At 36.8% G+C, this 72,089-nt stretch overlaps 2 protein-coding genes across 5 annotated transcripts in view; one reads left to right on the top strand and one right to left on the bottom strand.

Moving 5' to 3' along the window:
• Nucleotides 1-32,754: 32,754 nt before the first annotated feature.
• Nucleotides 32,755-57,548, top strand: AGA (aspartylglucosaminidase). 4 transcript variants are annotated; one of them, XM_058838651.1, is made up of 11 exons: nt 32,755-32,964; nt 34,956-35,109; nt 36,237-36,349; nt 38,964-39,076; nt 39,848-39,962; nt 41,920-41,995; nt 42,719-42,826; nt 44,893-45,026; nt 52,548-52,621; nt 54,227-54,317; nt 56,607-57,548. In XM_058838651.1, exons 1-10 carry the CDS (start codon nt 32,820-32,822, stop codon nt 54,314-54,316), a joined length of 1,122 nt encoding a protein of 373 aa, XP_058694634.1. In that variant the 5' UTR covers nt 32,755-32,819; the 3' UTR covers nt 54,317; nt 56,607-57,548. The 4 variants fall into 4 exon arrangements, with proteins under 4 accessions (XP_058694634.1, XP_058694638.1, XP_058694637.1 ...); XM_058838655.1 differs by lacking the exon at nt 54,227-54,317 and having other exon boundaries at nt 32,757-32,964; nt 56,607-57,547; XM_058838654.1 differs by lacking the exons at nt 54,227-54,317; nt 56,607-57,548 and adding an exon at nt 53,163-53,195 and having other exon boundaries at nt 32,757-32,964.
• A 4,506-nt stretch (nt 57,549-62,054) lies between these two features.
• The window catches only part of NEIL3 (nei like DNA glycosylase 3), a 19,645-nt gene continuing 9,610 nt past the window's right edge, over nt 62,055-72,089 (bottom strand). Inside the window, exons 6-10 of the mRNA XM_058838650.1 lie at nt 71,088-71,254; nt 67,929-68,098; nt 65,241-65,643; nt 63,217-63,391; nt 62,055-62,421 (exon numbers count right to left, since the gene is read on the bottom strand). Of these exons, the coding sequence (XP_058694633.1) occupies nt 62,245-62,421; nt 63,217-63,391; nt 65,241-65,643; nt 67,929-68,098; nt 71,088-71,254 (1,092 nt within the window). The 3' untranslated portion in view covers nt 62,055-62,244. The remainder of the gene's footprint in view (nt 62,422-63,216; nt 63,392-65,240; nt 65,644-67,928; nt 68,099-71,087; nt 71,255-72,089) is intronic.

Below are 72,089 nucleotides of genomic sequence, written 5' to 3'. Positions count from 1 at the left end.
ATATTTACCTAGATTCTTCTAATTTCACATTTCTAAAAGTCAAAAATGTTCCTCTGATACAAGATAATGCTCACTTTATGTACTAAATGGATCAGAGAAAAATCATCTATATATATATATATATATGTACAAATATTAAGCAGAAAGAATGAGGCAAAGATCAAAATAAAAGTGGGACTTGTATTCCTGAGACATTTTATAGAGATGATTATGCCTGTCCAAACTAAATAAATTGAGATTTTGTGCCAGAATCTTTCAGCAATAATTTTAATACAAGTGACTGAAACAAAAAGGGAAAGCAAACTTATGGTAATACAAAAGAAATCAAAGCTACTCCACTGCAGTCAGAAATAAGATGGGCAGACCCAGGCTGCATATTTTAAAGCACAGAACTGTCTGTGAACTCCATTGGGGGTATCAAGTCATGCTATCTTTATGGTCTTATATCATATAACATTGCTTTCATCTGTCATCAGAAAGTAAATTAGCAATGTTTTTCCTTTTCACCACATTTTCCCATCTTTTTGTATAAAACTGTGATTTCCCTTTGAATTGGGGCACACCTTTTCCTAGTTGAAATACTTGCTTCTGCTTGGCTACTGCTCCAATTGTGAATTATTTTTCCCTGTGAGGTCTCTGATTTCCTAACACAGCATTCAAGACAGAAATATTGATGATGACTGGGTAACTCCACCTCATAGGAGCCACATTGTATCTTCTCATTATGTTTGACTACAGTTCTTGGTAAACTAATCTAACAAAAAAGGATGGTAAAAGATGCACTTCCTTATGCACTACTCTGAACATCCTTAAAAGTGGATGAAGTGACTCTGGGAGAGTAGCTAAGGTAATCAGGCATTCAACGTAACTGCAGCTTAGACAAACCCACACCTAACAATTCATAAATTATTAGGAAATTAATTATATAATTTATCTATCTCTCCAATCTCCAGTAACAGTTAATCCAGCACTGAAGTGCTGACCCTTTCATTCATAGCAATTATAGTGCTTAATTTCTCTTTGTTGCCTGTGGATGCCAAGGTTTAGCTGCCATTTGTTTAATTGTTCCCCAGTAAGCAATGTTATGTGTCTCCTCTACAAAATACTGAATATCAGGTTGGCTGAAGCATGAAATCACTGTATACCAGGTACTCTTAATTAATGCTATGGCTATGGATGCTCTTAATCCACTGAAACAGTGCACTGCTGCAAGGTACAAGAAAACAGCTCCCCACTAATCTCCCTGTATAGACTGTTTCTAATTGCACCATACCTCTTTGTAGCAGAGAGAAACGTGTTTTTCCCTGAATATGCTGAAGTCCCACCTGGTAAAACAGAAAAATCTTTATGTGAAACAGTATGCAAAACATTGTTTTTGAAACTGGATTTAACCATATGGATGCAGCAGAATGGATGTTTAAAAAAGGCATTTGTAAAAGGAATAAGGCAACAATAGAAAAGCACAAGGAAGTATTAAATTTTAAAATCAAAATCCTAGATAATACTGACCAAAGTCTGCCATTTCTAAACAGAAATTCTGATGCTGAAAAAAAAAGAGATATTTCAATAAAAGTTATAGAAGCCATGATGGGAGCTTTTTTTTTTTTTAATATTGAATGCCATTTGAATAAATCTATGAGCAGTTCATATTTACTTACTAAAAGTAAGCACAGATCCAGTGGCAATAACACAAAAAACAAAAATTGAAAATTCCTGAGGTGACACAGTGCCTCAAAGCTGGATGTCCAGACAGCATGACTCACCACACAAAGTTTAGCTCTGACATATCTGAAGCCAGGAAATCACTCTAATTTGTGACATTGATTGCAATCAGTGAAGTGGCTACTGTACATAATAGCTGCTCTTCTGTGTAGTATATTTTGTGCTGTACTTGGCTGATGCAAGTGAATTTATAAACTGCTGGGTTTAATAACCCTGAAAACTAGCCCCCAAAAGGGAGGCAGTCTTACTACCCTTATTCTCTGAAGCAAGTTTTTGTTTTTCTTCCTTTGTTTGGGCCCATTTGTAAGACCTATTTGAACACTTCACTGTTCTCTTGGTCCAGAGTGTACCTCAAATTTAACTATCTGGCAGTCATATAAGTGGAAGAAAGCCTACTGAACCAAGGTTCTGGAGAATCATGCAAAAAATTGGGCAGCGCAATCTTTAAAGAAGGTCTATTTTAGGTTTCTGAGTCTCCAAAACATTCATCAGTGTTACCAGGAATAACAAAAGAAAGGACATGATTTTTTTAATTCACTTTCTTTACTTTTATTCTTTTCTCTGAGTGTAGCTTCGTCTGTTAGACTCAGTGTTTGACAGGCATGCAGCTATATATAAAACATAATAGACCGATGTATCTAACATACCAAATCAGACTCTTAACATTAATAGTAACAAAGTAGAAATTGTAATGGAATTACAATCAGCATGTCTAACAGGGAGAAAATTAAAAATGACAAGATGCTTTCAGAACAGCATACACAGCCTTGCAACTTCTTTTTAAAAATACAGACTTTTATCTCTCAAACTGGAAAGGAGGTTCCCTAAGTGCATAAATTATAAGGTCAGAATGGACTATTATCATCATCTAGCCACCTCAGCCTCCTTTATTTGTACAAGCCATAGAATTACACCAACTCCTACGTCGTGACAGAACTCATTGATCTAAGGTATTTGCTACATTTAGCAACATCAACAAAAAAGTAATTACTGGGGCATTGTTCTTGAAATAACTTTTTTCAGTTCCACTACTAGGAATATTAACAGGTAGACTCTTTTCCAATATTACTGCAGAGAATCTGCAGAGAATCCACCTACCACCAGCTGAATTGCAAATGGTGATTAAATTTTTGTATTCTGCAGACCATGATAACTGGCACAGCAGTCTCAGTCTATCCAGACACCAAGGCTCTGCAGCATTGTAGTGCCTATACCAAATTCTTTTATGTGAGAAGGGAAAAAGACCTATTGAAATCACAAAATGAAGTAACTAAACCTAAGCAGAATGGATGACGGACAGCTCTGGGCAGTCATTGATTGTCCAGCTTGCTCAGTACCAAATCTGAAGTTTCCAATTTCTTCAGGCATCAGCTAGAAATAAAGCGTGATCACTTTTGTGTCTCATTTCATCCTAGCTCTCACCACCTCAAACACAGCTGCCATGTGCATACTGGCTTGCTCCCTCATAGCTTCTGTTGCCACGGCTTGGCTGGGTGAATACAGCCTCTCTGCTGCAGGTTTTGTTCTTCACTGTGGGGTTTTGACAGAAGAGTGTCTTCAAAGGCTTATTCAGAACTTAAATCCTAGATATCAGGATCTCAAAGTATGCACCTCAGAAGCTGAGTCCTGATATGTGAAGCTTTCAGATAGCTACAGCTCTCTCCAGCTGCTGGCAGGGGACGAGAAATCACAGGATATGAATCCCTCCCAAGTCCTGGGCCTTTATCTAGATTCAGCAATTTCAGGAGAAAAGGGGATGGAGACACAGTCAGCCCTCACTGTGGAGCACCTCATCACAGTCTTCTTGTAGCATACTTTTGCTTTTTTACTTTGTCCTTCTCTCCTCTCTTCTCAGTAACAATAACCAGCGGCTGAAATTATATCACTTTAACACATATTAGAGAATCTGTCAAATACAGCTCCTTTCATACAGGCTTTTTAATACAGACTTTCCTTCTTGTCTGTGGCCATCCCTTTCCTGAGGCGTATTTTGGTCTCAGAGATGGAGGAGAGCAGTCTGTCAAGCACAGGGAGAGCCTGAGCACCAGGCTATGCTGCCTTCAGGCACCAAGACAAAAGATGACCTGACAGAGCTTTGTCACACCTAACACTTGTGGCTTCACCAGGTAACTACTTCTCATGAGCTCCATCTTGCCTAAGAAATCTGTGGGGTTTTGTGACAAGGCGTCAAAATTTAAACTAGTGACAGAGTGCTTAAATTATCGCCAAAGACTTCAGCAGTGTAGAGTCTGAATGAAAAATGAATAAACAAACAAACGAAAAAAAACCAAAGCAAACAAAAAATGCTTCCAAACTTCAAAGTAAAATAGTGGAAAGAAAGAAAAGAAAGTCCATGGGATGAAATTATGCAGCCTACAAAGAAATGAGACTTTGTCTTCCATTTGCAACAAAGGTGAAAAAAAGCACTATTCAAGAGAGGAAAAAATAAGTGTTCTTACAAAGTCCTCAAGAATGGGATTACTACAGCTGTTCAGTTCAATGTGAGGTTTATTTGGAAATATTCTTTTAGCAGCACTAGGAAGTACAAGAGTTGCCTTCTAAATGCATGTGTTATAGTTGCCAACAAGAAAGTGAATCTCTCTTAAGGTGAAGTGTAACAGCCACTTCTTAAGGTCCACATCTTTCAGTGTGAATACATTAATGTCCTGAATCTGAATCAGCAAAGAGGCTGATTCAGTAAGTGAAAATATAATAAAACTTTTTTAAAATTCAGAAATATCTTTGTCCTTTTTTAAAACTGCTAACTACCCTTTCATCCTTTCCTAAGTGAAAAACAACCTACTATGTAAAAAATCCCACACTTATTTTAGATGTTATCATCCTATAATTTTCCACTAAAGAAAATTTTTGCAATCTCCTATGACATATGTAAGAAGGTCTGTACTTGAAAATACAATTAGTTTTATACAGTACCTTATTAAAACACACATACCCATAAAAAATTTATCAAATAGTAATTATGCTTAACTGGTTATAATTTCAGTACACCCCTGAAAAACATGTTATCAACCAGGAATGATAATAATTTGAAACCAGGGGATTGGTAACGGAACATTACCAGTGTATTTGGGGTTTTGTGATGGTAACTTTGAAAGAGTCTGGCAATAGAAATATTTTGTACCAGCATTTGGGTATATTCAGTATTATGAGTAATACTTAACTTCTAACATACTCAGGCTCCTTATTCAACAGGACAGGTCAAGAAACATGGCAGCCAACTCATGTAAGTGAGAACTTCCAGGGCATCAGTTTCTATGATGTACCATAGTCCATTATTCTCCCCAAAGAAGTCTTATATGTTACTTTTTTTTTTTAAGAATACAATAATTAATTAAAATGTATTCATAGATACATTTATACAAAAACTTAGAATTTAAAAGTCATTTAACCTTTGTTGCCTCAGATGAGGCGTAGCGACCCGGTTCGTGAGTGACACGACACAGAACTTACAGGCCTGTTGGGCAAATCATGCGCTAACACCAATGTGGTGGACGATGAAGAGTGTTTACTTCCAGTGTGCAAGGTTTTATATGACTGAGTTATGATGATGTAATCACCATGATATTATGGGTTATAGAACTTCGGAGAAAGAGGGACCCTATCTTCATGTACATCACGAGATCTTCCGATCGGCTTTCCCTATCTATCCACATCAAACCTTTATAATAAATATAACTGTTTCAGAGAAACTGCTGCTATCAGTCGTCTTCTCAGCTAACAGATGTTTATTCTGTTACAGTTCCTCATTAAAAGCAGAGTGGGAATTCACAATGTATTTTGTATACCTAACATGAGAATCGGGCAGGATTTTTCAGAAATACCTGCAGAAATTATTCTAGGTACTTCAGTTTTCCAGATATTCAGAGGAGACATTCTTTTTAAAGTCTCATTGGCCAGGCATTTCAGACTCCAGGGTTATTAATCACTTGGGGAAAACCTCAGCTAATCGATCATGCGCTATAAATGGAGTTGGTGCCCTGCTGTTTGTGTTTCAGGCCTGCTGAGGGATCTGGCATAACTGTACATTAGGGATTTTTCAAGTGTGTACATGAGTTACTGGCAAGCAAAGAAGGTACAATAGGGAAAAGTAATGTGGGGCGAGCATTAAAATCCAATTACATTAAATCAGTATATTTCACTGCTGATGAGCACCAGTTCTGTTTCCTATCCTGTAAACTGGCTATTGGGTTGTCAGACTCTGAAGCATAACTCATTGAATTTGAGCTGCTTTTCCAGAGAAATAATCAACCAGCTGGCTTCATTGTGTCTGTACCTCTGCAGAGTTGTCAGGGAAACAGATATTTCCAAGAGGAAGGAGAGTCAGTTTCCTCCACAGATGTTCTGCACTTACCAGACCTATGAACTAAACATCTCTCTTTATTGTTGGAGGAGTTTGTCTCATCTTCCACTGACGTTCTCTCTATTTCCTCTTGAGAACAAGGCACCAGCAGCCCATCCACCCAAACAGGATTATACAGGTCAAGGAGCACTGCAGTTTGAGGAGATGGGCAGGTTCCTGATGGACAGCAGCACTCTCTGTCCTTTAAAGTGCCACAGTGAGAAGAGAGGAACACCATCCCCACAAGTCTCTTATCCACAAGGAACTGTTGTGTCTACCAGCAACATACCAGTTGGGAAAAGGCACAGATGCTGTTCAAAAGACCACAGACTTTGAACCACAGAGAAGAGATCAACTCCCAGATCCCTTTCCATCACATTATTTTCCTTCCCTATGTCATACAGTAAAAAAGAAAACAAAAATAAAGTTGTGCTAGAAGCCAACCCTGTGGAACAAGGAAAAAAAAGTGGATTTGTTATCAGCAGACCCCTGACAATACATGGTCTAAAAAGACTCAGATGTGTTATCATCCATTGGAGCTTACATGGAATAATCCCCCTCACTGCATTCCACATGCCTATGACATGATATAAAATAATACTAAAATGCTTAAAAATAGTTAAGAAGACAATAGAGCCCTGTACACAAAAATGGTGTATTGATAAAGAAAAAGAAGTGAGGTGAGGAAAAAAGGAAAAGGATAAGTCTTTTTAATTTGCTTGTTTCTTTTACACTGAATTCAGGGAAATGATTTTCTTTAGAAACTGATAACATGTTTCTACAAATTACAAAAGCTGACATCAGAAACTTTGGAAACACCTCCTACTTCTACAGAAGCAAACTGCTACATTGGAATAAGTCCAGAAGATGAACATTTTAAGATGTGTGCAAAAGAATTGCATCGTTCTCAAAATTTTGAACTATAGATGTACATATGGAAAGGGAATATTTAGGTAGTGGATTAATTCAAAATTTGACAAAAGACAGAAGAATTTTGTGGCTAATCACCAGTTTAAACAAAAGCAAATAAAGCAAGGAGCAATTGCACATAATGATAGAGAACCAAATCAGACTTTTTTTACCGCAGTTCAACATCAAGATGAAGGAAACTGTATGAACAAAGCTGCAATAATTTGATCTAAGATGGCAGTCCTATTTTTTCCCACTGATGGATGCAAATTGAGATCTGAAATTAGTAATTCAAGTGAACAATGCTACAAGAGAGAAAAAGATGTATGCAAAATTATGGCCTGAAATTCAGTTTTGAAAAAGGAAGACAATAGATAAGTAAAAAGAGAGAGCAATATAAAATACATGTTTTTAAAACATGTACAACATTTGAAAAACATGGGTTGTTAAAAAGGAAAATCCCTACTGGCAATTAAGATGTCAAGTAGCTACCCAGTTCCTGGAGTGGACAACATTAAACAGAAAGCAAAATCTGGGGAAATTAACCGGGATAAAATATAAAAATAGTAATACAACACACACAAACCAGGAAAGAAGAAATTCAGAAGGGAGAAATGCATTCTTGTATTTTGAAAAGCAGAGACATGCTTAAGGATGTAGAGCAAAGGTGGAGGAGGAGCTAAGCAATTGTAATCATAAACAAATTATATTTGAAAGTAGGACTGTGGACATATATAGGTGGACATAGACTATAACTAATCAGAATAAATCTTGGAGGTACCTGGAAAACATGAGGACATGTGGATAAGATAGAGCCATGGAGTACAGAGCTACACTAGGGAGAACTGACAATGCAAAATAAATGTATCCCCAAACACTGTGTGGCTCCTCCCACAAGGAATGAACTTCTAGAGAAAACTAAACTGATGAACAAGCAAGCAAAAAAAGTACTGAGAATCAAAAAAAATCCTAAAGAAGGATTATAGAATTAAGGTTGCTAAAGGAAGGTTATAGAATAAAGTCTGCAAACGAGACTCAAGGAAAAAATCAGAAGACAAGAATGAAAGTTAAATTGTACAAGGGGCTAAAGCATACAATGAAAGATTTTCTAGAAATTGAGGAAGACACAACTAAATGTAATTGTAACAAACTACAAGTGTTTATCCAGTCCAAATTCTCTTTGTCACTAACACATGTCGAAATCAATGAGATCAATGGGTTCAGCTGAAGCATTTGAGTCATTCTTATTCTCCTATAAAAGATAAAAGATGTCTTAAGCTGTGGGCTAGATGACTGGTGTAAAGCCTGAAAGCAATAGCACATGAAGAAAAAATGCTTTCTTTTACAATGCACCTATTTTGTGTATTTGTCAGCACTTGAGAATTATCCACATCACTGGTTTGCTGAGAGTTTTCCTTCATCTCTGCAAGACAAAAGTGTATGCCAATAAAAGCAATAGCAAAGGTGAAAGTGAGAAGGTAGCAGAAAATGCATATAATACAGAAGAATGTAAAAATTTATGTTAAGAAAAGTTTGGCATGCTGCATACATTGGTTACCCCCAAAGGTAAGCTTGGCAGAGGAATTGAATGAGATGTTGTGGTGTAACACTGCAATAGCAGTATTCACAATGTCTTCAGTATGTGAACACTGAAATATTACCTGTTCTGAACAGTCAAAAGCAAGATACTAAATACCACCAAAATGGTGCTAAAGTCAGAAAATGGTTGAAATATATCAGAAGAAAGAACCACACATTTACTCCATTTCTTACAGACTTTTTGTGCCTACCGATGTTACTATTGGTAAGACTTGGACATACCACTGAGTCTTTCAAGAAATAAAAAAGACCCCTGCCTTGCTTGAAGAATATTGGGCCCTCCATCTCTCAGCCACTTAATAGTGACTCATTTTTTTCTTTGTTTCGTCAGAAAAACATTGTGCTCTTGAGTTTACAAAAACAAAAACCATCTCAGCTTTTTTATCCTGTGGCTGCTTAGACTAAAAGCTATCCATTTAATATGTTGTAAGTTTTGTTCATTATTTAAGGATAGGACATAGTAGGGTAATTTAAACAGTGATTTAGAAGTGAAACATTCATGTAGAAAGGTTGAAGAGATATAGAGCTCAAGAAAAGACAACACCCATAAAATTTTCACCAGAGTTACATTGAAGAGGGGAAAACTTATAAAGTCATAGCATACAGCTTAATAGAATTTAAATTATTCTATAACCCCCAAAGCAGGGAATTAAATCTAAAATGGAGAAAATAGATCCAGCACTAGGAAAGTAATAGAAAATAAGATCATATTTGGAATAATGGGCATCATTCTGGTCACTGTATTATGGAAGTGTTGAAACCTCATTGGCTGACATCTGATATGAGGTGGTTTTGGATGTCGCCCTGTTTCTTCCATTATTAATTTTGTGCTCGAGGGCAAATGCCAGCAGTGCTCATTTTAGTTTTTACCTCCTGCTGCAACTTCAACTGTCAGAGAGACAGCAGGAGTCAAAAATGAAAGGAGCCACCTTATAGAAATGCTGTGCCACTATGTCATTTTTAAACTGACAGCTTTTTACAGTCCAATTTCTCAGGGAAAGAAAAAAAGGACTTTCATTTTCACCTCCCACTGCTGCTTTGACAGAGAAAGACATTTACCCAGGTTTGAATGCTAGTGGGAGGCAAAAATGTAAAACTGCATTAGAGTGTTTGTAAGTGGGCTTTGACTACCCTGTAGAAGGATAAGCTGATTTGGGACAAGTTGAACTCTAACCTTTGCTTGCCAGGTGGCAAAAGAGAAAAATGTGTCCATCTGCCCTTAATGCAATAGATGGAGAATATTCTGAAGGATGTAAGTGAATACAGAAGAGTCAGATGCACCTTAGGATTTCAGTTCATCTGAAAATATACAAATGGCTCGTTTATTAGTTTTTAGCCTTCAGAAAACTGACAATTGAGAGGACTCTTCAACAAGAAAAATTGTTGAGGAAGGTAGAGATGTTTAAAAGGAAGAATTTAGGAAAAAACTGCAGTCCTTTAGTAGCAAGAAAAATAATTTCCAACCAAAGGAATCAGAAAAAGAAGCTATTAAAAAAAAAAAAAATGAATGCTGACGAATCACACAAACTAAATTTTCTAGAGTTTTTAACAGGAACAAACACAAAGCTTTTGTGATGATGAAAGCAAAGTAATAAGGAACAGTAATGTTAAAGTGCATCTACTAGAGGGATCCCTCTAGCATTCTAATCTATCTAGTTTCTGTGGCATATAGTACTTGGAAAACTCAGAATTCAATATAACATAATATCATTTAGTATAGAATATAAAAGTAGAAAAAGCAGTTCCTATTTGCTGCTGGATTCAGCTTTTAATTTTCAAAGTGTCTGTACATACTCTTCTGAGCTCAGAGTTAAAATTAATTACAAGTGACAATGGTACTCAGGGTAAAGAAATTCCTATCATTTAAAACTGTCTACTGTTAATCTTGCATTCGTTGTTTTTGGTCTCTGTACAATGTGCATGACCTTGTCAGGCTTAGAAAGATGCATTTGAGTAGAACATGCAAAATGTTTCGCTCTCAAGGACAAGAACACTGAGTATCTTCACATGCATTGTTTATTTGCACTGTCTAGAATAGCAACAGAGTTGTGGTAGCTAGAAAACAGATTTCCAAGAAAAATAGCATCTACACAGATGGGGTATACACTTGCATTTAAAAGTATGAGAGTGTGTGTTAAGCACACAAGTTTTACCTGGGGTTTTCTAATGCAAGTCTGGAAATCTAAGCCCTGTACACATCTTTTATTGTAATGATATCTCAATTTATAATTAATGTCCAACTGCACACATTGTTTCAAATCCATGGGATAGCAAAACAGCATTCTGAATTCTGAATGTTAGTCATTTTATTTTCTGTTTTGAAGCAGCACAGAGAACTTACATGCCATCATATTTGAAACACCAGAGAGCATCTTTTTATGTAGGTAGAGCTTATTTTGTAGTTGTGGCTAAAAAGGATATAATTGGCTTCTTTTCTCCCTTTCTTGGCTAGCCAGTTCTCCAGAGAAATAAGACAGGCAGATAGCTGAAGTGGAGGCTGAGCTAGCATGGGACAAGTCTTTGAGGAAATGAGGAGGGAAGAAGTATTGAGGACAAATTGAGCAATTGTTTCAGAGACATGAATCTCAGAAATGGAGTCAAAAAGACCAGGTATGTTCAGAGGTAATTGTGTGGAATAATAGAGATCGATTTGTCCTAAGTAATAACCTTAGGAAAGAGAAGGATTTTACCATTGATAGCAAAAGCAAGGAGGGCTGCAGTGAAATTGCATAAAGAAGGGGTTTGGGTTTGGATTTTTCTTTTCCTCTCATGTGCTTAATCCAAACTTTTCTCAGTTTCTATCTGAATTCAGAGCATCTCATTATGTCTCGCTGCCTTCCACATTTACAGTACAATTGGTTTATTTTGCCAACACTTTCCAGTGGTATATTTATTCCTGAATCAGTTTCGGACATCAGCTTCAGAAAGTGGCACATCTATGAAGTATCTGCATACCCAGTGGTTCAGAGGAGGGCCCAGTGGAACTTCTGTTTTTCAAGAAAATCCCATCAAGCAGTAAAATAATAAGGAAATTCTGAAAAAATTCTGGTACATACCCATTTTTGTTTCAGAGTATTAAAACTCTGGCTCTTTACCACACTGATAAAGACACAGGTCAAGTCAAAATGAGCTGGGGGAGGTGATCCCACCCCTTATTCAGCCCTGCTGAGGCCACATCTAGAATGTTGCATCCAGTTCTGGACTCCTCAAGGAGAAGAGAGACATGGAGCTCCTAGAGCACATCCTGCCAAGGGCAACAAAGATGATTGGGGTCTGGAGCATCTCTCTTACAGGAAAAGGCTATGTCTCTTCAGCCTTGAGAAGAAATGACTGAAAGGAAATTTCATCAATGTCTGTCAGTATCTGAAGGGAGGGTGCCAAGATGGAGCCAGACTCTGCTCAGTGGTGCTGAGCAATAGGCAAGAGGCAATGGCCAGAAATTGATTCACAGGAAGTTCCACCTGAACTTGAGGAAGAATTTCTCTATTGTGTAAGTCACCAGAACAGATTGCGACTGGAACAGGTTGTCCAGAGATGTTGTGGCGTTTCCCTCACTGGCGATCTTCAAGAACCATCTGGACACAACCCTGTGCAATGTATTCTAGGATGGCCCTGCTTGAGCAGGGAGGTTGAACCCAATGACCCCCTCTGGTCCCTTCCAACCTGACCCACCCTGTGACTGTGACTCTGCGATATGTGGGGTGTATACTATGACTACAGGGATGGGGTTGGGAGAGGATAAAAATCCAGTCAAAATAAAAAACCCCAACCAACCAAAAAAAAAAAAAAAAAAAAGGACAAGGACAAGAAAAATCCTAAAACAATATTGGTTTTGACTTTGCATAGATACCTTCTGATAAGAATTTTAATACAACATATATGAAGACCAAATTCCTCTTTTATTTGCAGTGATAGCTAAAGGAAATATTTTGACTGGCAGGAAGTCAGTTCATGTTCTGACATACAGCTTTTCATTACTATAGTGTTATATAAGTTCAGCATGAATCCCCGAGAGCAAATCCCTTGTATATCCTAGCACATTGTTCTTTTCACTCCTGACTACTGAAACCCTAATTGAAATCTTATGTTTATTTATTTTCTAAATCTTTCTTTCACTCAAACCTCAAGTGATTTCACTATGATTTCTATCTTTTAATGACTATTTGACCAGCTCTGGATCTTGCTTTGTCCACACTAATGCAAATACTCTGATGAGTTTTACAGGTCCAACTATACAAGCAGCAAAGACTCATTTCATTGTGTTTGCAGGGTTGGACTTTTGGTTGGTAAATTATTCAGGTTCTAATATCAAAGATATTTTTATTTAACTGGCAGACTGGTTGAATTATATAACTGCAAGGAGCTTTGTTTTTTCCTAGTAAAAATCCTGTGATGAAATGGTTGAGCAATGAAAGTCGTCAGGATCTGGCTGGACTATTGTTAGAGATGAAGCACCAGCTACAGATTTCACTTGACAAAGGAATTGCAATGAGCCACTAAGAGAAAGGTTCAGTTCAGCCAGAAAGTGGATGCCAGGATGGCCAGCAAAGCATAACAATGAGAACTCTTTCAATCAATACACTACTCACCCCCTGCAAAAAAAACCCACAACCAACCAAAGAAACCAACAACAACAAAAAAATAGTAATTATAATCTATATTTATGCAGTGGGGAAATCGTCTTTTTCCAGTTAATTCTCCAAGGTACCCCTGGAACATTAGTCATTTAGAAATGTGTTAGGAAGAATCACACCTGAAAAGAAACCTTCACTGCCATTTCTACAAGTGGAAGAAAGCACTATGTAAATGATGCCCTCTGCATCATTGCATCACTTTTGCTGTGGATTATGACAGCACACAGAAAATTTGTTCTCTCTACAAGCCTAAACAGAAGATGACCTGAACCCATGTTGAACCTCATGACTAATTGTTAATGATAACATTTTACATCTGACTGACCCAGAAGAAGTTGTTACTTTTTTTAAGGTAGTATTTTAAAATTTTATGGTGGATCGTTTTTTTGATGGAAAGAGAGAGAGAAAACTAGAGCTCATGAGAAAATTTCTTCTCATACTGTAGTCTTCTATAACCAAGGTATTCAAAGGCTTGGATAAAGACTCGTATTTTCCTCTTTAGTAAACAGAAATGAAAAGAAAGCTATCTTATTTTCATTTCATGACCACCCTGCAGGTATTTTAATTAATACATATTATTATATTGATATTCTATGGCACAGACGTACAAGTTACTCAGTTAGTCTAAGCGTCTCACAGCAGCAGCAGATTACACTGTTGTACAAATTATTGAGCTATTTGGATATGTTTGAGAGCACAGTACCAGAAAATGTTGAAACAATAATAAAGAAGGGCTTAAATTAAATTAATGCAGAACTTTTTATTTTTATTTCAGACAAAGCTACAAGTTTCTCCAGTCATATGTATACATGCATTCAAACAGATACAGATATACATATAAATGTATTTGGATCGTTTTTAACACAGCACAAAGTTCTTAACACAGTAACCACATCACTGCCATAAGGATGAGAAATATGCATCATTATTAAATAATAATGTTTTTAAGTTTTCAAATTAAGAAAAAAAAAATCTCTTAAAGTTGTCTCACTAACCTCTGTTTTGAAAGTCTTGTCCAACAGACAGAGAAGGAAGCCCAGACACAGTAGTAAATTTCACTACTCTGGTAATACAGTTAATTTCTGATTCTGTCAGAATAATGCACACTGAAGCAGTAAAACTGGGCTGCAATTCTGTACTGTTTAAAGGAAAATGTCTTCTATACTTTATGGAAAAATCATGCTATTGTCACACTGATGAGGAGATTGCTCACCTTTTTCTGAAAGCCTAGAATGTTCCCCAAAGTGTTAAATGTCTCCTAAAATAAACTTGATCTCAGAATAGGTATCTCTATTAAGTCAGAAAGAACCTTGGAAGCATCTATCTATATTTAAAAGAATTTTAATTACACAGAGCATACATTTGTATACTCTGATTTCAGCAATTCACTTGCTATTAATCATTATTTTAAAACTTCAATAATAGCATGAAATGTAATGCGCATTTATTTTCAGTCAGACCTGTAAAGATCAGATAAGAAGTAAATTGAGGCAAAGTTCAATTGCTATCTTTCACTGCCTAAAATCCACAGAAAAAGAAAGGTAACATTGTCAGTGTTTTCTGACTTTAACTCAGCTGGGAGGCATCAGTGGCAAGTTTCAACTGCTGAGCTGCATTTGATGAAAATCTTAAAAGCAATTGAGTAGTCTAAACTGTTGACTTTTATGAATTTGTATTGCGAATTACTCTTTGAAGGCTCTTTACCTGGGAGACTTTGAACTGCCATTGTTGTGCTAAGCTTCCTGTATTTGGAGATAACAAAAAATTAACTTTTCAAAGATTCAGTAGTCTGGAAACTGGGAAGTTATTTAAAAGGTTTAGTTCCAAGAGTACAGCAAACCCTCAACCCTTAATGATTGGAGAAAATCTTTAATGCTTATCATTCAAATAAGCACAAGTCTATTCTTTTTTTTTTCTTTTTTTTCTTTTTTTTCTTTTTTTTTTTAACAGACAATCTCAGCTCTTTCATTTGTGGATTAGGTGGATATTGTTTTCACAGAATTTTATGGATGATTTGATATTGGCTTTGAAATGTGGTGGGGCACTGCTGTATTTACTTCATTTTCCTTTTATCCCTGTGGAATTTTTTTACACAGTCATTAGGACCATAAAAGTAGCTTCGTGGTGAGTTTTCCTCTTTCATTTTTTAAGGCATTCCCTGAAGGTAAGACACATTTTTTTATTATTATTTCTAAACATAAAGGACCTGATCCTGCATGGTAATAAGTGCTTTTAGCTCCTTTCAGAACTAACAGGCAGTGAGTTTGTTTGGCATACTGCAAAAGACACCCTACAGGATGCAAATCTGGGCTCAGAGTGATTTAAAAAGACAGTATGTGTTTTGAGTCACATTCAAATCCTATTTCTGCACAAGAAATCTATTTCTACATGACCAAAGAACTAATCAGGCATTCACCTTCTTTCTTCCTTTCTTGTGGCATATGAAACCATATATTTAATAAACTCAGAAGGAAGATACACAGTTTAAGGCAGCAGGATGGCAACCGCAGTGCAAGCCTACTCAATCAACCTAGTAAGACAAGGACATGTGGGGAGAAAAACTCATTAGTATCACAAGCTTGCCTGAACTCGCAAAAAAAACGCAATTGTTTTTAACATCTGAAATATAGATGTTTGAGATTTTGCCTTTACCTCAGCATCCAGGGTAAAGTTTGAAAAGAATATCCAGCTTTACCGGAGGATCTTTTTTATGATTAGGGCTTTTCATAGAGTATTTCACAGGAACATTTAACTTTCAGTTTTACATAATAGATGGCATGTAGAGTGCTAACAGCTATCTAAAAACTCAGAGGCCTAGCAGAGAAACCAAAGTATGTAATTCAAATCCAAGATGCAAGTTTCTGACATGAAACATCAATATGATACAAAGACAGTGTTCTTTCAAGAAAAAAAAAAATGCAAGATACTTATTTAAAAAATGATAAATTACCAAAATGAGACTTTAACATTTTTGAGACAAACTGACAATTTGAAACTGCGTAAAGGATTCTAGAAGAAAAGATAATTCTTTCCTTTATAGAAACTCTCAAACCCACAAATGTGAACAAAATGTTTTGGTTAGCCAGAGCCTACCTGCATTACTGAGAAGCCTTAATACTCTCAGCAGCTGTAATACAGATCTGTTCTCAGGTCAGAGAACAGAGTCAGCAGAACAGAGCTGAAAATTGCTAAGTCAAATATCAGAAGAACAGCTCCAGTTAACATACAGTTTGAGTAGGACAACATTTGTGATCGCTAATATTTTTCTAACACACCTAATCTTCAGATGAGAAGTGGTATAACATACAGCAAGAAGGACAGAAGTCCACAAAGCTGAGGGAAATGAGAGAAAATCCTTTCCTCCCTAATTGACAGGATCTAATGCCAGATGGTCTTGCCCTTTAAACAACTGTTCAAACACACATATATAGTCTGGGAGGTGAGGAACAGACAGAATGTACTATTAGTACTGATCTCCAGCTGTTGACTAGGGGAAATAAGATCATCTGAGTTTCCTCTTCCTTTCTCCAAACCCTATAGCTTCCTCAGCCTGTAAACCTACTGCCTCATACTTCGTCTCTCAGGAGGGATATGCTTAGACTGACTGGCAAAAAAAATAGGTAATGCAGCCCAGCAAAGGCTTTTTTAACTACTCTCTCTCATTGCAAGTATATCTTATCTGAAAAGAAGTATGAAAGATGTTTAGCACAAAACTACTTAAAAGACATTTTGATAGGTTTTATCCTACCTCTAAAATACAAAATAAAATCCAGGTCATGATTCTAACAAGCTGACTAGGCTTGCTGGATGTCCACATACCTTAACTCCCAGACTCCCAGAGTTACCCTAACCAGGGATATTTCTGCATTCACCATAGCATTACACCAAGCAAAGCAAACTAGCAGGAGAAAAAACTGGAACCAACTAAACTAGAGACAGTCAAAAACCTCTTCAAAATTTATAAAACAACTGGACATAAATATATCCAGGCAACACTATAAGAGGAAAAAGAAAAGAAAGGATAATTTTCTTTTCTTCCACAGAGCTGCAAAATACTGACTGGCAGGGATCAATATAAATTCACTGGATGAAACACTGGAAGTGTTCACCAAACCCAGGAAGATGAAAATCACAATGATAAGAGTGAAAAAGACGCTTCAAAAAACTACTGGAGCACTATTTTTCTTTTCCATTGAAAACAATTGCCCTTTGTTCATCAGATGTCAATCCCATTTGCTACAGCTTTCATAATAAGGGCTCATGAGTAGGTGTAAATGAAAGAAGAGTCTCTGTTATTTAAATTGAAATGCTCTTGCAATTCCTTGGTATGTAAATTGCAGATTATGTTATACCTTGATAGAGATGGTATAAATAGATCTGGCAGAATCTAAAGGGACCTTTTGAATTGCTCTGAGTAACACGCACCACGTCTGAACTTGGCCTTGAATACAGACACTGGGGCAAACACAGAAAGGTTTAACTGCTGGAGATCCTTAAAATGTAAAAGTGCAGAAATGAACAAGCACAGCAAGGGAGATGATACATCCTCCCTTACACTCAGGGTCAAACAAGAATACCAGTACACTTCATGTGGAATAGAACATTTCACAAACCACTTAAGATTGAACAGGTAAAATGTCACCAAATGACATCAGGACCTAATACCTTGTGAAATCCAAGCCTGCTTAGTACCACTGGAGATGTAAAGCATAAAAATCCACAACACAGAAAACCTTTAAGTCTATTATGATGATAAGGGTATTTTTTTTGTCATAAAATCTTCCACAGAAGTATGAGTCTGTTAGTCTTTTGGAACATAACACATGGCCTAGCACTTTACAATGCCCAGACTTCTTAACTAAGAAACTAAGTGCTTTACACTTGGAAGCTGTAATACTTGGAAACTTTAGCAGGTCTGCTACCAGTATATTGAACTTGTGCAGAAGTTTAATACTCTGGCTTTTCTTCATCAACTGTAGATGATATATGCTACGTTGGAGGATAACACTTTTTATCCTGTCCCAAACATCAAAAGTGCAACTGACAAGAAGAAACTAGAGGTTGGGCTAAATAAAAAAGGCTGTCTGGGCTTTGAAAGGAATGTTACACATGCATGTAATAGAACTCTTGTATTGAAAGCTAAGTGCTATAAAATGACAAAAAAGTCATTTACACAAAAATATATCCTGATGTGAGCAAGGATGACGGAATGGTAAAGTACTTAGGGGTCAATTCATAAGGTTATTTAGGTGTCAATCTGCCAATATTAACTCATTTAAATGGAATTCCCTTCCCTCCCCTTCCCTTCTCTTCCCCTGGGATGATATTTTCCACTATTTTTGCTTAGCAATCATGCTTAGAAACATTATGTTTCAAATTGTAGTCAGTGTCTACTATGAGCAACATGTAATGGCCAAAAGAGGAAAATACAGGCATAGAACAAAGATGAAACTATAGCAGCCAGTAAATCTCTGTAATAATTTTCAAAGGAAAACTCATTTTATAAGCTGTTTTAGATAAAAAGTCTTGATTGCCCAGCAAATTTTGTAAGCATTTGTGTGAAGTACACAATCAATATAAGCAAATTGGTTTTTATCCTATTCCAAAAGATGGAAGGAAGGAAGAAAGAGCACAACTGCCTAACTAAAGATCTTTCTAAAGGTTTTAAGTCTTTCATGTCCTACCTCGTTTATACAAAAAGTGTAAGTAAGGTAGGTGCATCCTTATGACAGAGAACATCTGTATTACAAACACTTTAGTTACTTTTTTAAGTTTCTTTGTATTAAAAATTTTCTTGTGCCTCTCAAAAAATCAGAAATGTCAACACTTACTGGCACTTAAAAAGTCCTCTAGTAAAGATGTTCCCATTCTGAAAAAGTTTTAAGAGAAGGAAACCCCAGAATGTTCTATTAACTATGAATAGATGCTGGTGAAGAAATGCTGGTTAAAGAAAGAACAGTTAAGCAGCTCACCACAGTCTTGACCTCAAGTCAATGACAAGACTGACACTCCAAATTTGTTCTGACAAAGTGCATTCCACAGCTGCATGAAGAAGGTAAGGGACACAGTGGTTTGTAATTCTCTGAACAAATGAAAGCACAACATTTTTACACTTCAGCAAAATTGGACCTGGACAATAGGGAACCAAAAACTCATTTGGATACATGTGGTGTTTTAAAACACATCACCAGGATCTTCAAATCGATCCAGTACCTAACGGCAGGCAGCACTGAGATCTCAGTACAGAGACATATGATAACCAGGTATTGTATATGCCTGAAATCTCAGTGGTCACATTATTGTACAAGTTCTTATTTTGTGAAAGGAGGGCTGAGTGAGACCTGCAGGCAGGGAATTACAGTAATCCAGACGATGTCACAGAAGCATGAATTAACGTTTCAGTATCTCTATGTGACAACGCTCTCAAATGTGTTATATTTCTCAGTTGATAATAGGAGTTTTGTTCCCCCTGAATGCACATGATCCCCAAAGAAAAGCCCTCAATTAAAGTTTACCTCTACATTTTGCACAGATGAAGACCAAGCAGTATTTATGTGCAGTACAGAGAAGGGACAAATCTTCAGACATTGTGTTAACAGCATTATTAAGCACAGTGGTCTCATCTTTTTCATGTTTAAAGCAATTTTGGGGCAGTCAGAACTACACTTCATAAGAAATGGGGATCAGATGCTCCTATGGAGTCTGTAGCAAAATAATGTAAGTCTTCTTTTCAATAGCTGTGCAAGCTTTTTACTTCTACTCTTCTATCTTCCCCTGGATCTTATTATCCCCTTTTGTCTACAATGCTTCATCAGAGACACAGCAGTTTAAACTGCTTTATGACCTGAGAGATGACTTTTTTATCACCTCTGCACTTTTATAACATAAGTAAGTGACAGATAAATTATATACAAAAGCCTAGACTGTGACCTGAGCTAATAATTTTTGCAGGCTAAGTCTTGGCATTGTACGTCTTGCACAATGCTTGCTCAGGCAAAACCCGCACAGGAGCAAGTAAGACTTTTATCAGAGTCAAGCCCAAATGAAAACAGATTAGGGTCCTCAAGATTTTCCCCCTTTGGACCTCTCCTTAGAATTTCTTGCAAGCATAGTGGGCCATGTTTTCATAAGCATTCAGAAGAGTGAAAGTTCTCTCTGCTGTTTCAAAAAGCTCAAGAGTTCTGTACCTACATTACTAGGGTATGTACCAGGAAATCCAATATGCATAATACCACTTTCAGTTTGCTACTGAAATAAACAAAAACTTCTGAGTGGCAGGCCCTGTATATACAGAGGTGGGTGGTGTATCCAGGTGCTCCAGGTGCTTGTGCATATTGGGAAAACATTTTCAGACTTGTTACTTGTTGGACCTGGGGACACTAGAGGAGCTTCACCTTCCTTGGACTGTCAGATCTAGCATAACATATTTTCCTGTAACAGAACTAATAAAAATAAAGTCAAAACTGTTAATTTTGTAGCTTTCCTTTATCTTCTACATCTTTGACTTAAGTCAGGGTTGTGGGTTTTTTCCATCCTAATTGATCCATTCTGTAAAGTTATAAAGCTGGTTAAAAGTAACAGCAGTTCTGCTCAGCTCAATAAATATGGATTTGAATGGATAAAAAACTAAGCAGTTGCTATTGTTTGCTATTACCATTTACACGCTTCATCAAGAATTTCTGTTATTAATGCTCAAAGGCCCTGTGAATCCTGCAAGAAACCTCTGATCAGTTTCCTTCCCCAGCACACAGAATGTAAATACGATTGGCTTCTATATCCTAGGAGTGGTAGCCTTTCCTAAGGCTATACATTATGTTGAAGCAGGGTACTAATTCTATTATTACCAAAAAGCAGACGTTTTCTTATCTGCAACTTGGAAAATCAGCTTCATTGAAATCAACAATGCACAGGATAATTTTGCCTGCTAGTATTTTTAAATGCTTTTCCTTTGCTTAAAATCTATTTTGTTTGTCTTCCTGAATGTCCAAGATTCAGCAATCACTCTTAAATTTCTGCTGCATTACATCGCCAGTGTCATTCTATTAAAATAGAATGACAAAGAAAGATTTTAGCAGGGTTTATAATGTTTTGGTGGGGTTGAGCCTCACTATCCCCAAAATGGGAGTCACTTTTGGCTGCAAAAGACTTCTGACATTTTGGGAATTTGTTTACTTTTAATATGGACAGCAAAAAGAAATCTAAAATATAGTATAAATTCCAAATTCTACTAAATTTGCAATATGCATTTTAACAATTAATAATTTCTTAGTTAGTCCCATAAATTAGACGAATCAAAAGCGCTGGAAATTCTGAGATATATGACAGACCTAATCCAAAAATAATTAAATGTCCTAAATGATTATTGTCTATTTGAGAATTACAGCAGGAATACAATCTATCAAATGAATGGATGTATAACTGAGACAATCTTACTAAGGAACAAGTGCTCAGGACAAAAGATTTCTGGGTCAGACAGACTAAACTATCAGGGTTGTAAAGCATCATCACAGCAAAACCTTCTAAATATAAACTTTGCCAATTTTACTGGAGTCAAAAGTACAGACAGCTTAAAAGACAAAAACTTAACTGGTCAAGTCACATAATGAAACTGGAGAAAGCAAAAGGCTGCCTACAGCAAATTAGGTGAACAGTTAGCCCTGGATGAGGACATTGTATAAACCAGCAAAGATTGAATCTGACTGACATAAACTATTCATTAATTCACAAGACAAATGAGAAAAATAACAGCTTGGTTCTATAAAATAGAATGTTTTTATTTTAACTCTTTACATTTATGTCTATAAAAGGAGATGTAATATTCAAGTGAAGCCTATCCATTGCACAGGCAGTGCCATAGGGTATCCTATCCCCAGGCAGCCTATCCACCCCATGCACAGGGAGTCTTAAAAGAGGGATTGCAATTGATCCTAACGGCATTTTCCAGCTCTGTAGTGTCCTCTTTCTGGCCCCCCAGGTCTCCAGGAGACAGCTCTGACTAGTGTCACTAGGTTGGTGCAGCTACAACATCAAGCCCACATCTTTGAGACTCCTCTGGGCATTTTCTAAAGCATCAGTGTTACAAGAGAGAAACCCAAGGAACTCATAAACAAAACTATACACATTTTTCTTCTGCTGTGAATTTGTTTTCACATCGATGCTTAGAGCTCCGATATGATCAGAGCAGATATACTCCAGCAACTCATTCTTATAAAATAATTCTAATTGCTGTCCATAATCAGGTTTCTCTCACTGACTTAAATTAACTCTTTCCCCTGAGGTAGCTGAGCTACATGTGCTCCTTTTTACATCGCATTCCACCCCTGCCCTGGCACTTCCAAACTAAATACCAGAGATTATGGGGTCCCCTGGGTCCATGTGACTCTTAGGGTTTTGCAATCTACGACATCATGCATTTTCCACTTAGGTTGTAAATAAAGTACAAATTTTTGTGAGCACATTTAAAAAAAAAAATAGACTAGTAATTAAGGTACACTTCTTTATTGCAGTTCAGTGTAAAACATATATGTAGTGCAGTTATTTCTGATCAGTTCCACTCTGCTGTAAATTTTGGACAAATTACATACTACATTGCCACCTAGTGAATAAATTCAGAAATTCAGCTTAAAAAAATAAGAGTATACAACAGCAGTTTTATAATACAGATAGCCTTAAAAATAGCCATCTATAGCTCCTTTGTGATAGTCACGTGACATTTAAACAGGTGTTCACTGACCATGTTAATCCTTGCGCCTGTGAGTGTTTGTGCAGGTGTGCATTGCCCTGCCTAATCACTATGCACATATGCATAATTGATGGACATCAGTTTTACCCTGGAAAATATTTGTGCACTGCCACCAGTGTCAAGAAAGTAGAGAAACCTTATGTGGTGCAGTCTGTCCTGATAGCCATCAAACCACCTATGCGTAGGTAACATTAAATCTGATTTTTTAAGAGTGATGAGGCAGTCCAAATTCTGCTTGAACACATAGTGCTCATCAGACTGTGCCATTTACTCAGACTCTGCTGCCAACAAGCTAGCCTACCAGAAGATTTTCCATGATTTTTAAGGTAGACTGCAGGGATAAAAAAATCTGTGGTAAAGTTCCTGGACTGACAAATTGCAAGTGATATCTTGACAGTGACCATATGAGCTTTTATGTCATACTTAAGGCAGTTTCAGGACTTACACTGGGACACAGCAATGCCAGACAAGAGAAGACTACATGAAAATGTGCTAATCAGAAATTATGAAGGCATAAGGCAGTGTTGTACTGAAAATTTTTGAATGTACTCAATCACCCTGACTGCCAACAGAGTTGTTTCAGAAACCATCTTCCTCACCAGCACTCTCCACCAAGCAGGCAAGGTCATGACTTGAGAAGTTCAAGGACCAGTTTGTCATTATTTTTTCTAGCAGGAAACATTCCGTTCCTAAGCAAAAGATGAAAAAATTACTTACATGACAGAGACTGCCTGTTTGGGAAACTCTGCATTGTTACAGAGAAATAGCTGTTGGCATATTTTCTAACTGTGTCTATACATAAGGATACATCCATACAAAAATACAATGCCTAATAAACATGAAACAAGTGTAAATTACTGGTGGCATATATGTGAGCCCAGATGTTTTTCTTAGTACTGCTGAGGACTAGGAAATTAGGATTTCACATTACTGGAGTAGTAAAAAAGCAAAGCATGCTTCACTAGCAGCTGGAAATGGAAGAAGTTCCTTGCAATTATGTCCTCCATTTTAAGTGGATATATACAGGCATCAGGGAGCAATTAAATGTTAAGATACAATTTATAATGTTTTGTCCTCAAAGCCTGTTTGTCTGCATGCATGTATATATTTACAATCTTAATTGTCCTCTCAAGAAGTAGAGGACAATAGAGCCAAAGGCAGCTGATCCAGCCATGCAACTAATTACTAAGTAATTTGCTGATCAAGAGTCATTTTCAGAGGCATGCCTTCTAATCTGGATTAATTCTTCTTTTTTCAAAATAATCAGAACACAATCAAATACATACAGTGTATGGAACAAGATGGTCCTTCTGTTTCTCAAGTTAAACAACAAAAAATGCTGCTTGAAAGTTCATACAAATCTTAAAACACTAAATGGAGAGGAAGTTCCATGTCCCATCTGGTTCCCAAGACTATTTTATTATAAATTTTAGATACATTTTTCAGCTCCTGGGTATTACATTTATTACATGGATTGATCTGTAATCTGTTTTTCTCCTTGACTGAAACCTGGTTTTATGAGTGAGACACTGAAATAAAATGCCCTTTCATCTGCTAGCTCTTACAGACTGTAGACAGAATGATGATTTCATACTATCTGTAGACTAGCAGAATTCTATATTTGCTACTTCAAAGCCAAATATGTGCAAAGATAATGAATTTAAGTTCTTTAAACACAAGCAGAGGATTGCTTATAACTAAAGCTTGTATAGTTCTGGGAGAAAACACTAGTCAAAGATGACACTTTTGTTGGTAGATCTCTTAACAAACAAAAATTAATTGCAGGGAAAAAAAAGGTCAGACTTCTAAAACTACAGACTTACAACACATTATTTTACCCATTTCCTGCCTGATTAATATTCCATATTTTTTATCAAATAACTGTACAGACCTAGTGTCTATGTATTTTACATACTTCCTTACCACACATACTTAATGGATGTGTCACAACATATCAGAAAACACAGAATATACAACAGTACAGCAGTCCACACATCTTTAGAAAAAATGCAGCGATAAAAATAGTAACAGTTTAACTTTGAAAATGTACAATAAAGAAAACTGAAACTGCTGAGATGATAAACATCATAAATTGAAATTACAGTAGTCATTTTTTAAAGAAGGTGAAACCTTTGTTTTCAATAAACATCTGAAAGAATGGCCTATTCCTATCATGCCTTGATGGACACATTTTTAACAAAGCACTGGTCGGTATTTCTGGTATTAAAAAATAATGCAGTCCCTGATCCTCTACTTTTTTGTGTGTGTAAACAAAATTCATACTGATAAGGAATGATACACTATTAGAATGCATATTTGATCAGAGCAAACTCTGGTAATAACAATGAATAAAACATAATACACAATTTTAGAAGCTGAGTTAGAAAAGTGATGGCACTCGTATGACAACAACCATCTTTGTCCCCAGAATGGTTTTACTGATTTAAGTAGGAACCAGGTAGTACAACATTTATCCATGATCATGATTCCAATACAAGGATTACTGAAATTAACAAATGTTAGAAGAGATTGTTAAATAAATTTTCTCTCAAAATCTGTAAGTAGTTTCGTCTGAAGTAATTTGCTGGGATAAGCCTTCTGGACAAAATTTAATTAAATAAAGCACCACTTCTGGATTAAATCAAAACTTAAATTAACAAAATTAATTATATGGAAAAATCAGCCACAATTTATTCAATTTGTTATAACACAAGGCAAGGGCAATACCTCAGGATTCCATACTTGTCCTCCCTGCTGTCATATATGCAGTAACTTGTGGTTTGATGAAAATACATTAACTAGGTACATTTTCAAAAACATTTTAGCTGTCATATATACTAGTACTAGTATTAGTATTATATGCATGTAATTCTTTTATGGTACACAAAAGATTTTTGGACACGTTTTTTGCATTGGGATCATAATTTTTAAAGTAGACATAGAAAAGAAAGGCAGTATAGAAGAGAAAAATATTTCAAGGAAGTTCATTTAAGGTGACTTTGATAGGTAGAAATGAAGAATACTAGGTTTTAAGGAAGCAGGGTGGAGGTACTTCAGTCTTCCATACCTCATTCTAGATAGGTCTTTCATCGTCTCTGTTCTCTAATGTGTGCTGCTCTTCCTTAGTGAATTTCACAGCCACACTAAATCTTAAGTTTTCATTTGTCTTCCCTAGAGATGCTCTGTAGCTGTGCAGGCACTGCTGCAAGCACTGGTGCATGCCAGGAGATAGAGTCCTCTGAATGTACTTATCCATGGATATTACTGACGTGAAAGATACGTGGGCTCAGATTGTTTCAGATCTGCACATTTCTCAACTGTAGAAGATGCGACTCTAGAGACAGTGTGTCAGCATGTCCTCTATTTAAAGTTCAGGGTGACTGTTTAGACTAACAGAAACAGAATTATTTAGGATGGAAAAGACCCTTAAGATCACCAAGGCCAGCCATTAACCCAGCACTGCCAAGTCCTCCACCAAACCATGTCCCTAAGAACCATGTCAATTAGTTCACTGCTGTCTGTTCAGGGAATAATATTTCAAAGGCACATCCTTGATTTAAGCCAGTTATTCAGAAACTAGCCATAGGCCAGGCCACACTTACAAAGGGATTTGGGTTCTTCTTCCTATTGGGTCTGCACTTTGCACATAGCTTGTAGTTCAGGAACCAAAGCATGAGTCAGGAGCTTAAAACAATTTTGTGGATCTAGGCTTAGTCCATGATTGTACTGCAAACTGTTATATATTTGAAATGTCATATAGTACAAATACATAATTGCAAATATAAACTATGTCTTTTCATACTACATCTCTGGTAATTCTTACAGGAAAATCAGACATGATAAATTAGTGCTATTACAGAAAGCACCACAAGCATGAAAATCCTGAGTATTTTTTGGTGAATTAATTATCAGTACAAAGGTTAATTCATGCAAAAATACATCTACTAGTCTTAACATAGATTTCATGTAAACAAGCTCATAGAGTAATTCCAGCAGAATATTAGACATCCCTATATTTGCATTGATTGTGATTATGAATTTGAATCTCCAGGTGAAATAGTCAGCTAGAGCTAGCTCAACAGATATTCCCCCAAGCTACACAGCTGTCCCTCATACACATGAACAAAAGAGCACATGGTAGAACATACAATACAACAAATATGTTTAGATAAATAGAGGGAAAGCTGGTAACATAATTCACCTTAATAAGAAATGTGTACTGTTTATGCAGATATATATTTTAAGTGAAAATTCTGGCAAATTCTCTTTACACCCCAAATCCAAACAGCATTAATTCTATTTAAAAGTGTGATCTAAGCTAAGTCAAAACTAAGTCCTGTTTGAATGGAAGTCTATGGTAACACCATAGTTTCAGCACGATATATCTGCCTCTCAACCAAGTCTTGCAGCCCCTTTAAGCAAAGCCTAAGTGATGTTATTGCTATAGAGAATTGACAAGGTTGTTAAATTTTGGCACAAATCTAGATTTCTTCTAAATAAAGCAAACAGAATATTGGGAAAATTAACAGACAATAAAGACGCTGGTCTTGACTAAATTTAGCAATTTCAGTTTAATATTTTAAGATTTTTTTTTTCTGTGAAGGTGTATGTTAATGTTTTCATGAAAGTCAAGATGATGTAATGATGACCACTGACTATTGTAATTCATTAATTCAGAAATGGTGTCTCATACACCTTTACACATGTTATTAGAGACCAAGGGAGTTGCAGGTCAGTAGGTTAGATATGCATCCCTTTTTACTCATATGGCCATGTCCCTGCACAGCACAGAGCTCCAGGCAAGTGCCCTACGTGGCTTGTAGCTTAACAAGCTGCTGATGAGGGAGCAGTCATTTACCAAATACTCTTCCAATGAAGCTGATGGGGCCACCAATAGCAGTAAGGGTCTGAAAGGTCAATTTAACTGTTACTTATTCAAATCTGAATTCTTATTTATGCTACAAAAACAATGTAGCCTCTCCTTTCAAGTCTAAAAGGTAATTGTAAAATCAGAACCCTGCAGAGAAGAAAACCAGGAAGGGATATATTTTATTGATATTTATGTAGGATATGTTTTGAGTCTATGTCATAACATTATTCCAAAAGTAAAAATCAAAGATGACAGAAAATGCACGAAACAACTCCTTTCTCTCAAGCAAAAGCTTCTAGAATTTGAGAAACATTTATATAGACTGAAAACACAAAATCTGAAGCAAAATTCTGCTTTTGTTCCAAGCAACATAGTCTCCTTTACATTCTGGATGTGGTGATGTATTTGTGTGACCAGAAAAGACTGAGATTATTATACTCATATAACCAGACTAAAGCCTCAAAAAGTGAGTAAATTCATACTCACACCTGCTGCTTAATCATTGGCTTGTCCTGTTTTCTCTAGATATTATATCTTATGATTCAATCAGAAGAAGGTCAATAGTCACATACCTGTGACTGGTATGAGAATCAGTGGAATTTCCAAAGAAGAGTAATTGAATGGTTGCTACATTGCTGAAAGAGATTCTCAGAAGCACCTTGACCTGATTTGTATATTTCTTCAGTGGTTAAGAAACACTGAAGTGCTGTGGGTATATCCAGTTCAGACATCACGGAGTAGGAACTTGCTCTTTACTACTTCTCAGATGCATTCTTAAAACCCGTCTTCAAAGTTTTACAGTAGTCGAATTGAAGTTCCAGTTTATACTGAACATTATGGGGATGTGGTTAGCTTTCTTCCAAAGCTGAAAATTTTAAATATACTCATTTAAAAATGTCAAGACAACTTTCAGACTTGGGTGACGTAAACAGTAACTGGCTGTATTTGTCCAAGGCATTTACAATTGCCATTTATTAAATTTATGAATATATCAGAAAGTTACAAATAATGTAACAAAAAAACCCCAAACAATTCCAAAAATGTATTGTGGTCCATTACATGTTCCATATGACAATTTTATTACAGCTGTGGACCAGTATAGCAATTACAAAAAGGAAACATATTGCTCATAACTTGTTTTGAGACAGAATGCAACAATAGACCAAAATGATACTATAGGAACATATTATTCTGTGATATGATGTGACAATAATTATTTTGAAGTTACAAAGGAAGAAAAGAAACTACTATAACTTAGAATCTGATTTTTAAAAAAGAAGTGGCAACAAAAAGAAATTCAGCAATGGAAGCATTGCTATTATTTTTTAGTTATTATTGATGCCTGTTTGGTTTTAATAATTAGCAGCAGTATTTTTTTCTCATTATCACTATTAATGCTCATTAACATATTGCCAAGGATGAGAGAATGCTAAACTAGCACACATTAGTGCTATATGCTGTACAAACTTATAATGGAATGACAACTCATACTCAAAAGACCTGACAGTAGAAGTGAAATAGAACATGTAAAGATATGAAAGACATGAAAACAGTATGGGATGCAGAGGTCTGGATAATCACATGATTTTTTTCAAATCTTATACATTTTGACATCACACTGATGATGAGGATTCAGGTGAGTATAACAAAGTAGCTTTGAATATGTTTACACATAGCTCTTCTCAATCAGGAGAGAAGGCATAAGGGTCTTTCCTAGTAGACTTGAGATGTAGCTGATGGAGACATTGACTATAAATAAATTTGTTCATTCTTTCCAGTGTTTTTCAGTGAATGAGTGAACATATGTATTACAAGAAGCCAAAACAAAGACTGAAAGAGAAAAAAAAAATAATTTTAAAACCCAGCAGCACACTGCTTCTACAAATCTACTCAGAAGAGAAAACCACAACACACAGTTATTTAAAAATATATTTTAATTAGCAAGTGCTAATCAAACTTGATTACTTTTATTAAGGAAATTATTCTCTTATTTGCTTTTCATGTGTTTATGTTAGTGATAGAAAATGTAACTAAAATGAAGATTAAAATGTAAACAAATTATATAACTATATAACTACAAAACTTAATTAGCTTTCAAAGCACACTTACAGAAAATTTGAGACAGCAAAAAGGAGCTGCATTTTTTAACAGATGGTGCTATATTAGGTCACGCAGATATAATTGAGGTCAGAATTTGGCCACTGTAGGAACAGACCCTCTCAGTGAAAGAGGTGAATTTCCTCCTGTGTTTTTCATTAATTACTCAGTGGCATCCAGTCACAGCATTGTCTGCTGTAGATCCTCTCAGTCCTCCTTGTCTATACAAGCCTTTCTCCAGAATATTCTTTCAATATTACATATTTGAACAAAAATTCTCCTTGTAGAAACATCGATTTGCTTTTAAGTAGCAGAGACAAAAGCTTATTAGCATCACCATTTATCTTAGCTATGTTCTCTAAAGAGTAAGTATTGGGGACAAAAAGACAAAGGAGTATTTACACTGCTGATGTAGGAAGGATTGATATAAGACAAAAGATAATTTTTAAAGAAAAAACAAAGAATTTTTAAATCCCAAGACTGATTTTAAAATACTTTTTGTGAGAGATGGAACATAAAACGAGCCCATGGATGTAGCAGAACAGACTTGCAGAGTTGTTTTGGATAGACATTGCTCAAATTCTCCTTAGCTTTCAGCATGTAGAAAGAGAGTTTTATTGACCTTGCTCTTGGTTTTATACAGTGTATCTGAAAGTAGTGTTTGCTTTGTTTGTTCACACACGCTATAAAAATATATTAAATAGCATTGTATACAGTAAAGCATGGATTCAAGATTGCATTTACTTCCAGCAGAAAGTCATTCACGTTTCAGTGCTAGTCAGAAAGCATGCCACAGAAATCAAACCAACCGAATTCCTGCATGAGCCTCAAAGCGTAATGTTATGCTGTTTCAAGTCATACAAAACAGTCTCTCCACAGCTGTGCAGCCTCAGCCTGCAGATGAAACCATCAGAGTCAATACTTTTACTTGAATGACACCCATATTAAAGTGGCTTTCTTTCATAACAGTTCATTTTATTTCACTAAAAGAAAACTACATTAGAAAAATATCATTAATGTATCCACTATATGAATGTGATGGATTATATTTTTCTTTTTACTTATTACTAAATTTATTTAGTATAAATACGTGACAGAAATAAGAACAACAATAACAGAAGTAAATCAGCTAACAGTATTTACCTGAGTAAAGGTTTCTCCAGATTACTTGTAGTTTTGCTTTTGGGAGATGGCTGAAACTAAGGCCATACTATAACTGAAGTAAAATCCAATACTGTACTTTATAATTTTGCAATTTCTGTTATAAAGGATAATACATTTATTTTGTGTCAATCATTTAATTCCAAGGTCTTTGCAACATTTCGTTACAATAAAAATAACATTGCTTCAGGCTTCTTAAACCAGCTTGGATGCACTCACAATTTATATATGCCTACAAACCTCAGGTTTTCACACATGAGGTCCCTCAGTACAAATACAAGACCAACAATATTGCTGCTAACAATTGAGTTTGCCCCATTATACATTGAAAAGGAATAACGAGGATAAGCCAAAAGAGTATGGGGGGGGGGCGGGGAAAGCAAATTTTATATGCACACGGAAGCAAAAGTCACCTTTTTTTCATGTTGCTCAGATACAATAGCTGGTTAATGATCAGCAGCTCCTTGAACCTAATCAAACCTGAAAACAAGCAAGTGAATTGTGCTTACAGCAGGTAAGCCTTCAGACCTGGAAACTGTCAGAGTGCTATGGCAATGGGTCAAATGGCTTTAAACCATTGCTAACTGTTTATCATGAAAAGCTTGAATGGCTGGGGCAGAACTAAGAGATTACTTATTATACCTTTTATGATTTCTGTAAAACAAGGCTTTTCACAAATTTTCTCATAAGCTATTTGGCTGTAATGGTCCCAAAACATGCTGTTCACAGAAACATCTCTGTGCCATAAGGCACTTTTGACAAAGAGATCCATGTTACCAGGTAGCACATGAAGATGTTGCAAGCGGATCTCCTGAGCTTAGGGGGAGATTGCTCCCACCTGCAGCCCTGCTGCTGCACAGTCCCCCACACCACCACAGCCCAGCTCCTGCACTCCAGCGCCACTGGCAATCTCATTGGCAGGTGGGGGCCCTGCACAAGCAGGCTGGCTGTAACACATACCCAGACTCAATAAAAAAGCTGCATCAAAAGCTGCATGGCCAGCAGATTGAGGGAGCTGATTCTGCCCCTCTAATTTGCTCTGGCGAGATCCAGCTCAAGTACTGCATCCAGTTCTCTGGGACCCCAACATAGGAAGGAGATTGCCCTGTTGGAGCAAGGCCACATCAGGTTGCTCAGAAGGATGGAACACCTCTCCTATGAGGAAAAGCTGAGATAACTGGAGTAGTTCTGTGTGGAAAAGGCAGGCCTTCAGGGTGACCTAATTGCAGCTTTCCAGTACCTGAAGGGAATTTACTGGAAAGATGAGGCAAGACTATTTAGAAGTGCACGTAGTGACAAGACAAAGGGAATGGGTTCAAATTGAAACCGAGTAGATTTAGATTACATATTAGAAAGAATTCATTACTGTGAGGGTGGTGAGGGACTGGAACAGGCTGCTCAGAGAAGCTGTGCATGCCTCATTCCTGGAAGGTCAAGATCAGATTGGGTGAGTCTCTGAACAATTTGTTCTACTGGAAGATGTCCTTGCATACAGCACGTGGTTTGGAACCAGGTGATTCTTAAGGTCCCTTCTCACCCAAACCATTCTACGATTTTGTGAAATGCAAATTATATTTGTGGGCGTGAGCCACGGCCTCAGCCGAGGCTTTACCTTTTCCTCGCCACGACACCGTTTCCGCCCTCGGGCAGCGCGCTCACGCCGGGCTGGGCCGGGCCGTGCGCCTGCGCCGCCTGGCTGGAGGCGGCCCAGGGGACCGGGCGGCGATGGCGGCGGGACGCGGCGGGGGCTGGCGGGGGATGGCGGTCGCGCTCTTGTTGCTCTCTGTGCTGACACCGGCGGGCGCCGCCTCAGCTGCCGCTCTGCCTGTAGTCATCAATACCTGGGCGTTCAGGACGGCCGCAGAGACAGGTGTCCCGGCGGGGGCCCGGGCTGGAGCGGGGCGGGTGGGCCGGTGCTGTGGTGCGCTGCTCGGTGCCTTTCGGGAGCGCCCTCCTGCTGAGGGGCCGGCAGGCAGACCTGGGTGTTGGTGCTGCTTAAGGAAAATGAGTCTCTGGGGCGTGACTGGCTGGTGTGCGGCCAGAAGGAGCGGGCTGTGACCCGGCTGCCAAGCGGCGCTGGGTCCGGAGGGCCCGGGCTCTGCTCCCCGCGCTGCCCCGTCCGGCTCAAAGGCAGCCCCGCTGCCAGAGGGGAGGTGGCGGGAGGTGCCTTGGAAAGAGTTACCCTTCTAATGGGAAGGACCAAGCCCCGGAGCTTGCCCTTCCTTCACTCTGCCGCCGGTAGCCTGCAAGCGAATGGTTTCGCTATTCCCTTTGGGAAATAACGCTACAAAAACCCGACCAAAACCCACCAAAACTAAGGAGCGGAGTTAGAAACTGCGGAAGAGCTAGATCAAAGACATACTTTTGCTAATAATGTGGTTTTCACTCTTGTGCAGTGTTTTTTAATGGTGATTTATGGGGTTCTTTGGGATTTCATCTTGTCCCCTAAAGAATTAGGTAGTTACATTATTTCTTTGAAGCTCTATTGTTTTGTGATGTGTTATTGACAGTCAAAGCGGGCTTTCCTATGGCAACCTACATTAGCTGTGAACAGTAATTTTAAAAGACTTGCAGATTCTTTTATTACAGAAGAGTTGAAAATAACCCCATACTATGGAATGCTTGCTTGTGAAATAAGTTACAAATAAAGTCAGAAGTGAAATACTCATGAAAATTGCAAGGCGCTTGCTTTGCAGCTTCTGAAAGCCTGTGCCAAGCCTACTCACAGCAGTAAAGGTAATATGAGTCAGAGAATACTCCTCACACTGAAGTTTGTAGTAAAGGCAAGCACATATGGAGGTGGATGCATGGTATTAAGTCTTACTTTTTCCCTGGTGCAGGCAACTTCAAGTAGTTGGCATGCAGCATCTGTGATCACGAGCCTTCTTGAGGTGGTTTACTTCAGCTAAAAGAGCTGGCCTGTGTGCATGTGCTGCCTCCCCTGTGCTGGGTCTGTCAGGTGATGGAGCGCCAGAGCCAGCACAAATAGGAGTAAGCAGGACTGTGATTGTCAGTGACAGCAAGCTCAAGCACCTTAGAATATCTTGCCTGAGGTCCATCCTTGTGAAATCTTGTATGTGCAATGCCTTCAGGCTCAGTGTATTCAAGTCATGTCATCTGACACATCTGTAATGTCTTAAAAAGCTGCACCATGATCTAGATCCTGAAGAACAAAAGACGAAAGGTTGAACAGGAGAACATGGAGACTTAATTTCTTAAATATAATTTTCACTTTGCTTTTGTACTTATGTAGTTACTGATGTAGGTCTATACCTTTTTGTTCTGCAGTTGGAATATATTCTTAATATTATATGTATAATTATATATATAAATATGTTATAATATTATATAATATATATTATGTTATATATTCTATATATTCTATATATAATATAGAATATATATAATATATATTATATTATATTTTCTTAATATTCTCATGTGAAGCTTTTGAGGGTGGCTCTTTTTTTTGGCCTTTTTTTCTTTTTTAGAGTCAAAAGATTTTTTTTTTCCTTCTTTATTCTCCCAGAAGGCTTTAAACAATCAGTGATAAAGTAATGATTGGTTCCGGGCAGAGAAGGGTATTTGATATGGAGAGCTTGTGGTAATTGTTAATAAATTATACCTCAGTCAGAAGAAAAGCTCTGTTTCTCTTTAAGAAACACTGATCAGATATGCAAGAAAAAGAATATTTAGAAAAGTGATGCTTTATGTTCTTTTGGTTATATTTTCACTTTATAATTTACAGTTTACTGATTTTTATCCACTTATGTAGTGCGCCACACCTGAGTCATGTCCATCTGTAAGCAGCAGTGGAAAGTGTTTTCCCTAGTGACATTTAATTATTTGTGTTTATTACAGCTTGGAGAGTTTTAGAGTCGGGAGGCTCAGAGCTTGACGCGGTTGAGAGAGGCTGTGGTCAGTGTGAGATCGATCAGTGCGATGGGAGCGTGGGATATGGAGGAAGCCCAGATGAAAGTGGAGAAACAACTCTGGATGCAATGATTATGGATGGGTAAGGAAACTGTATGGAGAAAAGAATGATCCCTGCTGTTATAAATGACTCAGACCCCAAGAGGGAATGAGTTATAAAAGTTTTATAAAAGCAGAAGGGACAGCACTGGGAGTGTGGCCAAATGCCTGAGGCTTGTCCACAAAATGGCAGCTCTGCCTTTTATACCCCTGGTGTTGCATCAGTTTGATGCATATTTATTTTGATTTTACATAGTCTCTGTCCATGTCACTGTCCTCAGCGCTGATGCAGTTTCACTGTGGTCCTCAGGGCTATCATTGGATGAAGTTATGCTCCTTTTAAGGTCCTGTCTCAAAGGTTTGGCCAGCAACAGCCATTCAGTGTAAACTCACAAGTTCACACCACAACACACAAAACCATCCTCATGAAAACCAACCTCAAAACTAGGCGACTGCTAATACATCAACCACTCCACAATGTGTATCACTCTCTCAGTATTGACGACATAATATTTAATCAACAATATAATTAATAATATTCATATCAATTCATATAGTACCAGCGAAAGCCAACTTCCATTAACTTGTTTCTCACACCATTTTTGACACACTTGAGGGTTGTTAAAGGATCTTGTTGCTTTGGGGCTGACTATGGGACAAGCTAACTTGGAACAAGGGAAAATAACATACCTGATTGTTGGAAGAGTAGGAAATGACTTCACTTTTAATGCATTAATCCAGTTCTAGGTATAACAGTTGAAACAGATGGTTTGTAGCATTGTTAGTTTTCCCTTTACATTCAGTCCATAAATATTTCACTTTCAGAGAAATTGTCTTCAATAATTCATTTGCTATTTAAAGCTGTCCTGATTAAAAAGTAATTGCAAGTTCATGTTATGAGCTTATGTAACAAAATAGTTACTCTACTGAAAATATTACTGTGAATGGAAGTATTGTTTCTTGGGCGACATATCCATGCCTGTGAAAGGAAGCTATATGTAGGAAGTCTTTCCCTACTAGTGTGCTGATGTCTGTCTGTGCCATAGAACAATTAAAGCATTATGTTAAAGGAGCAAGCTTTTTGATTTAGATGAGAGCAGATTTTGTCTAGTAAAAAATGTGTAATTATTCTTGTAGTTTTAATAAGTTTTAAATATTCCTTGTTTCCAGCAACACTATGGAAGTTGGGGCTGTTGCGGATCTCAGGCGTGTGAAAAATGCAATTGGTGTAGCACGAAAGGTCATTGAATACACTAAGCATACATTACTAGTGGGAGAGTCAGGTAATTATTCCTTTAACTGTTTCCAAGTCAAATCCTCGTTTTAAAACACTTCCTAATAAAATTGCCATCTTGGTAATATAGTTTTCATCTTGGTAATATTAGTGGAAGAATTCCTTGACAATCAAATCAATCTACTCAAAATAGTTCAAAATAGTTCATTGTTTCATTCTGTGTCTATGAAATAGGTTTACTTTTAGAAGGAAAAAAATAGTTTTATGGGTTTTTTTCATCAGCTTAACTGCAAATGCTGACTTGTAATCCCAAGGCTTTGCTAATATCACTGATATCCAAGTTACCAAAGATGATTTATTAAAAGACACTATAGAAATGTTAGATGTAAATGTTGCATTTAAAATGATGAAGTAACTTTTTCCAAGGAATGGCATGATAGGCATTAGAGTTAAATTCTAATATTTTGGTATGTATTGAGTGTGATTAATATATTTCATAGTTTAAAAGTATTAGTGAGAACTTAAATGTAAAAAAGCTCATTAGAGGCTGTATTCCCAGACACAACAAAAGAGCAATAGCAAATCGGAGGCTTAGTTTAGCTTTTTAAATACAGGCTGCTGTTGGTAGAATAGTACCAGTTTCAAAAAGAGGTGTTCATTCCCCAGAGGTATGTGAGTGGTGAACAAGATTTTGGCTTTTAAGAACCCTGTTCTGAGCCTGTACCTGCTCAGAAAGAAATATGGAGATAAGTGAAAAATGACATCTGAGCATTAATGGTGATTCAAGTGCTTTGAAATTGATATGAGACAATAAAATATTCTTGAAGGAATTAGCACGTACTGAAGTAAGTGCAGGAGCCATTTTTTGATGGAGTAAAATGGAACAATTTTGAGAGGTGAGGATACAATTTGACTGAAGGTCTGAACAGAGAAACCTGTAGATTCTATTTAATGTAAGGCAATTGACCATGATTATGAGTGGCTTTTTTAAGAGAGATTTCACATGTAGTGCAGAAAAATAAATTGGTCAGGAGTTTAGTACTGGAGGGAGAAATACTTCTAATACTCATTTGCCCCTCATTGCTAGTTATCGTAGTATTTTTAAATTCTAATCAGGAGAATGAGCAGAAAGGATAAGGAAGATGAAGAAACAGAAGGAATAAAGTGCTGATTTAAGTATCATTAAGTGATATCGTCTGTGAAGATAGCTCTTTGCCTAATGGGGGTATATGGACAAGTTTGTTATGCTGAGTTCTTACTGTCAGTCATAGCTTGCTCAGAAGAAAATGTCTCCCAGTAGTGGCAAAAGAAAGATATGAAAGCTAAATTTTTAGCTGAGTAAAAATTGGAGGTGATGTTTAATGTTAATGAAAGCACTGGAGAAATTGAGAAAGACTATTTCTTTTGAAGAAATGTATTTTTTGTGGAAATTGGAACTTGGATAAGAGAAATTGATTGTCTTCACCAGGTGAAGATGAATAAAAAGAAAATCCATTTGAACATTCAAACTGGCATGTGAGAGAACAAACAGTTTATTTTCTAAGTAGAAATACTTACATTACAGAGAAAAATAGAACAGTAAAATCTTTTTGTATAAACGTATGTAATCTCTGCAGGCATTTTTTTATTCAAGATGCAAAATTAGGAACTATGCTTCCTGGAATAGAAACAATGTTTAAAAAATTGTGAAAGAATTGCTGGCAAACACGCACAAGCACAATTTTATCGTACAAAGAAACAAAAAACAACAACAACAAAAAACAAAACCAACAAAACAAAAAAACAAATTCTGCCTGTTTGTTCTGTAAGTGGGAAAATATATATTTCATTTAAGCTGTCAGTTTTCTTTTCCTATGATACCTTACTTGTTTCAGTTTTTAAGAAAAACATAGAAAAGCAGTCCAGAAATAATTGAAGGCTTCTCTTAATTTTTGGACTGGATAAGTTTGTTCAGCTGTGTACTGTGTATTATAATGACATTATTATCAAGGATTGATAACATAAATTCAAGCCTCTGAACCTAGCAACAGTATCTGTTACTGGGAAATATCAAAGGTATCTACAGCTGAAAGATGAAAGAACAGTTGATCTTTTTTTTCTTTTCCCTTTGCCTAATGATAAGTCATTCTTAGAAGTGTAGCATTCTTTCATTGCTTGTGTTGGTATTTCTTCTGCTATATAAATACTATATTTATTTTCAAAACAAGGAAGCTGTCACTTTTAAAGCTGCAAGGAGGAAGTGTAACATGATGTAAGCTGGTGGATTGCTTTCTTTAAGTAGCAGTTTTAATTGCAAATGTTGTGCTGTTATTTATGATAAAAACCTGCTTTTTAAGGAAAATATATGTGTATGACTTACTTATTTCTGTGACCCTCACAGCCTAGTCTATTTTTGCTCCACACTCGTTGTGTCCAGCTGATTAACGGACTTGCATTTGTTTCTTTTTCAATGGGAAAACTTTTATGTTACTGCCTGTGAATCGAGAGTTGGCTCCTACAATTGTACATCACTTTAGTGGCTGATACTGCTCCCTGAAGATGGATTCTCGTCTCCAGAAAGGATTTAGAATTTCTTGATTTCCAAAAAAAAATAACATGAATGGATTATCATAAAACTGTGAATAAATCAATGTTTCTTTTTTATTTTGTTCTTGCTTTTCAAGCCTCCCTGTTTGCTGTAAGAATGGGGTTCCCATATGAAGATTTGACTACCCAGAAATCCCTTTCACTGTTTTCAGAGTGGCTTAATCAAAGCTGTCAGCCAAACTACTGGAAGGTACAGTGCAGTGATGGCAGTGAAGGGGGGATTTAGAAAGTCAGCATTGCCTCTTCCTTTTAGCTTATATTGAAGTTACACTTTACATGTGAAGAAAAATAAATTTTGCTTATTAGACAGAAAAAACTTGATGTTACTAAGCACTTGCTAGACTTGGAAGTGTATGTGTCTAGTTATTATTTTTTAGATCCTGCTGCTTTTGACCTTGCTGCTGTTGTGTTTTGATATGAGAGTTTTATTTTAGTTTTTAACTGGAACAGGACTTAGCAAAATAAACAAAGCAGTGCATGTATAAATTTCTGAAAGAAAATCTTACAGTAATAGTTAAGATCTTTAAATAATTAGTTGAGAGACTTTATGCAGACCTATGAATACATCAGGTTAGTGCAGATATCCGTTAAATTTGTCTGTTGTGGTGAGCTTGGCTTGTTGTTTAAATGGGGATTTTTTTTTACTTTGGGTGTTACAGATTCTTACGTTTGTACACTGGTTTGCGGGTTTTTTTGACCAGTCATTTGAGCAAAGGAGAGTCTTTAATCTGAACAATGTAACTTCTCCAGGAAAACCTTTTTACTTTATAATACCAGAAACCAGTCTTTATTCATTAAACAAAACGATTTGTGGGATCTTAGTAGAACTCTGTGGTTTAAGTACATCTATTAAGGACATCTGTTTCCTTTATAGTAGATTATAGGTATTGATTCGAGTATTTTTTACTGTATCTGTATTGAATATGTCATATTATTCATGCAAATAACAAACTAATTACAGAATGTGGTGCCAGACTCTTCAAAATCCTGTGGACCCTATAAACGGCGTGAAAAAATAACTTACAAAGAAGAACAGACCAGCTCACAAAGAAGTGTTCAGAACCACGATACTATTGGTAAGAGCTTTTGGTAACTCTGATGGTGATCTTTTTTTTTCTCATTCCTCTAACGATTAAGTCATATTTAAGTATTTAAGGAAAGTATTTCATATAGGAATTGTTTCCTTTTTATAGTGGTTTCAAGATTCTGTTACTTACATGTTAGGATGGAGTGCCTAAAAGTAGGATTTGTTTTGGTTTTTTTCCGGTTGCCTGGTTGCACAGACATTTACTTCATTTTTTGCCATTAGCTCTTTATCATTGCCCTGCTGCTTTTCCCACGGATACTTTGGCATAATTGCTTGGCCAGCTGTGGATGCTTAGAAAACTGACTAAGTTAAAAATAATTATGCTCATCTTGATTATGGTGTGCTGTCAGACCAACTTAAAAGGCCTTGCAGCGGTAGAAGAAAGGAGTATATCAGTAGTCCTGTTGCCAACTAAAAGCAGTGTGTGTCACACTCCTTAATCTTGTAAAATAAAGTTTGCTTTAATTTTCTTCTGTCTCTTTTCTAAATCAGTGAATTTCTACAGAAACTAACATTAAAACAGGGTAGTAGTAGTAGTAGTCCCAGCAACTTCTAAGAGTTTTCTGATGGAGGGCTGTTAATTGCTAAGCCTGTAAGTTGATTAATGAGCAGATCAGACAAAGGACTAGGGCAGTTACAGATGTATGTCTTTCATATCTTTATACTTTGTAGTCTTGAAACCTGCACTTTTTGGTTTAGTTTGGATTTTTCTCAGTTTAGCAATCCAGAACTTTTTGTCTGATGGTCTTTACAATACCAAGAATTAAGCTGTTTCAAGTGTGAATCTTTCTTCTTTGTTTCTAGTTCATCTTACTAATAATCAATTAATAGTCTACAGAAGTCAGGCAACCTACCAAATTCTCAAGTTGACAGCTAGCTTACTTGCTGGGGTAATTCGGTAAGTGGTGGAAAACTTAGAAATTGTGGAGTGTGAGGAGAGAGGAATCTGCTAAATACAATTCAGGAATTGATCAATCATTAAGTAATCCTAAGCTGTTATGTAGTAAATGATGGTATTTTGTATTACTATTTCAAGTTTTCCCACCCCATTGTTTTACATATGAAATATCTCTGTGAGTAGCACATTTTGAGAGGAGTCTTCATTCAGCATACATTTTGGACATTGGTAGGAGCTGATGCCCTTCCAGTTTTTTTTGCAGAGGCTATTGGGTCTGTGCCTCTGTGTTTTTAGCTTCTACTGGTCAGGAAAGAGAAGAAGATACTGCTTAGAGACTTCAGAGAAACAGAATTCAGCTCATCAAATTCTGCTTCCTGGCTCTTTGTACTCGAGTTTTATGCTAGCAGCAATTCATGCCTCTACTGCTCTATGGAGGTAAAGTCTTGCTCTATGGAGAAACAACTGATCCCAAATCTTTCCACGTGACAATCTAAACTTCTTTAGTATGAGGCAGTGGCTTTCCTTCCAGCACAAAATTAGCAAGGGGTAGGCTCATGCGTACATTTGGTTGTCCATCGTGTTATTCTAGTTACTTTGGTAGTCAGTATGTCATCTTCTGCCAAATTTAAGCTCATGCTTCTGACTTGTTTAATTTCCTTCAAGTACCATTTATAATTCCTGAACTTCATTGTTCTGATGGTATTGGTACTCAATGTGGTGACACCAGGTACTTGTTCTCTACTGGTTAACAAGGTGTGTATCAGGAGGCAGTGGCTGCATATGCAGCAGCAGCAGTATATAGCTCTGAACAGTGTGGCATTCATTCACTATTTCACATTCCTTTTTGAGCACTTGTAATAGATTGTAAAAATTTTCAAATCTCTTTTAAAAATAACTTGTTTTCCTAAAGAGTACAACTCTTGTTTTTCAGGAGATCAGTAATTTGGATAGTCTGGGCATTGTGGTTCTGTTTGATAAGCGTAGTGCTAACTAAATAAATATGTTAGTAGTGTTCCTGAATATGTTTTTTCCCTGTTGAAAATCTTAGGTATGGTTGTAATTGGTGTGAATGGAACCGTTGCTTCTGGGACATCTACTAATGGTGCAATCCACAAACTTCCAGGGTTAGTATGTCTGATTTTACAAAAAAGCCTTTTTCCCCACCTTGCTTCCCATGTTAAACTTGTCATTGGGGATTAAAATGTTAACCTTTAGATCACAAAATGCTTTGATTTTTTTTTTTTTTTGTGCACTTGCCATAAATCCTAATATTGAGAAACTGATTCAGTTGAAAGACTACATGTGTTTATTTGAGGGAATGCTTGTTTCTCAGCTTGCTTAATTTGCCATATAGAGACACAAACCACTGGCACAGTTGTGAGACAACTTGTAAGGCAAGGCACCAGAGACAAATAAGCATTTTGGAGACGCTCACAGTCCCCTAAGAAATGTACATAAAATCAGAGCCTCAGGCTTGTGTTTTGTCTTGGAGATACTTTTTCTACACAGTTAGGATTATTGTCTGTCAACCAAGTCAGACGACTTCTGGATTTAGCAACAAGTTATTGAACATATTAATGTCCCCAGCTGCTTACTGTTGCCCACAGGCTAAAGCTCCCTGGCTTAACTATAGTCAGTATAATAATAGACAGTTATGCATTGGAGGTGGATTAAGCCTCAGGTCTGTCAGGTTATCACAGATCACTTTCACAGGTAGTTTAAGACAAGACTTTTTGCAGTGGATTGACCTCTTTACCTGTTCTGTTTTCCTGTGGGTTTAATGCTAAGTCAGCTGGAGGCAATAAGGCTAACAAAGTTTGTGTTTTGTTTTCTGCTGTTCACTGCAGACGTGTTGGAGATTCTCCGATAGCTGGAGCGGGATCCTATGCAGATAGTACAGCCGGAGGAGCTGCAGCCACTGGGGATGGTGACATCATGATGCGCTTCTTACCCAGGTTTGTCCTTAGGGCAGACTTTGCTAGATTTCTGCAGCAAAATGTGGACTCAGCAAATGAAGATATTGATTAAAAATATGGTCTGACTTAGTGGCTGCTGAAGTTGGGAGTAAAGGAAGGAGTGAAAGGGGAAAGAACAGTAGGAGATCCAAGTTATTATGATCTGTCTTAAAAGAAGAGACTTAAATATCTTGATGACAGATCTTAAATGTCTTGATGACAGACAGCTGTGAGGAAACAGTCAGTGGGTAATATTTCCAACCCGTATGCTTTTTAGCAGAACTGATTAGCTTTCTTCTCCAAAGCAATTTGTTGTATGGGAAAGTATCATAAATTGTAGAAAGGATGAGGTGTGGGTCTCAGCTCACATAGGTGGTATCATTGCAGCAATCCTTTGTAATTGCATGTAATTGGAAACTGAAAGAGGTGTTTTAGTGTTGTCACCATGGCTGCATACACTGTGTAAGATGTGGCTCTCTTCATGAGCATCCTTGTGGGTCAGTCTCAGCAGGAATCAATTACGGAAGTCCATGCTGAACATAATGGGCAGTGATGCTTAAAGGATAATATAGAAGTGGCCTTTATATTGCCCAGACAACTTTTCTGAAACTGGCAGCCAAGAAAGCCTGCTAGCTGATGGATATTTACAGATATTGTCAGTGAATTTCAAACGGTTCTGGGTCAGTCTTTCAAATCCAAGGCAGTTGACAACTTCATAAATGATCTATCTTGCCATACAAAATAACAAGATGAGTAGTAAGTTGATCTCCATTATAAGGTTAGTCAGTAAAAGCTTAGATTGCAGTTAAGCAGCCTGAAGTGTTTGTCTGTAATGCTTAAAATGTTTCATGTTGGCATCAGTGGGTTAACCACCAGACTAGGTGATTCATTACTGGTTCATATAGATAAAGATTTTCACTAATTCCATAATAATTAGATATTCCCACATGAAAACAAAGACAAGAATTAACCTCCCAGAAGTGAAGGAAGTGTCAAATAAAGGGCAAAATTGCTAATATTTTCTGTATGCCTTCCTTGATGTAGTAACTTCTTGTTGAGTTTTTGATTAGTGAAGAGACCCCTGTGAAATACAGCTTTATATTCAGATAGTTCTCTTTAGATAATTTGAACCTGTTTGACTGTTAGAATAAATCAAAGATAATAGGGAGTCTCAAAATGCAAGAGTCACTCTTCTCTGTGGTACTTTGATAACATCTGTAATTAATGCAGTGTGTAGATGCCTTAGTGTAACGAGTTGGTCTTGGTATACGCATCTTTCATCAAAGCGATAAAATGTTTGCTTGTCTGTCATGAGTTACCATTTAATCTTCAGGTTCTAAAAGAAAATGGAAACATAAGTAATTTTTTACCTCAGGATATTTTGGAAATGCAACTGGTTCATCTCAAGCAATTCCTTTCGATATAAAGAAAATTCATTTTGATTACTCATAGAATAAGGGTTTTTTTTAATCACTTTGCAAAAATTTTGAAAGTGGCTCAAAGTCTTGATGAAAACATGATACCTTCATATTCTTAAAATAAATAAAATGTGTCAATTTTGATGTTTTCAGAAACTTAAATTTTTTCTGAAAGATTTTTTTAATGCTTACTGAACTCAGTAATTTATCAGTAATGTAATACTGAGTTTTCCTCAAAAAACTATCTTGACATTAACCTTTATCAAAACTAGCAATTACTTCTAATGTCAAATTCAATCGTGTAATGACAAATAGAAGCCTCTAAGTCTTCTAAGCCACTGCTCCTTGCAGTTTTTTAACTGATCTTTTGCTTTGCCTCTACTACTGCTAACGATCAGAGTTCTCTCTTGGCTTGGCCTGCCATAGACTGATACATGATATAGATGTCATCTCGTAGTCCCTTTTAGTCTTGCTTTTAATTGCTTTTTATGTAAAAGTTGAGTTACAATTGCCAATATTAAGTTGGTCTAAAAATTATTTATCATGTGTTTCCATTATTCAAAGAAACCAAGGTCTCTTCTGTAGTTGTTTAAGTTATAAAACCTGAGTATGGCTAATTTTCTGGGTATGGGGTTGGGTTTTTTTTAGTTATCAAGCTGTGGAATACATGAGGATGGGAACAGACCCAACAGTAGCCTGTCAGAAAGTTATTTCCAGAATCCAGAAGTACGCTCCAAAGTTCTTTGGTGCTATCGTTTGTGCCAATACAACTGGAAGTTATGGTATGTATTTTCTTTTGCAGACAAAGTTGCTTGACTGTAACTAGGTCACAGATTTACAAAACTGAATGTAGATTTTAAAGAAGTCATGAGTTAGTCTTTGAAGACTGCAGTGGTACTGTCCATTCACAGTATGGAATGCTGGTTAGCAGGGCAGCTGTGTCCTAGTGCAGACTGGAGATAATTTAATTTTGCGTTTTGATGTCGTAGGCTTTCACAAAATTTTTTGAAGTCTTAGCAAAACCCAAAAATATTTGCAACCTTCATTTGTTTTCCTGGACTGTATATGATTAATTTGAAGGTTTTTAAAACAGACTACTTTGTCTTCCCTAGATATGGCATAAGGGAGTGAGAATATAAATGTTAAGCACAGCTTCAAAGTGATCTAAGAGTAGTCATTGTGCCAGGCATCTCATTAATGAACTCTTAGATCAGTAGGAAGTACAATTTGCTAATCAGTGTGGATTATTTAGTTAGACTGCTTTGCTTATTCTTTGTTCTCTTACTTCCTATAGTTCTGTGTTTAAGAGATTAGTGTTGAAGGAACTCATTAAATTAATCAGGATTGAAAGAGAGAGAGATTTTCCTGACTTGTGTTACTGTTTTTAATTGTAGTATAAGGGCATTAATTGCACTACAGCAGTCAGTAGTACTATATTTTAACTTAAAAATTAAATACTTTCAAGATGTCTTGGGTTAAACAGATTGTAAAAGAATAATCACACCACTGTAGTAGAATTAGTAACTGGATCTTTAGATGATAAAATACAGTGTCAGAGACACTAATCCCAAATGTAGCAAATTAGAAACTTCTTTTCTTTTTTTCCTAGGTGCTGCATGTAATAAAATTCCAGGATTCACTCGGTTTCACTTCATGGTTTCAAACCCTTTGTTAAGTCAACCAACTGAGCAAGTAGTAGACTGCATTTAATTTATTTTCTCTCATTAGCATCTCAACTTAGAAGAGGACACTGCCAAGTTCCACCAGTTATTACATCTCAAAATGGTTGTTTCTAGCTTGTTTTCCTAAGAACTGAGTAGCCAGAAGTGATGAATAATCATTCAACAGGCCCTTTGCTTTGACAGTTAAAAATATATTTGTCAGACATCAGGAATAATGGGCTGGAAGTGGAACTATGACTCTACACATAAAATTTATGTTGAGAATATTTAATTATCTTTCTAAGATTTAGTCCAAGTTTTTTCTTTTGAAAAGAAAATTGCATGAAAATGCTGACATGCAAAGAGGCTTGAGGAGTAGTGGAGACTATTTCAAAGCTTTAATGAAGAGGTAAGAAGTCCTTATGGACTATTCTACCTTGTTCCACAACAGCTGAGTCAAACAACATTTGAATAGAGAGTATATGCTAGCAAACCTTCAAGGAATTTTGGTTGACTGACTGGACATGGAGACAATTGGAAATCATCCTGTCACCTGTTTTTTGTAGTGGAAGTTAAGTTATGAACCATAATCCCAGTGATTTCCTTGTCAGTAATATGCTGTGCACTCACCCCATCCGACAGCGCATTAACCTCTGCAAAGGAGCAGTTGAATGCCTAGAGTGTGACAGTTACCTACAGCTCTGGCTTTTGTCACTTTGTGTGTCTAGAAACACCAGGATTCATTTGTAATAGAACTTTAGCATCATGAGGATTATTCCACAGGTATTTGAAGATCTGTTTGATCATTCTCTTAAATTGGTGGCTTACTGATCATTTGATGGAATCTTTGCTAAACTTTAGCTAGGAAATGGCAAAAGGGGGGAGTGAATAAAAAGAGAGTCTTGTCACTTTAATTATTCTCTGTCTACTTAAATAAAATCATTGGGTAATAAAAGCACACCTTAATGTATTAGTAAAGTTGTTTAGATTCTTGTGTACTGTGCCTTTGATTGATTGCTGCTTTCTGTTTCAAATTGGTATCTTTAAAAGCTGGAAATAAAGCATTCAAACTAGACTGGCTATCTTTAATGGTGTGCTATTGAGCTTCATTCACAAAGTGATTTACTGACTCCTGTCACTGGATCCTCAGAGCCTGTTGTAGCAGTATTCACTGCAGGCCACAGAAAGCTTTTGTCAGAGAAACTCCTACTGAATATATCTGTAATGGCTTAAGATGAGTTTCCTACCTGTGCTACCTACAATCCTTCTGCCATGGCTGCTCTATCTTCAGATAATTTGGGCAGTCAAGTGCAAATAGATTAATAAAATCCTAGGGATTTCTACTTTGGAGATTGCATTGTGGCTTATGAATGTAGAAGGTTCAGTACTGGGAGCTGAGTGGTAATGTCTCAAATTGCTGCAGCTGAATCCTCCAAGATTCATTTCTGAGAGAGGTTTGGGAACACCCAGAGCTTGCTTTCTAGAGTGCTTATGTCACTCTGTACTAGCTAGTCTATGCCAGTAAAGGTTACGAGTGCCCTATAACAGTGTACTTTGAAGTCACTGTTACAGTGCTAACTTTCTATATAGTCAGGTTACCGGTGCTGGTCGACAGCAGCTGAACATGAGCCAGCTGTGCCCAGGTGGCCAAGAAGGCCAATGGCATCCTGGCCTGTATCAGCAATAGTGTGGCCAGCAGGAGCAGGGCAGGGATTGTCCCTCTGTGCTCAGCACTGGTGAGGCCACACTGAGTGCCGTGTCCAGTTCTGGGCCTCTCACAACACAAGGGACATTTAGGGGCTGGAGTGAGTCCAGAGAAAGGACAGTGGAGGTGTTGAAGGGTTTAGAGAGTAAATCCTAGGAGCTGCTGAGGGAGTGGGGTTGTTTAGCCTGGAGAAAATGGGGCTCAGGAGAGACCTTATTGCTCTCTACGGCTGCCTGAGGGTGTAGCCAGGTGGGAGGCAGCCTCTTTACCCAGACTGCCAGTGACAGGACAAGGGGAAATGGCCTCAAGCTGTGCTGAGGGAAGTTCAGGTTGGATATCAGGAGGAATTTCTTCACTGGAAGGGTAGTCAAGCATAGGAATGGGCTGCCCAGGGAGATGGCGGAGTCACTATCTCTGGAAGCGTTCCATAAAAGACTGGATATGGCACTTTGTGATACGGTTTTGTTGGCATGGTGGTCCTGGAGATCTTTTCCAACCTTGCTGATTCTATTATTCTATGAAAATTACTTGTCTCCATGAGACATAGGCACTAATACATGTGGTTTGATAATGTGGGTTGCTTTGTGATGTTGCATTAGTTATAAATAAAAGGGTTAGTTTGTGTAAACTATTTTGATATATCATTAATTTGACAATATGTGAAATCATAATATTAAGAATGTACCATTCTGATATTATGGATGGAATTCAGAATTAGAAAACTAATGTGCTTGGTAAATATCTTAAGTATTTCTTTAATGGTTGTTAATGGTGTTCTGTTATGCTTAGCAGACACACAAATTCTTTTAGGAAAGATAAATATCAAGTACAGACTCTTGTCAAAAGTTAGCAAAAACTGACAATTTCTTCTGGAATTGCAAAAAGTATTTTAGTGTTTTCTATTTCAGCTTTGACTATCCAACTTCTACAACAGAATATGAGGATTTGTGATTTAATGGTTCAATTGAATGCATCTGCCTATAAAGCTGTGGGGATTTTTTAAGTTCATTAGCTTCTTTTTAGCCATTTTTTTTCTGTTTCTAAAGACAGAAAAAGAATCTTTGCTCAACAGTCTGACTAAAAGTGAACTATGCTCTATTTTTGCATCTCATCAAATTGTTCCTTAATAAAGCAATCTGTGTGTACCCTGGCAATGTTTCCTATGCACTTGCTGAAGAAAGCTTCCCTGTCTTTTCACCATTTGTAGGTTACCACTAAAACATGTTCTATCAGTTGTAACTGCCTCAGTCAGGAATAATTTAGAGAATTCAAGATTGATTTTTAGAAGGAATGTACAATACTATATACACCAACATGAATCTATCAGCATTTGTTGTTTGAGTTTAGTTTATCATGTGACTATTGTAACCCATTAACAGTGCTGTTCATTCCTGTTTTGAAACATGCAGGATTTCTGTGCTATTATCTGTAGTCTGTGTGCATGAAGAAACATCAGTTATACATTTAAATTTACTCTAGCTCTAATATACAGCAGGTATTTTATATATTAAGCACTGAAGTACAAGTGTTTTCATTGGAGGGTCTGTTCATTCCTCTGCATAAATGCCATTAAATTTACAGCAAAAACTGAAATGTTCATGAAGCAGAAATGACTGAATCTCAGGATTTTGTGACTAATATTGTTATTGTTTAAGCTGTTGAGTCAGAAGCAAACATTTATGTTTGTGCATTTAACAACCTTAGCTGTGTTTTCTTTTTTCCCCTAACAGTTGAAATCAATGTAAGTAAATACAGCTGGCGGTGCAGTGCTGTCTTGGTGTGTTAGCTCCTACCTTTACAGTGACCTTTGCATACTTGCCAGACAGACTCTGAAGTACATTCTGACCCTAATTCTGTTTGTTGCTAGGTTATGATTTTGATTGCTGGTGTTGGGTAATTATATAGAAAGCAGTGGACTTTGCCACTTGAATGTAGATGGAATGTTGGGTTGCACTTTATATTTCTAGTTTCTGGACATTTGTTATTTAAATGTCTGAAAAAATAAGACATTCAATTTAGAAATTCAATGCAAATTAGAAATTCAATTGAATTATTCAGTTCAATTCACTGGATTTCAGAGAAATCCTGTGGCCTTGTGTTTTTTTGAGTATTCTTATAGAAGATGGGAAGACCCAAATTTGTTATTTTTCCAATACAAGTATAGAAAGATTGTTATAGACCTAACCCTCCCAAACAGGAGAAAGGCTTTTTCTCCTATGTCAGAAGAATCACAGTAGTATTTTTCCTGTTCTGTCATTAATGGTACTTTTTATTTTCTTCAAATCTGTAATCTGTCAGTTTATAAATGTTTTCTTTATATTAATTTTGCTTTCTTTGCTGTCAGCAGACCTGTCATAGCAGCTTTTTTGACACATTCTGGCTACACCCATCTAGGTTCAGCTGTTGCTTAATTTTCTTCTTGAAGTGTACTTCATGCATGACATAGACTGTGTTGTAGTATAATTTTATCATGTAGTATTTGTCAGGGAGGATTCAGTTCTATGTGATATGACCTTTTAAAGGTGCCATAATTGCTGAAGCAGTAGATTACAATATTGCAGCAGTACAGGTTTAGAATTATACTTAGTGAGATCATGAATGTGTATTGTTCATAAGTAGATGCTTGATGGCATATGTGGTTATTTATTAAATACAGTGAGACAGGCTTTTTGAAAATAAAAACGGTTATGCTGCTAGCTTAATGCTGCTCCTGGATAGACATTGTTACAAGAAAAATTCCAAAACAAATTATCATGGATCATCTGTGAGATTTATGGTTGGGTTGGCAGGCTAATACATACAGAAGTACAAAGAAACTGAAACTTCACATAAATTAATGTTTTTATCAGCAGCATTTTTCCTGAGCATTGGGTTGCAATGTAGAACTGACAGTTTCCTACTTTCCTTGTGTAATCATTTCCGTAGCTATGTGGGGTTTTTTTCTGAAGGATTTACAGTAATAGATGTAGCAAAATATTATAGTTTAAAAGGGTGGATGTAAAAGATACTATAAACAAGTTTAATTCAGATGCAGTCAAGTGTGCTTTGCTAATCTGGCTGTTACTAAAGACAAATTTGTATGTTACAGAGTAGAAAATAAATTACATTGGAGTAGCTTCAGTGTTAATGAACTGTAGCTATTGACATTCCATCTGTACCCATTCTTAAAAATCTGCCAACATGAAAAGTCCTGTGATCTCCCTTCTCAGCTAAAGTTATGACAGCTTCTGTTAGTGCTTAGTGAAAGTGCTAGTCCCAGAAACGGATCTTTAAGGGCAACATCACTTTGCTGCTTGAGCTTAAGGGTGTTACCAGCCTTTAACTGATTCCTGCAGTGCTACTTCTCCCTGCCTGCTGTGTCTCTTTGCTGGAGGTTACTGTTCCTGTACCAGGACTGGCAGACTGGTGCATACTTCATTCCAGATCCAACAGTTTAGGCTCTCTGACCTCCCTCTGCACTTTGCACTGAGAAGAGCAGTTGCCTGCACCCCATTCCATGGGCTCTGCTGTGGGGTTCATAACTTCCCATCTAGAGCTGCAAGAAAAGGCTGCAGGGCTTGCTGAGGGAGCATTCATCAGGTATGTATATCATACCATCATCATTCCTGTAAGCACATCAGCTCCAGGAATCATATTTACAGCAGTGCTAACAATATCCACCAAAAGCAACTTTACTGGACAAAGAACAATTAAGTGTTAATAATAAATAACAGTTAATAAAGAAAGGCTGAAGACAAGGTTGTATTTTGTCTGTCTAAAGGATGGTTTCAGCTGAAGATAGAATCTTTTGCTCAAAAGGGGTGTTACTACCCACATCCTGAAGTATGTGTTCTCTCTTCAATTAAGCAGTTGGTTCTGGTAATTGTGGAGCTCCACAAAATGGATCAGCTTGCTGTCTAGCTAAAAACAAGTAATTTTTTTCTTTTTCAAAATGTAAGCAAGCTGTTCTGTTTTACTTTAGGGCCACACAGTTGCTAATACCAGCAAAAGGTAGAATGCAGGGATACACAGTAGGGAACTGAGAAGCATGGAAAATTATCCAGCTGTGACAGCACATTCTTAGTTTGGCAAAAGAAGACTTCTAAATTTTCTTGCAGATTGAGGTAAGGTGCCTGTCTCTGCAGGTTTCGTGATTCAACCCTCAGGCTAGAGGCCCATCTACTGTTTTTCCCCCAGTAAAATTCAGTAAAAGATATGAAAAACTGGGATTGGCATCCAGTTATTCTTTCATTTTTTTTATCAACAGGCTATTGTAATGTTTCCCTTATTCTCTCTTCTGTCATGTAAATACTTAATTTAGGTTTCCCATTTTCAGGATGGGAAAGTACAGAATCCCCATATAGGTTTTGGATCACCTTCTCTTTGTTAAAATGTGAATTTGAATTTCTGCTGACTGAGGAGGCTTTACAACTTCAGAACAGCTGCTGCTACTACAGTGCTTTATGAAAATGTGAGCACTATGAATTCAGTCTCCTTGACTGGCTATTTAATTGAAAGTCACTGTGAGATGTGCTTTGTGTTAACACCGCTGTGTTTGGACAGACTATGAGATTGGATTCTTGGGGAGTTCTGTCAAAGGGATGTCTGGTTACTGAATCACAAAGAGTTTTAGGGAAGAGACAATCACCAATATGCTCAGTGGAGCTAAGATAACATCTGCAGCCACACTCAAGAATAGAGCCATAACCCTGTAACTTAATTTGAAAAATCAAGACTTTCAGATTTGGGAATAGAAGCTTGATCTTGCATAAAGTTGTACTTTTATAACAATAATGTAGTGACTCACTGTGACAAATATAAGTGCTAATGTCAGATAAATATTCCAACTGTCATTTGTAATTATAATTTTTGCACTTTGGTCAGGCAGCTATTCATAACATGCCAATGAGTGTTGAATTTAACCATTATGCTTTGCCTTGTACCTATGTTTTTTCCAGATTTGGCATTTAGGAAGAGCTTCAAATGCATACTGGAAGTTGAGGCAACATGGTCATCCAATAGACTATCTCATGTAAGTACCTCAAGTATTTCTCACAGCAAATAACAAAATCCCTGAACAATACAGTTGTAAAGGCTGAAGCCTTTAGTTTCACTATTTGTTTAGAGTGCTTCATAAAGGGAAAAGTTACGTTTTCTTGGGAAGTTCCAAAATAGACCTAGACACTGGAGTCCAACATTTTCAGCTTTATGAAGATCTCAGTACGTTGTAGCAGCTGCTGCTTTCTGTTTTTGTAAGTATCTGACATCTGTATGTGATTTTTTTAGTGGGGTTGCATAAAACCAGTAGCTCCCACTGCTAGTAAGGTAACAGGCCCTCAAGCTCAGCCCCAGGGCCTTGTTGGATGGACCTGCTGGCACACTGAGTGCTGCTCAGAGGCAGGGAGTTTGTGCATCTGTGGCTTGTTGCATTTCTTCTAATGATTGTGCTATTACATGTGGAACATGAAAATTCATGTTGAAATAATAACCTGCCTAATTATCCTATAATGCTGAGGCCAAATAATGCTTTTCTCCTCATTTTCCTTTAATAAGTAGCAATTAATTTATACTAGGTGGAGCAGTTTCAGTAAGAAGCAATGAGATGACGAGCAAGGTAGCACGTGAAGACCTGCTTCTTTAGGAAGATGGAAGATTCCACAAGGATATACATCCTGACCCATGTCTGTTCCTGTCAGTGCTGGTTAGGTAATGTGTGAAACACAGGGAATCAAGGCAACCACCAAGCCACAGCTAATATGCAGAGTAGATTAATTACCTTGTTCACAACACAGGGCAGCAGAGACACACAGGGACACAGGCTCCTTGGGTTTAGCTCATCCTAGTGGGCACCAGGAGGGTCTCTGCCTGCCTCACTACCATAAAAGGCTTTGTGCATCTCTGTAAGAGTGTAATGTTTACAAGAATTCCACTTTAAACAGGCAGAGGATAAACCACACTAGACATAAAAAATGGACATATTTGTTCCTCACACTGACATTTTTAGCAATCCCAGCTGCAAGGTCACTGTGAGCACAACTATTCCCTCCTCGCCATATCTTCTGGTTTTAACTCTTTCCACCCAACAGGTAGTATGTGGTAAGCATCTGGTAAGCATGCCTTGAATACCAGCAGAGCTCAGGAAACGGACCAAGTTCCTGAGTAGTTCACTAGTAAGACATTAAGGCAACTTTCTGGTAGAATTCTGACAGCAAGAATTTGCTGTCAGTGTGGTTCTTTAACCTCCCATTTATGACATTTTCATTTTAACAAGTGTCTGTTCCCAATTGTGTTATGACTTAATAGTGAATGGCTAACAGCATACATATGTTATGCTTCAGAATTACAAGATAGGCGTTCTTTTCTCATAGAATGAGTAAATTTTATTCTCAAACCAAGTATGTCAGACTACCAGCCTAGGCAAAACCCTTTTCTTTATGCAGTCACAGTGTCAGGTCTGCCATCCCATGTGTGGAATTTACAGTTAACAAATTTCAATATTTGTAATGATGTTCTGGCAATGTTAGCAGCCTGTCCACAGGAGAACAATTTAGCAGATATCATTGTAATCTCAGTAATTAATTAATGATCAGTAAATCTTTCTTACATCAAGAACGTTTACTTTAGCCTTACTTAACAGGTTTACGGAAACATGTGTTTGGAAATGATGCTTCAGGGTGATCTGGTAAAGCAGTGTTACAGCCTGAAGAGAAAAGTGCACACTGATTGAGGTGAGAGATTGTGACTGCCATCTGTCTTGATCATATGGCCAAGCAAATGAAATTTATGTTTCAGGATATTTTATAACTGAAAAAACTACATTCATTCATTCATTCATTCATTCATTCATTCATTCATTCATTTTTATTGCAGAGAATAAGTGGGAATTGTTTTATTTTCTTCTGCAATCTGAGTACATATTTTCCTGTGTCTTGACTGCCTCAAACTCACACCTTTATAAAGTCTTCCAAAACTTCTGGAAAAATTATAGTTCTAGCCAACCCAAAGAAATTTCAAAAGCAACAAAAACTTGCTTTTGTACCAGAGAAGAGAGTTAGGGTCATCTGGCTGGCCTGCAAAGAAATTATAGAATAAATTACTATTACTATAATTTATGTATCATGGTGGCAAAATTATATGTGAATGGACATTAAGAACAATTGAAGGTCATTTCTTTTGACCTTACTGTTTGTTTGCAATGCTGTTATTATTTGCAATATCTAGGAAACAATATTTTCAGTGGATATGTACAGTACTCTCTAAATTAGCAGCTGTCAGAAAGCAAGGTAATTTCAGATACCCTTGATATTAAATACATAGTTTCAGTTGTGTATACTTGATTTTCAAAGTTGATGTGCTTTCTTAGCACTGGGTATAGCTGGTTCTTGACTCACTCATTGTGAATAGATGCAGCCTGCTGCCAGTTGGTGGCTGAGCCTGCAGTTCTGTCACTAAAGGAGTGGAATGCAAGAGCTGCAGATTTTGTGTGTCCCCCAGTCATTCTCGTTCCTAGGAAACAATCACAATGTCAGTTACAAGGGGTTTTTTTCTGTTATTTTTTCAATCAAGCAGCCCAAACAAGCTCTAAATATAGCGTGAATATAATCACCTAAACTGTCATTAAAAGACTCGTCTCAATCAGCAGAGCCTGCTGACTGATTGTCACCTGAAACCTTGCAATTAACACAATGACTAGTATTTTTGACAAAATAGAAGACTGTAACTTGATTAATAGTGCTATCTCAGGAACGTTTTTTTCCAATATTTATTACCATTAAAGCTGTCAGTCCTGCATACCATATCAATTTTTAAGACTTCACAACAAATACAGCTAAATGGATGTATGAAAACTAGGCTTTATCTGGATTCTAGAAATTTTAGGAACAAAGTTCAAGTGCTTGAATTTTTTCATGTGCTTCATGTGTTGGTATAATAAATTAAATGAAATTAATCCACCATGTTCAAAGAATAAGGCTTTAAACTGAATTTGAAAGTAATGTGTTCTAGGTAGCACCTAAATGTAGCTTGTGTAGAGCAATGAGGAGGAAACAAAGGTTTTTTGAATTGCAACTGGTAATCATTATCAGGGACTGAGTTCAGTAACACCTAATGTATTACATTCAAACTATCATCACCTGAGATCTGCAAAATAAAGTTTTAGATTAGTAATAATGACAATTTTTTTTTTTTTTTTAACTGGGGAGTGAGGGGAACCTCCTTATATGAACTATAGTTTCAGGGTTTTATTTCCCTCACCTGAATTCCACCTTCTATTTTGTCCCATTACAGCTTTTCTCCTGTTTCAATCGATAACTAAATAGTTCCTGTTCTAGTTTATCAAAACAAATTATGATTAGCAAAATATAAACAGTTGAAACTTCTATAGGTACTGTAATATCTGCATATCTGAATAGCTTTATGGCAAAAGTTCTTTTCTGTGCTTATGTCTCATTCTGTATTGCTGTGTCGGAACAGGCCAAGTCAGGCTGTAGAGGGATACTTTGTATGGTTACACCTTGCTTCGGTGACCTGATCTTTGTCAGGGCTGGGCTCTGTGGGAATCCGAGAACCTTTAGTAGCTAACGTCGAGACAGCATGTTTAGTGCATTTCCCCTGCAAAAGGAAACCATATTTTCTGGTGTGTTTATGTGATGGTGGTTTTTTTTACTTTTAATTCCTTTTCAGTGGCTCTACATCTTACAAAGATATAAAAGTTTCAAAGTTAACTTTCTGAAACCTTCAGTCCTTATTGTGGACTTCTTGTGTAACATTGTTGCTACTTTTAGCATCTGACACTGGTTTAAATTACTTGCAGTTATCCTGAGTAATTTATGGGAAAAGAATGGGTATGATAATATGAGATATATTTGTTCTGGCCTACTTGAAGTCAGTTCATGTTTTTAAGAAATGCATTTGCTGAAAGCGTGCATCTATAGAAGGGTTTTTATTTTGTATTGTAAAGCCTTGTCCCGTTAGATGACTTTAGACTGATTAAAAATAAGTATATTCTGTTTTTCTAGTGAAGTATAGCGTGAGACATTGCATGGATTTCTAGGTGAAACTGTATGGCATTGAAATACTCGGTGATGATTGAACCTTGGAAAGAAGCTGAGAAGTGACAAAAACAGTGCAACTAACATGAGCTGCCAGAGAAGCACAGGATATATATTCTGCATGTACAGTAAGGTAAAGAGAAAAGCAAGTGCATTGTTTTTCTAATTTCTTCTTCATACAAAATTATTTTAAGCTTGTTTTTGCATTCTTGTGTCAAGTGCATTTTTTATTTTTATCCTCTACAAGGCCAAGTATTGATTTAAGTGTTATTTCTCAGCTGTAATCAAAGCAAGTTACACTGTTATATTTAAGACCACTTCATGCAAAAATACCATCCTTAAGAAATTTCCCAACAGCCTGCCATCTTTGCCTTGAGTGGAACTTTGGTTAAATGTATTTTTCACTTTCATAGGCTCAGCAGTATTAAAAATGTAGTCTACATATAAAATTTAAATTTCAATTTTAGCTTTTTTATATATATCTTGTAACGAGTGTTTTTCTAAAGACATTTCAAAACTTTCATTTTTATGTTTAAGATCATCCTGAAGTTCGAGAACATATTTAATAAATTAATGAGTGTTTGGATTTTGTTTCTTTTTTATTAAAACCTTTGGGATTTTGCTGGTATAGAATTATTTATAGTTTGAGAAATGTAGTCTGAATTATTTTTATGAGAGGTTGTGCATTATTTTTTTCTCTACTTGTTCTTAATGGATATTGCCATAGGTTTAAAATAATGTTAGCCTAAGCCAATATTGTGCTTTTCAATTCAACTGGCTGGAGTGAAAGCACTATGCAAATGCTACTTCACTGGGGGTGGGTAACAAAGCTGGTGATCTCTGTGTTGTGCTGCATTGTTTTTTGAATAAAGTTTAAAATGTGTTCCCAGGTTTCTCCATTTCAGGTGGTCTTTCCCGTACTACAGTGTCCTAGTCTCTAAGAAATTATGAAGGATTTTTTGCACATCAAATCATTACTGTCAGTGTTGTCATGAGTACTGTGATAGAATAAAAATGTTATGTTTAAAGAAAACAGAAAAAAACCCCACGTTTTCCACAAAAGTGTAGGGTAGGTGATTATTTGATCCTTTCTAGATTTAAGATAATGTGAATAAATACTTCTGAGGAATATGTGATATACAAGCTTCTATGGCAAGGCCCACGTGAGTACTGTATCTTTGGAGCTGTCTGGAATCCACCTGAAGCACTTACACATAAGTCATTTTATAGTTTAGTGAAATCTGTAGTTGGATTTACTCATAACCTGAGATTAAAGTCTATTAAATCTGAGCTCAGAGCAGCTGGATTGCAGTTAAGTTGTTGGATGATCTAAAATGCAGGTGGAGGTAATACAGGTTGGAGTGAAAGACCACACAGGCTTTTGGTGTCTAAGATTCCAGCTCCATATGCAGTTGAACCAGTCAAATGGGCCTTCTCCTGACAAAACAGAGGAATTCTTGCTTCACTTTCCCCTCAATGTTCCTAACTACACATTTCATCCCACCTCTAAGTCAAGCTCTGCTGCTCAGTGCCTAGAGGTCTCTCTTTACTCTGCCATGTCTCTTAAGAAGATTCACCTAAAACCTTAGTATTAAAAGATGAGTAGTGTTAGCATCTTTTCATGGTATGATCATATCCCATGGCTAATGGCTGAAAGACAGTCATGTTGTTTGAAGTTGATTTTATAATAAAAAATTATAAAGCATACAAACTGCAGGGTCCTGTACTTCCTACAGCAGTGGCAATTCAATAAGTTAAATAACTAAAGCACTATGTTTAGACAATACTGTGTACACACTGAATTCTGCTCATCCATAAGTGTGCTTTATGCATTTTTAATAAGCTTTCATATGGAAAATAATTTGTTGAGTTCTCTCCTTAGATTGAGTTTTATTTTGTTGTTCCACTAAGATAAATTATAGCGCATTCCCACACACTTCTAAATTAATTTTGAATGTATGTTTTGAATATTCAAGCAAAAGTTTGATATAATAAACAATCTTTCAGGCATTAGAAAAATAAAAAACAGACGTGCAGAATATTAAGTTACACTGGAGGCTGAACTTTGCCTGTCATCAGCAAGCTGAATTGCAGAAAGTGCAAAACGGTACAAGAACAGACATTGAAAAGAATTTTAAATCTTCTAGAGATGTTCACAGTTGCTGTGAAGTCTGTTAGAGACTTTACAATACCTTTGGATTTCATGTGAAAGATGCTTAGCCGTTAATAATCAGCATTCATACAGATACTAAGGAAGGCATCCTCTGCTTCTTTGAAAGTCCCTTTCCATCAAGCTAAATGACTCTTACTTAAGTTTACATTCCAGAAAAACAAGTGAGAACTAATACCTTTTACATAGAAAGATGGTTACAGAATAGCTGTGAAATTTTAAAGGTCTGTAGTTGTGATATAGTCATGTTCCAAAACTTGAGTGCATATTTTCAGTGTAAATTTAGTTTCCCTCAGTGAATTAGTAAGTAGTATTGTATTCATTTATTTGATGAATTTGCATTGACATCAAATGGCTGTCTTTAACGAATAGCTGGTTTAAACAGTGTTTTAAATAAGGGTTTAAAGGCATGAAACCAGGCATAAAATCTGTTGGTTCTAAACCAAATGGCAGAAATTGGAAAATAAACATTAATTTAATTCTGAAGGGTATACTCTGCCTAAGCTTACTTAAACTGTAATAGTAATGAAAGTGCTACCATTAAAGCAGAAACTGGTCATGGCATATGACATTAGTATTTTCTGAGTTTAAACTTTTTACTCCACAACTTGTGTGACCTTGATTTGATCCTCTAAAACCTGTTCAGCTGAGTTCAGGGACCTTTTGAGGTTACTCTTGTGGTATATAAAACATGTTTTCAGCTTAAGGTGAAAGACAGGTTTCTATTATGAGTCATGCTATCACCGTGTAGTGTTAATGTCTAAAAAAGTTCTCTAAATGTTGTACACAAGAGTACTTAGAAGTCAGCTTTACTGGAAGTCTGCTTTTTATTACAGAACTGTCATCAGCACCTCTTTTTAGAAGTCATCCAGTCAAAGAAGCTTATGTGAGCCTCTCATTCCTAACAGCCTCCTGTAGGCACTGGTAATAATCCCATTTCTCTTAGTTGTGTTTGGGTAAAGGCCAAAATAGCAAAACCGATCAGAACCCTAAGGCCTTTAAAAAGGGCTGTATTTTCCTAAAAGCTTTACGTTTCTTTTAGAAAAGATTTACATTTGCTTTCATTAGGAATATAAATTACAGAAAATCTTTGTGAAGAACAGTTCCCTCTTTTAACTTAGGTCTTGTTATTCTTTTTAACATTCACAGTTGATTGTGTGCTACACAAGCCATTAAAATGTGTAAGCCTGATACAAATATGAAAGAAGTGTGTTCTATCACTTGCACTGTGACAGATGAATCAATGTGAAAAAATAAAAACACATTTGTAAACTATTAGACTAAAAACTGAAAATCAGGACTTTCATGTGGTTTTGCACCCTTGGATGCAGTTTCTTTTTGAAAGGCTGAGTGGGGATCTGTTCCAAGATAAGTTTTGTTCTTTTTTTGGTCAAAACTTGTTATAACCAGCTATCAGCCAGACCTTGTTAAACTACAAAGTGCCATCTTCCAAGGGGGAGAAAAAAAAAAAAAAAGTGTTGGCAAAAGCAGTAAGGTTTGCAGAGACATCTAGTGAATTAGAATTCACTGTCTCTTGTTTAGTTTCCTACTGTCTTTAACTGTAAACATGTGAGATTCCTTCACATCCTAGCTCACTGTGATAAGCCCAGGGTGTCCTTGCCTTTTGATTTCCGTCTGCCATTATTTCTCACCTTGTGACATTACACAGCTAGTGCATATAGCAAAATTAGGCTGATACAAATATTCAAAACAGATTTTTTTTTGTTTAAGAAAACATACAACATATTCAAGAAATTCAAGAACAGAAAAAGTAAAATGATTGCAGTAGCTAATAAGAGCACCTAATTTAAAACTTGTATACATTTTATTTAAACATATACTCACTTCTTGTCTGGCTATTAAGCAAAAAAAAAGAAAAATATGTAAGAGGCCAACTGTTATTTTTCATGTGTTAAAGTATGGAAAAGTCATTCAACTTCCAGCTTCAGAGAATCTTAACATTCATAGAAGACAAGTAATCAAAAAGGGCTGTATTTCTTCTTTATTTTTCAACTTTAACTGAAATACTGAAGATTTATCCCTGTGCCAGACATCCAAAAGCATGTACAATTGAAAAATAATCAAGCATTTTATCACCATAATGAATTGTACAAATAAAAATGAGGAACCGGTTAGATAGCAGTTTTAAAGATTTAGATGTATAAGCACAAGCTAGCAGCAACATATCATTGTAACAAGAAGCATCATAGAAAGAGATGGCAATGGAAAAATCAGTCATCACTATGTGAAGCAGCTTGTTTTGTTCTCAGGTGGAGTTCTGTACCTCATGAAAGAGATATATTATTTGGAAAGAGGCCGTTGAGCAACATAAAGATTATAGTTTCTACAGTCTGATTAAAAAAATTTCCTTCATGTAAGGGAAGATTTGAAAGATTTCAAAGGTATCAAAAGCTACTAAAAAGAGGAAGAAAAAAGCCTCTGAATTTGTGCTGCTTAGGAAAAGAATGAAAGTTTCTCTTGCATCATGGAATAGATCTAAATTGGTCTGCAGTTATACAATGTTCTCAAGAAAATCAAGTAGTCCTTTCCCATAAAACACCCTGAGTTTTTGCAGACCAAAGAACCATTCGCCATGTGCTTTTAAATGTGCTTCATCCCACATATGCAACACTATTTCCCATTATTTTCAGTTAAAAAACGATTGCAAGTGAATGATGTATGAACCATTTCTTCATTATTCTCATTTTCCTTGGTATCTAATAGTACACTTTCTAAAGATTTGAAGAATTCTGATTTGATAGCTTAGTGTATTCTATTTACTCTACCCCTTGCTTCAGCAAGTAGTGGTAAAACCAACGACCATAAATTGAGTTTTAACCACCTTTGAGGTATGATTTTATTATCCATTACATATGGATTGGGGAGAAAAATGTTCAGTAGCAACTAGAAGTAAAGATTAGGATGTGGATTTAGAATATACAATTTAGAAAACCAAAGAGTCATGTTATTTGTTTTAGGGAAGTTGTCTTCATTTTCCGAATCTAAGCAAGGTCAATCAACTGTTCTAACATTTGAATTGTACAGTTTGTTGCTGTTTCATCTTAAGCTCTGAGAAAACACAAAACAATATTTAGTAAAATATGTTCTTTTTATTCACTTTTGTTAAATACATGTTCACACTTAAGAAAATTTAAAACAATACATAGAAAAGGAAACTGCAATTTTTTATTACAAATACAATAGCATGTCACAATATGTTACAAGCTAAATGTTTATTTCAGAATTGTAGGCAGCATACAAGCAGTGTTTAATTTTTATAGGACTATGTAAAATTACTATTTCTAGATCTGTTCTTTAGATTGGAGGTCTTTTACTAGTTGACGGGTGAACAAGGAAAAAGAACAAAACAGAAATTACTACAAATGCTGTGTGCACTTAAGACATCCTGAAGAACAGGTAACTGTAACAGGGGGATCATGGAAGAATCTGCATACCTGGCCCATTATCTGCCCATTGGAAGAAGCCACACTGTTTTTCCTTCCCAAGAGGACACACAAAAAAGTTCCTTCCATTATTTGGACCAATCTTCAACACAGTCTTCATAACGCATCGCTTGCCATGGTTACAAAATGGAAAATCCAAGTCGGCCCACTGCCAAAGAAACAGGTTTCAGGCACATGTGATGAATTTCTTATTTTAAAACTGACAGTGGAAAAATATCTACAGGTGATGCCATGGAAGAAATTCTTCCTAGTACTTAGGATAGTTTTATCTCTTTTGTGAATACTTTTTAGATTTTTTTTCTTTAACATCAATGGCAACTGCATACATTTTGACTAGTGTAACTTGAAATTATGTTAACACATAGGTTTTTTTCAAGTTTAGGCATTATGGTCATTACTATCTTGCTACCTGATAGTCATTGACTTTTCAGGTGAAACTCTTTTTAGACACGTACATTTGTAGCAAGGAGCAGAGGCCACCAATTGCATCTAGGAAGGTTATGTTAGGTATTCGTGCAGCAGTGGGAGGGTTTGCCCAGGCAGATTACAGAATCATCATCCTTAGAGGCTAACAGGATTTTGGCTAGCCAGAACATGGATGACAATTAGATCTAGTTTGCTGTAGTTCTTCTTTCAGGAAGAAGGTGATCTAAACAACTTATACAAGTCACCTCAAACCAGTATTTCTCTTATGCATCTGTTTTACATCACTCAGATTAAGAGCATTTGCGCAAAGCAGGTGCCTTTTCAACAGTAAGAGAAGTAACTAAAACTGTTAAGATCGTAGTTATTATTATGGTCATAGTTTCAATTCAGTGTACAAGAGTACTTATGTCAAACTTTAAATGGAATATATCTGTCCATGACTGACAGGTCACTGGGCCAAGGAGGCTGCAGGAACAAGCACTGATTATAAAAACAGGTCCTGAAGTCTTATACATACTTGAAAGTAGTCACACTGAGTTTCCCTGGGGAGAGGGCAGCAATAAAACTGCCTTCCCTTGTTTTCTCCATCCTTTCTCACAACTCTGAGGCTGCAGAGACGGCTGTGTTTACTGCAGCGTGGATGCCCAGTGCTCAACAGAGGAGTATCATCTGTCAGATTTGTTCGAGGTGTGCTGTAATGACAGGTTAAAAACGACTTCTGCGTAAAAGGGATTACCAGCCCAAGAACTCTTTTCTACCATTGCAATAGCTCACCAGTGTACTTTTGCACACAGTGACAAAGGACTTGCTTCTCTAATGCACCCTGTTGTGCCTATAAAGCTGAATGACTGCGAGTAGCGAATAGACATGACTGTGAGCTTTTCCTGAGGTACTACACCAGTTTTCCCCACCATGTCTTAAACTCCTTTGAAGTACTCAAAATCATGTATGAAACAAAATAAATATTACCACTTATGTTATACTGCCCACCTCAAATCCTGACATGTTCTAAAAGAGTATTCTGCTCTCAGTGGGAAAAAGACTCATACCACTAATTACTCCAGTCTGAAGGTATTTGTATGCTTCACAGAAAAGACTCCCACCCTCTTTAGTAAATAGTTACAGTAATGCTCCAAATCATACTTGGACAAGAAGTAATCCAGATGATGGGATAGAATAGAATTCTCTGAATGGGATAAAATTTCTTTCTTCCTTATATATATTGAATGATTGAGATGATTTCTGACTAACTGCAACACACAAGGTTTCATTTAAAAGTAGTGACACGAAAAAGATTAATGCTCTGAAATGTATCTTACCAATATATTTATAGAGCAGAAAAGCAATAATGGAATCTTAGTGAAAAAAGAAAATATTAATTCATTCTGGTCAAGTTATCATCTTAGGAATTTTATGTTGTCTTCTCTGTCTGGAAGATTGCTGTCCTGCAGACACCAGCAGTTTTATTCCAACACCTCATTAAAACACAGTAAGATAAAAATAACCAACAGATTTTTGTTGGTTTTGGTTGTTTAAAAAAATACAATAAAAAAGCATTTCAGTTGATGATTTGCTACAACCTGTTGTCATGATTGATACTGTCTCATTTCTTGTTTGCAGTCTTCTCTATTCTCAATTATCCTGCCTACAGCCTCAGTTCCTCAGTACTGAGAACATGAGGAGAAATTGTATTCATTCAGTCTAGCCTGGCTAGTCAGCAAGATCATTTCAAAACTGGTGCTTCAGCAATGCAGGAAGTAATTTCCGTATTTCAGAACGGACACATGACCAAGAACTTCGTAGCAAATCATCAATATTTCACATTCAGCCTGCATAATTTGCCACTGTGACATCTACCTTGCAAGCACTCCCATTACTGTTGTGACTATCTACCCAACTCTGCAGTGACAACCCTCATAGATTCTCACATTCCTCTTAACTAGGCAATGGATATGTCTGAACAGGGCCCTGTAAATAAAAGTATGGGTAGGGCACTGAAGTGATTGTATACAGAATGGGGAGGGAAGTTAAGAGTGAAAGCAGTGATGGGAAGGTCATCAAAGCAACTGTACGGAGCTTCCTTTCAAGGAAGAATGCTGAAACCTGGTAGTTGACAAATAACTTTAATTAGAATATATTCATCCAGATACCTTCCTTTTGTAATCTTTCACACTGATTTCAAGAGCTCTCTAAGCAGATAGCAACTACATTGCTAAGATTAGACAACTCCTTAGGAAGAAATGTGCCTGACCTGTTAAAACTAGACTAGCCTATTCAATGGGAATAGCTGAACTATGAACAACTGTTTAGCTGACAGCAGTACTGGCTAGATGCCAAAATCAGGACTTTTCTAGTGACAGCCTAGGTAATTCAGTGCTTTTGAAATCTAAATTAAATTATAGTTAGCCTAGAACAAGTTACCTCTGGCAGAAATCCAAAGGCAACACTGTCTGAGCCCAACAGCATGGTATTCAATTAATTTTTAAGGATAAAGTTGGTTTATGGGATTATAAAGACTTGCTTTCATTTTAGCATACATACCTGACTGCTACATTAAATGGGTGAACCAAAGGAACATGATCAGTTTTCTGTTTCTTCTGTATGTGTTTGAAAGAGTCAGGCTGCTGACAGGAGGACAAAGCCAGAGCAGTTACATGTGTTGAGCAGTCCTTGTCTGTGCTTCCCCCTGACTGGCAGGCATTGCTTTGGATCAGTTTACAATTCCTTTTTGGAACAACACACTGAGAGTGTCCACCAGATACCTGGGTATCATTTCCCAAAACAGGGTTGTTACCAAGATCTGTTAAGACAAGAGTTGTAGTTCCAAATGCAGTTTTCCTATTGATCTTTATTTCTGTGCTTGGTTTTCTGAAATCATTACAAGGGTACTTCATTAAGCTTGTGTTAAGGGCTGCAGAATCTTCAAAACTCTCCATCTTTGGAACTAAGGAAAAAAGTTATTAGTTATAATCCATCTGCATAGAACGCTACATTATATTTCTGATCTGTATTCCTAAGTTGTCATGGAGAGAATGAAAGAGTAAATTTACAGTACCATCTCAAAACCTGTCAAAATTAGGTAGAGTACAAAATTTCTTACAATAAAAAAAAACTCATGCACTCTTGGAATCATGTAAAACATGTGTTTCAAGATAACATTACCATTGCTTGAATAGGATCATTTAATAGTACTATGTAATGAAAGCTATTGGACAATTAACAATAAAAAATTTAATGTGGCCCAAACATAAGGATTAAAGTATTTAATTTTTTCAAAATAAAAAATCTAATCCCAGCAATGGGAGATCACACAGTATAGTACCTCCAAGCAGCGATGCATTATCCATTTTTAAATTACTACTTTACTATTGACACAAAAAGGATTTTGGGGTTTCTAGTGTTTTCAGAGTTCCAATCCTTTCCAAACTTCGTGTTCATCCAAACTTACTGTAAGAGGATTTTCAGAAGAAAGCAGTTCAGACTTTGTTTTGTGGTATAAACAACAAGTTTTTTCACAGAATTACAGGCCCTCCTAGTGGGCAATAATAATTTCAAAAGAATGGGAATAATTTATTAATGCAAATTTAATACATAAGGAGTCCGTAGGTAATTCCTTTCCTGAGAAACAGGTGATGGCATCCTATGTGCAATCTTTTTAGGTAGCTGTGAAACCATAGTGTTCAAGGACAGAGTCCTGCCTTTTCTACTATATCCAGTGTGTTCCATACAAAGAACAGGGAGAGTTAAGCAGAGCATGGGTAGATGAGACATACACAAGGGCACACCGTCTCCAAAGGCATTCTCACTCAGAAACAAAATAAGAATCTCTGCATTTGACTTGGAACATTACTTGTTTCTAGGCTACTTCTATTTTGCTACTGGTGCACAGTGAAACACACTGGTTTTATTCAGACTTTTAAAGAAAGAATAGTAGTAGCTCAGCCTTGTACTTAGCAAAGGAGCATGGAAATTGCAATGTAATGGTGAATAATTATCTGTCTACAGACTGAATTATTTCAACTGTAAGGCCAGCAGCAAATTTTACAGGCCAAGTATTCTGCCCTCAAAAATTCAAACATTTCTGCTGAGAGTAGTTAATTTTAGAAACAACATAAAAAACAAACACTGAACCAAGTGAGAAGGGAAAGATTCTTAAGGATTAAAAAAAAAAGAGAGGTAAGCAAATCCATATTTGAAAAAAAAAATCTCAAATACAACTCCTATACAAAAACAAAGCCTTATTTTTTTTAAAAAAAGATTTCCTAACAGTATTCCATCAAGTTGAAGACATCTTCAAATTCCAGACCTGATTTCAGTAATTGCATATAACTGAACAAGTAAAACTCAGAAGTACAGGAAAAGGAACAATATTTTGTTTCAAAGCTTAAAATAAAGCATTTGTGCACATGGCATAATATATTATAAAGGCCAGCTGACATCATTAATTCCAGGATAAATGTTAGTTGGTAAATCTTACTCTGTGAACAGATTAAAATTCTCAGGTTTCTGGTGCTGATTTGGCAGAAGAATTATGCAAGATTAACCTGTGTTGGCTACAACTGTCATGTAAGGCACGAAGACATAATTTTATTGATTCCTGGCCTGAGAAAATGAACTATAGCTAGTGCAAGATAAGGGTTTTCCACATATCACTCCAGTCATAAAATGATTAAGCAATGAAGCAATATTTAATGTAGATAGCAGCATTAAAAGCTTCAGCAAGAGACAAACAAGAAATTGAGGTAAGAAGTTCAGGATCATTTTTACTCTGAACTTGGAGGGAAAAAAAGTAGCCCCAGAGAAATCTGGTATCCTTTTAGCAAAGGGTACTAAAATACATTGCTTTTGTTCATATGAAAGAACAACAGTTAATTTTCTGACCCTTGATGATTTCTAATTCAGACTTACACTGCAAACTTTGAATGACTTTAAGGAGAGTTGAAAGAATGGAGATTTTTCTCACTCCTTGCCCCAGTAAAAACAAAGGGTCACTGAAGACACCTATGGAATCCCACCTGCACACCAGGTTGGAAGACAACACTTTAAGGGTTTAAGACAATATTGTCTGTGTAAGGTTTCCTCAAAATCTGACTTCAAGTCAGCTAGTTTTATATATATATATATATATATGATTCACAATGAGACACTTCTACATAAAAACTACATCAAAATCACAGACCTCCCCCGTCCCCTCTTTCCCAATACAGATGCCAGACAACCCTTCAGTACCTTCAGGTCTTGAAGTCAAACAGGCATCACAAATTTCAGCAGAAGGCTTGTTTATTAGGGTGCAGCGCATACACGTCCACTCCTCTTCAGATTTCCGAGCTACATGTTCATTAGAACATGACCCCCTGCCACATGCCCAGCCAATTAGGCTAGTTCTTGCTGGCAGTTTGCTGTGAAACAAAGAATGATGTTAGTGTTTTGTGACGTTCCTTCTACAAATTGCCTTACACCACTCTGTGCAGGGAGGCATGGGCTACACAACAAACAGTACACAGTGTTATGCCTCCTATCAGAGCTTGGACAGCATGTCACTGTTCAAGTTTGACTTTTCTTTACCTCAAGGGCAAATCTTTCCAGATGCTGCAGAAGTAATACAAATAGAAATATTTAAACAAAAAATTGACAGAAAGTTAATTATTATCTGATGTACTCTCCAGGACAAAGCTCCAGTCTCTCGGATTCCCCACCATTTCCAAGTACTGCAGCTTAGTGAGAAAGTTTCAAGGATTTGCCCCCCATCCCTTGTACACAATGCTTGCTAACAGATGCATTACTGGATGAGGAAATGTTTAGAAGATGTACTGCATAAAATCACACAGTCTAGCAAATAATTTTTTTTTTTCCTCATTTAAATGCTACCCATAAGTCCACTTCGTTATCTTAACAGCCAAAAGCACTGACAGCCTTAAAAGTTAAGTCTCTTGTGTGTCACCATTTGCTGGAAAGCCTTTTAAAATGTAGGAACCTGTTCAGAATTAAGGAACCTAGCTGTGACTTGTGAGGCAAAGCTACTCCAAACACCACTAAAGATTTAGTTTTATATATTTTCCTGTAAATTATCATACCTTCTGTGTTGATAGACTGATTTAGAATCATAGTTACTCCTTTACAGCTTCCTGTTACCAGGGTCTACTCTTGTCATAGTACCAGAACACTGACAGCATGCTATATGTAACTTGAACTTATCTGTTCAGTAAGTTATGTATGTTTATTTTTTAGTACTATATCATCCAATTTATGGTTGATAAGCTGTCATGTGGATTTTGTCAGTTTTAGTGGAATTGTGCAATTTTTGGAGACTTTTATTAATACTAAGAATTTAAGCACTTCAATCAATAATGCAAATGCTGTAGTTGGGCACTGTTGTGACACTGCTTTGACCTATCACTTTTTCCATAATGATAGCTTTCTGTAACAGGCTAGAGTTCTAAGATAATGGTAGAGATATCCACTACCTACCACATCTTCCACAACAGAAAAACTACGGAGGATAATGAGAACTGCTGACATACCGAAGAGTCTGTGCTGTTAAGAGGTAGAACAGACATTACGGTAGCATTCACCAAATACTGTGGCTAGCAAACAAAACAGCTGAACTGTAAGTGTTAAAGTGGGTATTTTCACATTATTAGATCACTTGTTCTTCTACTCAGTTATCAAAAATGCATTACTAGACTGAATATATTCAGTGTGTTGTATTTGAAAGTTTAATTCCATGTCATTCCCCTGGTTCATCATTACCTGGTTCATGTCATTACCCCCCCACACCCTATCCCAATTTATTAAATATGTGGAAAAAGGTCTATTTTTAAAATTCAAGGTACATTTGAATTTGATGGGCTAAGCTTGTAATGGGTATTTTCTTATTGTTTTTCAATTGAGCAAAATAATAAGCTACTTGACCCAAGAAACACTGGGTTGAATTCTACAGTTTATGATCTGTAGCAAGTCAGTCTAATCACATGAGCCCCTTCCAGTCTTCAAATGTGAGAAGCCTGGAATGGCAAATAAATTACTTGAGGTATTAATAATTTTACATGGTAACAGTTACTGTACAGTTGAAAAGAGAGCAGTAGAACACAAAGAACTGACCATTAGGGTAAGGACAAGACAAGAAACCACCTTTTTGTTTTATAACTACCACTACCATGTTTTTCACTTAAATACAGCACTCTTCAGTTGTTTATTTAAAAGTACAACAACAAAACGCTGTATTACTTGTTCTAGAAAACAGGAAGATTTTTTCCTTACATTGTATTCTAGTTATCTGACTCATTGCTGTCTTCCTACATTTTGGCAAAATATTTCTCATTATTACTTTCTGAAAATACAGCAGATTTGGGTTATCAGCTTGTGAAATATTTATCTTCCATGCTTGAATTTTCGATATTTGATCTGTATTCAAAGGCAATTTTTTAAGCTTTAAGCAAAGTCCCTTCAGCCATCTGAGTCTTGAAAGAAGGTTGGAGGTAGGAGAGGGATTTGTGCGTTCTGTAAATGTTATCTAAAATATATATATATACACACACACATACACACACACTAACAAGGCAAAGTTGCAAAGTGAAACAGCATCTTATATTAGATTGACAGAGAGTATAAAGGCAAAATTCTGAAGCCTCAGATGAAAATCTTCAAGAATAACAGATGCCTAAGTTTGAATAAGGTGCTTTTGGAACTTTTACCTTTTGACCCTTTGTGATACCAAATGCATTTTCTCCTTTCCTGAAATAAAAGGAGGAAAGCTGCTGCTAACACAGTTTATGCAAAAGTGAAAGTGTCTCTGTAGCACTCCTATAGTAAAAGTTTTTAAAATCCAGTAAGGAGGAAGAAAAAGTACCTAGCCACTAAAATGTTTGCTGCACTCTGAATTTACTGACGCTTTAGTTATCCTCAGTATAACTCTATATCCAGAAGAAAACTGCATGGATGCACAGCTATCTAGATATGCCAGGACTGATGGGACTATCCTGTAAAAAAAATGACAAATTCCTACTTCATGATATTCAACTCAGTTGTGTGGAAACATCCAAGCCCTTTATATTGGTAGCACCAAGAAAAAAGGGCAACTTTACCAGTGACTTAGTTTCAGTGAGTAAATCTGAGCACTCTGAATTGTTTTGTAATTCCCACATTTGATTAGAAAAATAGCTACTTCATAATAGTTTATACCTTTGAAAAGCACAGTAGAAAAGAATCAAAGCTTCTAACCATTTTAAAACACCAATAGCCGATACTATTTTTTTTCAAGATGTTTTTGTCTGGCATAGTTAAATTTAGTTATAAATGCACACAGATCCATTCTATTTCAAAGGAGGTGTCCACTTACTGCAACAGCACTTTGAGGTGATTAAAAATGCCACCATGTTATCATCATACCTAAGATTGACAAGCTGGGGATCTGCCTTTTGACAGTGAGAGCAGAAGTAAGTCATCCTGTTATGGTCTCCCAAACGACACACGGTGATGCTGCCACTGCACTCCCTGCAGGCTGGACGCTTGTACACTTTGTAGTGTTTGTAGAGTGGAGACCCAGTTTTGCGGCACTAAAACAGAACGTGTTTAAAATCCAAGTAAGAGACTCAAGATAAATTTTATGTGAGTCTGAAAATAAAAAGCCCTACATAGACTGTCAGCTCATTGACTAGATGAAGATACTTTAGACAGACACTATTAAAGGCTATTTCACATTATTTTATGTAAAGAATTAACAAATCGAGTGTAACAATATCTTTAATTCTCCACATAGTGAAATAAAAGACAGAAGGAAAAAAAAGCATACTAGTAAGGTGCAAGCAAATACGTGCTAGGAACTCTCTGAGTTTAGCTGGACCAAGCTAGCTCTGATTCAGCAGCAGTTGTCTTTGACCAGGCACCTGCAATCAAACAGCTCCAATCAATGCAGCAAGGAAAACAAAACAAACATAAAGCACAAAACAAAAACAGCCTTCTCTCACCCCCAAAAGAGCCAAAAACATAGCACAGCTCAGACGTGATGCTACAATCTGGGTTAATAAGCCTTCCCAAAACCTAAAGAACTGTGCAATGCAGAAACGTTCCCAAGATTCTGTAAATCTTGGGTAGTGCCCAGTTGCCAAGCTGCTCAGATTCATCTTGGCCCTGGCCATGCCAGACAACCTGGCTCATGAAAAGCCAGTTGGTACTATGGTAATCTCCCTAGATTCTGGCAGAAAGGCATATTAAATTAAGAATAGTACAAGCCCAAGGGCAGTGACCTGAAGAGCCTCCAGACAGCTGGCAGGCACATTTCATGAGACAATTCACTAACAATCCATGAAGTCAGCATAGAAACACTACAGCTAAAAGTGGGGAAAAAAAATTCCAAACTAGAAGAGCCCAACAGAGATGCAGCCAACTTTG

Source organism: Poecile atricapillus, chromosome 4 (genome assembly GCF_030490865.1).
Source record: "Poecile atricapillus isolate bPoeAtr1 chromosome 4, bPoeAtr1.hap1, whole genome shotgun sequence".
Classification (NCBI taxonomy): domain Eukaryota; kingdom Metazoa; phylum Chordata; class Aves; order Passeriformes; family Paridae; genus Poecile; species Poecile atricapillus.
Note: the sequence above shows the minus strand (reverse complement) of the source record. Positions and strands in the feature narration are given on the sequence as shown.

Bases quoted from the DNA above. Each gene is read 5' to 3' on its own strand.
- AGA (XM_058838651.1), top strand. From the start codon at position 32,820: ATGGCGGCGGGACGCGGCGGGGGCTGGCGGGGGATGGCGGTCGCGCTC. The intron at 32,965-34,955 runs GTGTCCCGGCGG...TGTTTATTACAG, and splicing joins CAGGACGGCCGCAGAGACAG to CTTGGAGAGTTTTAGAGTCG. The intron at 41,996-42,718 runs GTTAGTATGTCT...TGTTCACTGCAG, and splicing joins GCAATCCACAAACTTCCAGG to ACGTGTTGGAGATTCTCCGA.